The sequence below is a fragment of the Prosopis cineraria genome, unplaced genomic scaffold (assembly GCF_029017545.1).
Source record: "Prosopis cineraria cultivar Desert tree isolate PC_DT_omini unplaced genomic scaffold, ASM2901754v1 PC6, whole genome shotgun sequence".
NCBI lineage: Eukaryota > Viridiplantae > Streptophyta > Magnoliopsida > Fabales > Fabaceae > Prosopis > Prosopis cineraria.
The window spans coordinates 15,692,455-15,764,543 of record NW_026555337.1 but is presented as its reverse complement, the minus strand read 5'-3'; the positions used below and the strand labels follow the sequence as shown (position 1 = coordinate 15,764,543).

Below are 72,089 nucleotides of genomic sequence, written 5' to 3'. Positions count from 1 at the left end.
TTAAATAAATACATATATTATTTTATAATTTATTGTTACATGAACAAGCATTTTTTTAAATGATTTTTTTATCAAATCACTGATATTCAAAAAGTCATATTAGGTTTTAATTAATTGATCAGGTTGAGTTGGTAAGAATATTTAATAAAAACAAGCTAAAGACAACATGGTTTTCAAATTTTTTTTCAAATGATATATTTTATTAAAAATAAAATCCATTTTTAGCACAGAAAATCAAGGAAGGAAGAGTTGTAAATTCAGGACTGCATAATTAACCTATTTCTTAAGAAAGTAGTCTTTCTATTTTCCACTTCCAGCTTATGATGCTCTCACAGTACACAAAATAAAAGAAACTTGCCTTAAACCCTCCTTCTTCTTCCTCATCTGATCCTCCATAATCCTCATGTGTCTTTCTCTCTCTTTAGCATCATCCTCTTCCTCTTGGCCGATGAGGTTATAATTCAAAATTCCATTTGAGGTATAATAACACGTCTACCGCTAGCATTGCCCATCTCCTTTCTCTCTTTCCCTCACCATCTTCTGCAACAAAACACACAGCTTCGTACCTCTCTGCATTTCTCTCTGTTTGTTTCTCTCCTGCGTTTAACTAGTCTCCTGCTTTTACTTTCAGTAATTTGGCACATCTTCAACCTCCTTAACTTATATACGACACTTCGGCTCAACTATTCAACCCCAAGGTTTGTTCAATGAAATTCTTCTACTTCCCTTCCTCTATCCTTGATATTCAAAATTCTGATTCAAGCTCTCTTATTCAACTTATGAATTATTTCCTTCTCCTTCTATTACAGGTAATCACGCGCACACACACGTACGCACGCACGCACATCTCTCCCACAGATCACTTTCAGAGGCAGAGTTCTGACCCAAACATAAATATTGTATATATACAGGTCATTGTAAATTAATTGCAAAACTTTTCATTGAAATTTTGAAGTATTTTTTGGGAATAAGTTAAAATAAAGGTATGTTAAAATCTATACATTATAAAATTAATCAATTTTACAGTATGATAAAAAAAATAAAAATGGATATCCTCTAGTTTGTCTTTATCCTCTAGTTTACAAATTTTAATCATCTGCCTTCTTCGTCTATGCTAATTTTTTTTCTTTACATATTATTAATGCTAGCTATTCTTTTGACTTAGTTGATATGGGTCTCTGCTCTGGCTCTCTTGCTCGCGGTCAGCTTGAGACTAGCTCCATAAATTCTCCCACTTTCGGTAAATTATCATGGCCATGGATTTAATTTCATATTTAAGGGGAGCCATGTTTTTGAAGTAAAAAAAATATTATTAATTTAAGTAATTTAAAACTAAATAATAATAATAATAAATAAAATTTTAAATATTTTAACTTATATACACAATGTTTTTTTCAGCATAATTAGATAGTTTTTTACATGATTATTTGAATGATTTAGAAATGAATATTGTCGAGCTCCATTGAAATAGCTCTCCCAAAAATGTTTCTACATTCACACGAATTTTAAGCCACCACTTTTTCCTTATAATTGACCAGCTCATGTTGATATTTTTAGCTTTTTTTAAAAAAAAAATAAAATCCAATTATTTTGATTTGATTCAAGAAAATACATTAATTAAGTACCTAATTTTTTTTTATAACAAGCACCTTAGTTTTATAATTATTTGTATAGGGGTTAGATACTTAATATAAGGCACATGAAACATTATTTATTTCTAAGTTTAATTTTATGATTCATCATATGTTGTACATATCTCTCACTTCCTATTTCAAATACGGGTAAGGCACTTTTTTGCATTTTAAAACATATTTAATGAATTAACTGTCATTTCTGGATTCCTGTGAAATAGTTTAAAACATCTATAACAGAGACCGGAGGGAATATGTCTTTAGTACATGTTTCTATATATATATATATATATATATATAAGTCACTTTTTTTATCAATTCACACAAACAAAAGAAATTAGTTAAAATTAATCAATACTCTCAAATATGCTACATATTTAATTTCCTCAAATACCCTTAATTAAATGTATCTCTTCATAATTAATCGCTCCACAATATCAATACCTAGGTCTCTATTAGGGGGAAAAATGTTTTCTATAAGTAAACGAAGTAGGCTCCACCAAGAGTATAAAATATTTTTCCAAAGTACAAAGCAAAATGAATAGGCTCCACCAAGAGTATAAAATATTTTCCAAAAGTACAAAGCAAAATCAATAATCTCTCCCAACTAAATTACCACATATATATAAGGGATGGCAGGTTTAAAGTCTGAACCACTTGCTTAAATAACATGACTCACTACCGCTCCGTCGCTCACACCAACTTTAGATGTTAAATGATAGAACGGCGGATTCAATATGATGATTAGCTGTAGAATGAATTCAACCCAATTAAAAATTATTATTTTTATATGCTTTATAGCTCTTACAGAATTGCTCATAAATAGGAACGAAGGAAGTATCATATATAATCTCATTGGTTTGGTCATCAATTTGAATGTTTAGTTTAGAACCCACCATGGTTTATATATACCTGTTTAAAAAACATGCATGTTAGCCAGAATTTCATTTTCACTTTCATTTTGTAGAATCAACCGCTACAAATATCACTGGAAGTGAGAACAAGTCCATTAATGCTTCTCCTAATCGGCATGTGGAGACTAATTATCACTTGAAGGTGTTTAGTTTAAGGGATTTAAAAGCAGCCACAAAGAACTTCAAACCAGACTTATTGCTTGGAGAGGGTACATTTGGTAAAGTTTACAAAGGTTGGTTGGATGAGAAAACATTTTCACCAACTGATAATGTTGGCAACAGAATCAAGGTTGCTGTCAAGACACTCAGATCCGAGAATCTGCAAGAGTACTTTCAAGAGTGGCAGGTATATATTTGGACCTTCTTGGGGTCTGTTTTTTTTTCCCTGTTTTGAAAACAAAAAATCTAAAAACTTGTTTGGATAAATATTTTGGATTTAATTGTTTCCAAAACTGTTCCCATTAATTAATAGAAACATTTTAAAATTGTTTTTCTTTTATTTTTCTTCTTTTCAAAGTACATCACATTTGAGTATTGAAAATTACCATTAGCTAAACCAATTGCTATCATAAGTCACCAACGACATTCATTATCAGCCAATTTTTTAATTCTCAGACTATTTTTAAGTTAACAAAACCAAACAAGCCCCAAATCTTTGCTTTTCAGGTATAATGTTCCCAAAATTGTTTTTTCATTTATAATAATTTGGAATTTTAAAATGTTCAAATTGTTGATTTAATTTGATCTTCTGTGTGATGCAGTCAAAAGTGAAGTTTTTGGAGACCCTTTCTCATCCAAACATAGTCAAGCTATTAGGTTATTGTCTGGAAGATAGGGTGATTCTTCTTGTCTACGAGTTCGTGCCTAAGGGAAACTTGGAAAATCATCTTTTTAGAAGCTAAGTATGGCATGAAATCAAATTAATTAATGAACCAATCATAAATTACCTGGCCTTGGATATATGGGATTTAATTCTCTCTCTGTTCATTTTTTTGTCTGAGCAGGGATTCCTAGTAATGAACTATTATATTGGAATACACGGGTCAAGATAGCTATTGATGTTGCAGAGGGCTTGGCTTACTTGCACGCCTCAGAAAATCAAATCATTTTAAAAAACTTTGATACCTCAAATATTCTACTTGATGAGGTTAGTTAATTTTCGCTACTCATCATCTTTAAATAGGAAAATAACAATCAAGAACCACTGATCGAAATTTATATAAGTCAAAGACTAAATATAGTCAAAACCTGAATAAATACTTATTAATTTAATTCAAATTTTAACAATAATTTATTCTGAATTAACAATAGTCCATTATTCAAGCTTGTTTATCAATAAGTATTCATCCTAATTTATATAAGGTATTTTTTGGTAGAGATTCAATGTTTCAAAATATAAGATATTTTGACATAAATAAATTTTTATTAATAATGCTTTCTCAATATTAACCTTTCTATTATATTCTCTCTTTCTTTCTACAATATTCCTTCACAAATGGAATATTAAATTAAGGGGATTGTCGGGTGTTCATATTTTTATTTTGAAAAAAATATTATTGTGAAGTGTATTTAATGAACTTTATTGATATGCATAATTTTGAATAAAAATGTCTTATAAATTAGTATAGAGGTAATATTATCTAGGAATGAATGGTAAGCTTATATTCCCTTAGTTGTTTCACAATCTTATGCTATATATATATATATATATATATATATATGGAAACCTCATGATGTATGGTTAAAGTATTGGTTGAAGTACTGTAAAAACATGCCTTTAGAGAATGGCAATAAAGTCTCAAAAGTTTAAATTTATGAAAATTAGGTGTCCAAACAAAATTTCTAAAAATAAATCGAAATTAAAATGTAATTAACTCTCAAACTGTATTGGATATATTATTATACATACTTGATGGCACATGTCATATTGATTAACTGGTTCTCTTGTCTCTTATACAGAGTTACAGTGCAAAAATTTGTGACTTTGGCTTGGCCAAATTTGGGCATATAGGAGAGGAATCGCATTTGAATAATGCCGCGATCCATGTGTCAAGTCATGCTGCGCCAGAATATATTCATTCTGGTAAATATATATATATATATATATATATGTCCACGTAAGTACATTTTTTTTCACATTTATCTATTTAGCATGATCTATTTTAATTATTTAAAAAATTTTCCAGTGAAAATTTAAAATAAAAACCGACATGTGTAAACCATGTAAGCTAGACTTTTTTTTTCAGCATAATATACATTAAGTGTAGATTTAAAGTTATTAAATGAAAGGTATTTTTGATATATGAGATTTTGTCTAACATTAAAATGTCTTATAATTTAAGACGAAAGAATTATATATATAGACACACACAGCCCACCATTTCGTAGTATTATTTTCTCATTTGCTTATTTTTGGGATGATTTATTTGTCCCTTTCCCTATATGCTTGAGAAATTCCTGGCCATCATATACTATTGACTATAATATATACCATCATTGAACAGGGCGCTTGAATGTGAAGAGCAATGTGTACGGATATGGTGTAGTGCTTCTTGAAATGCTGTCAGGTTTGAGAGCACATGATCTGAAGCGGCCAGATAGGCAGAGAAATTTGGTTAAGTGGGCTAAGCCATGTCTCTCTCATAAAAGAAAATTAAAAACGATAATTGATTTCAGGATTGAAGGTCAATACTCACTCGATGCGGCATTCCAAATAGCTCAGCTCATTCTCCAATGCTTGGAAGATTATCCCACACTTCGTCCTTCTATGAACCATGTGGTGGAGGCGTTGCATGGTGTTGAAGCTATCTCATAAATGTTGCCCCTAGTAATTAATCAGATATTAAATGCCTAACGCAAATCATGTTTGAGCCATGCATATTCAATCTTTGAATTGATGATCCTAATTGTTAGCTTTCTTTTAGTTTGATTTCAACTTCTTCGTAAGAGAGCTCTCCATTTTTTCAGACGTTCAATATTTTTCACAAGCTCATAGATTAATTCAAATATTAAATATGGTTCGGAAGTTTCCACAATTAATAATTATGAGAATAACACAATTCCATGATTTAAATGCAGCGAAAATTATTTCTTATCACTTGTTAGAATCTCATAGCAGAAGAAATTAAACAAATATATGTTGCAAAATAAATAGCTCAATTCACGATTTAACAAGAGACACCATAAGAAACTATCAATGTTGAAAACCCCTTAGTGCATGTGTAAAAATCATGAGTCATCTAGACTAATGAAAAACAGCTCTACTAGAATCAAAATAGGGTATAAGAGAGTCTCAAGTAGATGTATAAACAGATGCAAAGAACCAGCCAAAATATAAAAACAACAAGCTTACAACAAAGAGCATAAAGAAAATGAAAAACACCCAAATCAGATGCTATAGTGCGAACAGAAAAATACTCACAATAGATAACAAATCAAAGATCCAATAATTGAAAATGACAAACCAGTTGTTCCAAACCAGCTGACCATATTTCAACTTAATCCAACAATTAATGAATCCACAAACTCATATTGGCCAGGACTATCATGTGAACATATGAGAAATATATTCCACTCTTACTCTCTCAAATGGTTGTACATGAAACTTGAATATGACCTCTCTCAATTAACCTTATACAAACCTTCTCTCCATTTTAGTTAATGAAACTCGTAATAGGCTTTAACATTTGTCCTTTCTCTACATAAGAAAGGAGCTCAAACCCCACAAATAAATGGCCCATCGAACTCATATATCCAGCTTTCGGCGCTTAAACCACGAGTTCAAGTTTGGCGATCTCACACAGACAAACAGAACAGAAATATGCATGCGTTAGCCATTCAGAATTCACTTTGGTTTAATGAATCTTAAAAGAAGCTTCATAGTACTTGCTAGGATAAGATTGGACAGCTCTATTCTTAACTTTTGTTAGTGCAAATGGCAATATATCGTCTTGGTTAGAGGCATTGATTTCCTCCCCCCCCCCCCCCGGTCTCTCTCTCGCGTGTGTGTATGTACTTTTGTGGGAAATAATCAAATCTATTACAATAGAGCCTCAAATGAACCTCAAATGCATTATTGTGCAAATTGATTGTTGCTCTTCAAAACTTACAAGAGTGGCTGGACACGGGCGACGTCTAGGGGACCGTATCCTCTCATTGTCGCTTTTATCAGCTGCTTCTCAGAATCATCAAATCCTGTCCACTTGAATAATCAGTTGGTCCATGATGCGCCACATCATGAGGGTTTTAAAAAAGGAAAATGACATGCAAGTCTCAGAAAAAAAATTAAAAATAAAACATAATTTTAGGTCCCTATGCTTTGCTCACATTTTGTTATAAGTCTCTACATTTTTTTTTGTGTCTTAAGTCCCTACACTTTTATTTTTTGACATTTTAAATTCCTCTAAAGTCCCTACATTTTGTTTATTTAAGGATCTAGAATACCAAAAAAATAAAAGTATAGAGACCTAGAATATCAAAAAAAAGTTCATGAACCTATAGCAAAATGTGAGCAAAGTGTAGATATTTAAAGGTATGTCTTTTCAAAAAAATTAATAATATTTATATCCCTGCTAAAAACTTTTGAAAAACTGGTTGTAAATTGATTTAGTTAGTTGCAAATTTGAAAAAATTATCAGGAACCTAACTAGCTATCATTAATTCCTTCTTCTAGGACTAAGTAGAATGACGGTTATATCCTAAAAACAAATTAATGACGGTTAAATTCTCAGTAAATTTTTTTAAAAAAAATTAGTTGCAAATATTTATTTAAATAATTGCAAATTCAAATATTCTAATTACAAATATAATATTTACATTCTAATTGTAACTCTCATTTATTGAGGTTCTTGTTTGTAATTATCTGAACCAATTTTTACAACCCATTTTTCAGAAATTTTTACCAGGATATAAATATCATTAATTTTTTTGGGAATTTAATGTCATTTTTCTTTCTTAAAATCTTTGTGACATGGCATATCATGAACCAATTGATTATTTAAGCAGACAAGTTTCTGAGAAGCCACTGAAAAAAGCGACAGTGAGAGGATACGGACCACTGTCTTAGAGGCTGTTTCGTCGTGCTCAAATGTCTGTGAGCAGCGATTGTCATATTCGGGTGAAGCATGTCTCTAGAGAGTGTAAGGTGTGCGGTGTGCTTACTAGCTTGCCAAACATGGTATTAAGCGTAATGATTCTTGTCGAATTTTGACTAATCACTGTAACAACTATCAAATGATTATCATATCATCATGCTTGGTGACAACACTGATAAGTAATTATATAAAAAGATTATTTTATTTTTAATAATATCTCATTTTAATATTAATATTTTAATATTTAATAACTTAAATATCATCCTTATTTATAAATATTCACACACAGATTGCAAGTCAAACTTTTGATATATATTGTCACATTCTGAAATATGAGTGTCTGATATGAGATATGTATCTAAATATACATTCCTTAAGCCTAATTCAAAAAAAGTTTCAGTTTAAAAAATACTTTTTATTTAAATAAAGTCTTAATATTTTTGTGAAAATTTCGACAGAATCTCCCTTGAAAATAGAATTTCCCTGAAATTTTTCAACACAATTTTTTAAAGAAATATTATAACATCTAGGAGCTTAGCTCCTTCCAGCTAGCAGACAAAATATATACAAAATAAAGACCTTACCATAGCCTATGTGGAGCATCTATAACATTATTTATGAAAATACAATATATATTAAACTTTTACATAAAAAAATAGAGATTAACCAAAATGGCATCACAATTTCAATCCAATAGCAAAACCCCTTGAATGATCTAACAAAGGTACAAGCTATCTAAGACCAAAAATATTTTTCAGTAAATAACGTCCTAACCATAATGTTATGCAAAATCAAAATGAATAAACTACAACATATACATAAATTAAAGAGAAAACAGTTTAATGAAAATAAATTTGTAAGCTCGGAATAAAAGTTCTATATAACTTCAATATCAAGAAACTTTAAATTTATAATGATAAAGCAACTTTAACATTTGATCTTGGCAAGTCAAAATGATTAAATAAATACATAAATAAAAATAATAACGTTTGCTAATTAAATGCCATTAGAGTATGAAATCATTAATTAATTAAAAATTCATATATTTGGAGATTTATCAAAACAGTTCACAAACATATATACACAATCTATGAGGGTAAATAAAGAAACGTGACTTGTGCCATGAAGACAAATGTGGACACATAGTCCACGAAAGTAAGTAACCAAATGCAGCTTGAGCTACGAAACAAATATGGACACACAGTCCATGAGGATAATATTAACTAAACACGGCTTGAATGCCTGAAAACAAATGCGAGTACGAGATCTATGAATAACAAACATGAAAACAAAACTTATAAAAATCAAATTAGCTAGTCATTGACCATGGTGCGCTAAGGGCTAACGGGATTGCCATTAGCAACCAGTGTCCTGTATAAAATTCTCTTTAAATCCATTTTCAAATATGTGAGAAAATCATTACTATAAAAATACAATTCCCATTCTCAAAGTCAAACTTACATGAATAGCTTTGAGCATTAAAAACTTACTAAAATAAAATTTCATAACTAATGTCCATGTTTGGCATTTATTGAGTAACCCAAAAATAACTAGGGTTGATAAAAATAGTCTTATCAATCTTGAAAATATCCTTCATAAGGAAAACACATAGACATGTCATAATTCAAATATCCTTCAACATCTCTTTATAATTTTCCAAGATAAAAATGATTTAATTAACAAAATATAATATACAAAATATAATTGATGTTGAATGATCTATGTAAAAAAAATCTTGAAAAAATTTATTGATAAATTAGTTGGGATGCTATTTATTTACCTAATAAGCTCCTAAGATAATGATTTTTCCTTCTAAGCACCTCTCAAAAGCCTTTAGCTACTCTACTGTCTAGAAAAGGAGAAAAGAAAACAATAACTCTCTTTAACAATGACTCTACTTTATATATTGCCATCAGATATTTAATAACCCAAACTCCTTAAATTATTTAAGGTTACTCTTTAAACAACTCACTAGACACTTTTCCATTCTAAATATGTGACAAAGTATAAAAGAGATAATGATAGCAACAACAACAACAGTAATAATAATAATAGCTTAACCCACTCTCTTTATGGAGAAATCAACATTGAGATTAATCACTAATATATATATATATATATATAACCATAGCTCATCATTGGTCTTAAACATTATCAAACCTTAAAAAAATCTACCATTCTTCCTTTTTAGATGTGTGTCAAGGTTCATTACTTCATTTTATTAACCCAAACTTTACACTACAATGAAGACACACACACACACATTCAAGTACTATTTATACATTTCTAAATTTTCAACATAGAAATTAAACAAACTAAATCCAATTCCAGCCATTAATATATAAACATGCTTAATTGCTCTATCTCAATCAAATTCCTCTTTTACACATTTTAGAAAACACCTTATGTGCATCAATGTTTAACTATAATACAAAGCTCCTTCTTTTCAAATATCTTTCCAATAATTTCCATCACATAATATATATACGTACATATATATACATACATATATAACACACATTTGAACAAATAGCTCATGAGCATCAATATTCAAACTATAATATCAAACTTCTTATTCTACCAATCTTTTACTCTGCAATTCTTCAACTTCTATATAAATTTGTTATGCTCCCAAACTCATGTCTTTATTTAAAAAGAAAAACCCATTCAAACAAAACTGAAATTTTTCCTAGTCTTAAATTTAAATTTGTTAGAACCTCAACCTTTACCTTACATGCACAGCAACTGATACATGGGAAGAATAAAATTTCAGCAACTCCCAAAGCATAAAACACACACAAATCTAACATACGGCAGAGGGAGGATGAAGCTTGAACTCACCACGGAGCAAAGGAGGAATGGATGGAAAGATTTGAAGTTCCCTCCCTCACCCAAAACAGTACTGATGCAGAACAGTGGAAGGAAGAAGAAGGATGGCCTTATATGCAGAAACAAAGGAGGAAGAGCAGAGGTTTTGCAAACTTCACAGAACCCACACTGTAGTGACTGACGGCACACCCATATTTGCAGGCAACGGATGCTTAGAACCGAGCATGAAAGCTTCTCAATCCACAGCTGCTCAACCACATTCTCTCTCCCTCTCTCTAGGTTACATTTGACGGTAAGTCGGTAATGGAAAAAAAAATTTGATGATTTTTTTTTTCTTTTCTTTATTTTTTTTAAAGTAATGGCATTTCTTTAATTTTAGAGTACTAATGAAAATATAAAATATCACTTTTGGCACCACCCAAGTTCGAACCCTGAACCATCCATTTGAAACCCAAAACAAATCCCATTATACTACTAATTCACTTTATTATAACTACCCACTAATTTCATGAAAAGAAAGTTAAAATATTTAGAAGAACAATTTATTTTATTATTCTATTATTTTTTAGGCGAATATGAAATGAGGTCTAATTATTCCCCTTTTTTTAAAATATATTTATTGTATATTTAACAAAATTCTAAATTCATGAGTGATTACATTCCTTTCCCCTTTAGAAATTCGGTCCTCCGAATTTATATGTGCATAAATTGTATGTCTTAATATCATGATTATGATCAGAATCCAAACTACAAAATATATTATAATAATATGAGAGAGTTCCTAAACACATCATATAGAACTCACCACTTCCATATAATATACACCGACTTAAATTTTATATATTTTCTAAATCAAACAAATCATTTTAAAAGTTGTTCAACAATTCATGAGTAGCCTTTAGAGAGTTGAATAGGTAGGTCTACTACATTAAAATATATATATATATATATATATATTAGATGACAACATTAGATGTTGATTAAGAAAGTAAGCTTTAAACAAAGGGTGAAAAAGGCAAGTGAATATGAGTTACTGAAACCAGATGTACTGGGCGTACGGAATGGTATATTAAATAGAAATGAAGTACACAAATTGCATAGGAACAATCTTATTTTCTTACTGTCATTATTTTTAGTGTGAATTCCATATCAATCAATAATATGGCTACTACTTAAAGGTCGTTAGCGTCTCGGTTCCAATAACACACATTTTAATATATACTTTAATTTAATAACTTGCAACATGTCTATCAAATAATATAGTAATAAGTTGAGTGGACGTTATGCATTTCTTTCAAACCTGAGATGAGCCACACCATTTACGTTTTGTTAACATTCTTGAACATTTGATGTATTAATGATTTTTTGGCTCTTCATATCCGAAGGAAAAGAGGCAATTAATATCTACTTTGACAGTGAATAAAATTGATCATGTCATTGAATAGCATGATGAATTCACCAATAACATGTACATTCTTAAGTTGAAAAACCATGCAACATGCATGCAAGATCAAAATATGTAATCATTATTTTAGTTAAGGCATCTTGATGTTGATTGTGTGTTAAAAATTTGTAATCATCTCTCAGCAACCAAAGCAAGCATGAGATTATTCAACTATATACGACTTTTCTGCCTTTGCATTAAAAATATATATTCATTCACCATCACTTGAGCTATATCAGTCCAGCATTTCTTAAAAGGGGATGCTCGAAAGAAATCAAGAACTGACGCCAACTTGAATTGTATTAAAAAAAGCTAACGCTTATTCACAAATGACATTGTTGTGGCCTTTCCACAAACATGGCCTTGATCTTCTTTAATGACACTACAACATCTGTCATATTGCTACATGTATTTGGAAAATCACTACAATGATTCAGAGCCAATTCAAAAATTGAGGACGTAGATGTCAATATATTACCTATATGTTGTTCATCTCCTCATAATAAGTTGGAATCTATGACTTAAATTATTATATGGGGCATTGACTCACTTACCCAACTTTTTAAGCTCAATCCTGAGACAAACATATCTTCAGTTAGCTTTTTTCTAGTGAATATTTCCAAGAGTATAATTCCATAACTATACAAATCTACTTTTATTGAAACAACTCCAGAAGATCCATATTCTGCATATAAACAAATTCAAGTAGTTAAAAGCCAAGTTCTCACGCATAATAAAATTTACAGATTAATAACTAAGACTGCACGTGGAATACTGTCAATCATATAATAAATTAAACAGGTTATAAGTTAGGTTGGTTTTTTTTTTCCTTATGAAAGTCATTGTTCTTTCTTATTTATATTATAAGTTAACAACTTACAATCAGACAATGTTTGAAATGTATTTTTATATCTTCCAAATATATGGACCCAAATTTCTCAAAACAATAGGATATCTGGATTGAAGAAATTCAAAAACCTTTTCTAGACAAAATTAATTGAAGTATATGCCATACATATAAAAAAACTAAATTAAGGTTACTCAGCCCAAAGGCAAAATAAATCGATCAAATACGACATCGCTTTAGTTTTATATCTTAAAAGAGAATTAACAAGGAAATACCCACTAGGAGTATTTTTCTATATGGGTATATATATATATATATATATATCAAGGAACTAGATTCAAGTATGACTATGTGCCACAGATAGCATTAATAACTTGTATTTATTAAATGAACTTATTTATAAAAAATTAAATCAACATCGTCTAATGTTTTTTAAAACAAACCCCTTCATTTGAGAAATACTAACTAATTTACTAGACATTGATTTTATATGATATTGCTAAGTTGAGTTATAAGCGAATTATATATATTGAAGGACTTTATGAGGATCATTTATGTTAACTAAAGTGACTTCAATGTGAATGATGGCTTCCAAATGATGATTTTAAGAAAATATAAAAATAATCTTTTTTAGCATGATATTATGGCCAAGTTGTGAATATAAAAATTCTTATAATCCCAAAAGAAAAACTAAAAAAGCAAAGTAAGGTTTAGAGTAATTACCTGGTGCAATATAACTAACTGTAGGTATATTCTCTGTATGTGTCTTAGATTGTCCTTCATCTAATAGTTTAGAAATTCCAAAATCACTCACATGAGCAACCATCTCATCATCCAACAAAATATTGTTTGGTTTCAAGTCACAATGAACCACCGATGTTGGCAACTCATGATGGAGATACTCCAAAGCCGATGCCACATCTATCATTAGATTCAACCTTTGTAGAAAATCTAAGCAATAGTTATAAGAGTATAACCATTTCTCAAGGCTCCCGTTGGGCATGAACTCCATTATCAAAGACTTGAAATCAACATTCGAGCAACAACTTATGATTTTCATCAAATTACAGTGACGCACATTACACATAATGTCACATTCTACTTCAAAGCTCCTTGATGATATTTCTGAATCAAAATTGAATATCTTAACTGCAACCACCATCCCACTTAAGAGTTTTTCTTTAAACACAGAACCATAACTACCCCTTCCAAGCAAGTTGCTTTCATCAAATCCATTGGTTGCTTCCCAAATTTCAAAATAAGAAATCCTTCTTGGCATTCCCAAAGTTGATAAATCCTTTCCATATGACCCCCTTAAATTTGGTCTTTTATGCTGTGAAATGATTATTCTTAGAAAGACCAAAAATGTTAACACAACTACAGGCAATATGCATTTTAAAAAATGCAATTTTACCATTGATCCTTTTCTTCTTCCTTTTTGGCATTTTGGAACTAGTAGTTCTGGCTTGCCACAAAGAGCTTCATTCATCATGAATGATTTAGCAGTCAAATTCTTAAAGACTCCACCACTTGGAATTTCTCCATGTAGTTTGTTAGAAAAGAGATTAACAAACTTAATTTATAGAAGTGACTCTAGAGATTTAGGGATCTCCCCAGACAAATTATTTTGAGAAATGTCCAAACTTTCTAAGCTAATTAACTTTCCAATTGATTCGGGAATATTTCCTTGCAATTTGTTAAGTGCCAAGGAGAGAATTTGCAAATTTTGCAAGCCACCAATGGTTGTTGGGATGATGCCTGAAATTTGATTTCTTGACAAATCCAATAAATTAAGTGCTTTCAAGTTCTCAATCAGGAACGGAATATTTCCAACTAAATTATTGGAAGATAAGTTAACTTCTAAAATGTCTTTTAAATTCCACAAATGAGAGGGTATCTCTGAAATCAGCTTATTGTTGCGCAAGTTAAGCCTTTGTAATGCTGTAAGATTTCCTGAGCAAAGTGGCACTGCCCCAGAAAACTTGTTTCCACTTAGATACAAATAGGCAAGGCTTTTAATTTGACAGAGCTCTTTAATGATGAAGCCACTTAGCTCATTGCCAATTAAGCTCAAATACTGAAGAGCTTGTAAGCTCTTAATTGTTCTTGGTATTGGTCCAGTCAAAACATTTTCATCCCAAGATAGTTGAATCAATTTAGTGAGATTCCTCATTTCTGATGATGGTATTTTGCCGCTACTACCACAAGGGTTTATGAACAACTTCCGTAAAGACTTAGATAAGTTTCCAATAGACTTGGGAAGTTTTATATTCAATGGATTTATTTCAAGATCCAAAACACTCAAATTTCTACAATTTGTCAGTGAGCCAAAAAAGTTGGTTTCTGAATTGGAAGCATCTATTATGGTCAAATAGTTACCTGCTATGCTAAAGAATTCTAAGTGTCTCAAATTCCCAAGCGTTGTTGGGGAAGCCTCTTGGAATTTGTTAATTGCCAAATCTATATGGCTTAACTTAGAAGCATTGGATGCAGTATTTGGGATTCTTCCAGAAAGTTTGTTGCCCCATAAGTACAGCTCTTCTAGGTTAGAAAGGCTGCATCCAAAGTCTAATGGAAAACTACCTGATAGAGAATTGTTTTGGAAAGATAGGATCTTCAAAGTTGACATGTTGAAAATTTTCAATGAAATAGATCCGCTCAATCAGTTTGTTGACAACCGTAACTCCTCAAGCTTATAAAGACTCCCTATTTTCATAGGTATTAAACCTGTAAATTTAATAAAATATTAATATAAAATTAAATGACGTTATTTGAGTTTAACCATACAAATATGAAATAGATGAATATCTAATTAGATGTTCATATGATACTCAATTTAATGTTGGGTCAATCTTATCTAGTTGGATTATAGTTTGTTCATTTATATGTTGAGAGAAATTCTTGTATGGATTTAGTGCACCTTGTCATCCACTACCCAAAATATCCACGTAAATTAATTATATGTTTTTTATTGGACAGAACATGGATAACATGATGCACTAGGTTCATGCATGCAAGAATTTCACTAAAAATAAATGGCTGAACGGATCATGTGGGTGGATTTCTTAATTTTTTTTCTCTCATGGAACTATTGTAAGCTTATAGAGAGAACGATAGGCAATAAATCGAGAAATAATAGTTTGTATATATATCATGAGTTTAAATAAAAAAGATAAATAAGAAACTAAATTATATAAAGAATAAAAAATTTATTTTATTTTTACTTTTTGGAAAAAGAAGTTTGATATGGGCTATTGACTATAGTTTAAATTTCTATAAATATAATTTATTTATTTTTAATAAGGACTTCATTAAAATAATGAAAATAAAAGATAAATAATTCCTGCTAATTTTGTCTACGATTTTGACCAATTCCAAAGCATAAGATGCAATTGAAATAACTTTTTAAGAAATATGATTTGGAGATTCGATATACTGGGTAATACATTCCAGTGAAAAATATAAATATCAAAATTAAAGCATCGTCAAGTTTCCAATGCCTTAGAGATGATTCACTACCTATACTGGGCCAGGAAGCTCTTTTCCTTATTCATAAAAAGCTGTGGGTGTTACTGTGAAAGATAAAAGCTCCAAACAAAATCAAAATCTTTGTTTGGGAAGGCCTTAAAGGGGGCTATTCCAACCAGGGATGCTTTTTGGAGGAGACATTGCAATAACTCTCCTTTTTTTTTCGTTTTGTAATAAATTGAAGGAATCTGTTGAACACTTGCTCTTACTGTCTGAGATCGAGAATGGATAATAGAACTATAGAGGGAGACAATGCTAAAGGCATAGACATGGGTAAGGTGTCCTCGTTGTTTACTGATGGCTCTTTCGATAAGAAATATGCTGATGCTCTTTTATTGTGAGTCTTGGAGGATCGATGAGCCGATGTTGCTTCAAATGGATCGCAGGACAGTCTAATACCACTGCAGACTAGATATATTGCTCGTGGAGCTTCTAAAGGGAAGAGATCTAATGATTGGGTTGTTCAACCCCCTTCCCATTTGGCTCCTTTCCTAGCTACAGCTTGCTCCTTAGCTAGGATTATTTTTGGTTCTGGTTCATAGTTTTTTCAGTACTTTCGTTTCTTTTTTCTATTTATTTTTTTGGTTTTCGTTCTGTCTTTCGTTGCTTCTTTGTTGTTGCCTTTTGCTGTTGGACTTTGTATTGGTGTTTTGGTTAATGTTAGTTCCGTTCTTTTGGCCCGAAAAAAAAAAAAAAAAAGACATGATCCACCACTTCCATATAACCTTTGAAGCATAATGAAATGTTTAATGCATCTTTTTATGCGGCCAAAAAACTAAAAAAAACTTGAGTTAATGGAGTTTCATATGAGTGACGTCCATCGATCACCAATGTTTTCAAGAAGATCTCTTGCAGGATGGCAACAGGTAAGGAAAAAAGGGTAAATTAAAGTACTACTATAAATTGCTTATGTTAGATTGTCCAAGTTTGTCAAGTTCGTATGAGCGGACTTAAAACACTGCGGAAAGTCTCACATTGAATAAAGTTAAACTTAATAAATAATATATATAATTAAGAGAAATGAGTCCACAAGCTTCCTAAATCAAAGACATCTCAAACACACCTGCCTTTGATATCAGTTGTTAAGAAGGGGGAGTAACTAGGAGAGGAGAAACATGCAAGAATAGTGGAATGACATTACATCTTAACTCAAAATTTTAAGGTTCAAATTTATAAATCCTTCCTCTTTATTTAATATCAATTATTAAGCCCAACTTTTTCTAATGTAAGACTTTCGACATCAAGTCCACTCATATATACTTGGACAACCTAAAAGCTTATATCAAAAATATAAAAGTAAAATGAAGAGCACTTGTAATTTCTTGAAATTATACCTTCTAAATTATTGTGAGAAAGATCTAACGATTGAAGCATAGTTAAGTTTCCAATACTTCTAGGAATATATTCTGAAATATAATGAAAATAAAAAACAACACTGACACTGTCATGACCATTATTGATGCATAAGCATATCGTTTAAAAGAAAAAATGATATTCACGCATTGTAATTTGTTGAAAGTATACCTTGTAAGTTATTCTTATCAAGATTCAGCTCTTGAAGCATACTCAAATTTTCAATACTTCTTGGTTTGTGGCCAGACAACCTATTAACACCTAAGTATATCTTTTTCAAATTTGTGAGGTTGTCAATCTCCTTGGGAATATCCCTGCAATGACAACAAAACAAAATCACATTGTTATTACTGGTAATGTATATAAATAGTATTGAAAAAAAAATTAGAAAAACATAACTTTTGATCCCTACGCTTTACTCATATTTTGTTATTGGTTCCTGCATTTTACTCATATTTTGCCATTGGTCACTACATTTTTTTCGGTATTCTAGATTCCTATATTTTTTTTCATTATTTTAAGTCTCTCCATGAACAAAGTGTAGGGACCTAAAATAATGAAAAATAAATAATGAAAAATAAAAATGTAGGACCTAGAACACCAAAAAAAAGAGTGTAGGGACCCAAAGCTATGTTTTTCCAAAAAAATTTGTAACACGATGTTTGTGGGAGTTGCCTTTGAAAGGGGCGAAAAGGAACAATAAAGCTCTTAAAGCCAAGAAGTGTTTAATGCTGTGTGTGTGTTTTGCTTTTGTATCCATAAATCTGTGAGGTTACTAGCTAGTAGCCACCACGACAAATCCAAATCGAGGTTCTCTCCAGGATTTGAACACCTGAGATTGTAGGTAAAGTCCATATATTTTTTTTATAGTTCACATGTGTTTTTTTATTGGAGGCAATTATGTTCAAACTATGATCGGACACTAAATGTGAGCACTTATTTCACTAAGAATTTAAACTTTGATTTGTCATGCTATAAAGAACTAGTTCCTTCCATTAGATCTAACCCTCATTGGTAGGTGAAATTCCATCTTGATACTCAGTCCAATGAAACTAAACCAACCACTTGTGTGTTAATGTTCAATGTTACCGACAAGTTGGACAAAAAAACGAAAAAAGTATTGGCACACAAAGACGGATTTCAATTTGTAATATAATTTTGCAAGAGACACTTCACCTTACAAAACCGAAAAGTTTGTAAAAACTAAAATAAGTCACTTTTAGTTTTGGGAATATGATCTGTTTATTGTAGCTTTTAAAATACACCCTGCAATGTCAACTAAAACAGGTTTATTTAGAATATAGAGGGTACAAACTACAAACAATCCCATGACAGGAGTGCTAAGCTTATACATATATATATATAGCATGATAATTTTAACAAAACAAATAATATTATATATGAAAATAAATCAATTGCTATATTATGTAAAAGTAAAATGAGTGATCACAATTACTTATTTTAAATATTTATCGAAATAATTATTAATTATTCTTTGAACTATGAATGATTTACTTTTTAAATGGAGAAACTTTGGATCCTTTCCCAGTTCTTTCTTCATCCACTCCTTTAATTTATTTTGCACTTTTTCTGCTATTGGCCTGCATTATAATGTATTTCTATTTCGTTTCGCAGATTATGTGAGCCACAGTTTAATTTGTTCTAGAATTATATATTGATGTGCGTGAGTTTTATTAGTTGAATGCTTTGAATGTGTTTATTCCTAGTGAGCATTATAATTTCTTATTAGTGACCTCTAGTAAGGGATTAATAGCAATAAGAATTTTTTTAATATGGTTATCTGACTTGGTTAAATTTGAACATTATTAGATTCAACTGAGAGCAACAAAAATATATATGAACAAGTAGTTGATGAAGTTTTAGATTCGATATTTAGTTGGAAGTTCATACTTCCGATAAGGTAGTAATTTTTAATTTAAATATAGAAAAGCATAGTGTCAAATTTATATATATATCTATTAAAAGGGAGAATTTTTGTGAGCACTACTCTACAATTTAAATATAGAAAAGCATACTTTCAATTTTTTTAAAATTTAAATATATATAGACTTTGTCAATAAGAGAAATTATCTTTTTTTTTTTAACAATTGAGGCATACTCTTGATAAGCATAGTCAAAACACAAAAAGCTTATTGATGCTTATGTTTATAGTTGATGATGCATATATATACAATTGGATTGACCCATACCTTGTAAATTGTTGCCAATAAGTTCTAACTCTTGAAGCATAGTCATGTTTCCAATGCTTCTTGGTATGTGGCCAAACAACTTATTATTACCTAAGTATAAAATTTTTAGCCTTGCAAGATCACTTATTTCTTTAGGGACATCTCCTGGGAAAAAAGAAAACAATACGATGAAGCGAGTGTCAATACATAAAAAATGATACTAAAATGAAAAACGATCATCGCTTAAAGTTAGTGGAAATCATTCCTGTTAGGAAGAATGACACTTAAGACCTTTCAAAGGAATTTATTGAAATAAGGGTTCATCAATTTTACATTGGATATTGTTTTATAAAAACACTTGTTGTTAAAACCTAAACCTTAACTAATTAAATTTCTAAAGAAACCCTAAAAAAAATACAAGTAATTATGCAGGTAATTACTATATGCAAGTAATTAGCACCCATTTGTGAATGATCAATTTAAAAAAATTAACAGGACTAGTTTAATTGCACAAGTGTTGGTGATCCTAAATAAACAAGCAAACAATTGAGTTTTTACAAGCAACCATATGTAAGTAACAAACACTCATTTTTTCATGAACAACTTTGAAAAGCTGATAAGACATGTAATAATTGTACTAGTATTGGTTTCAAATAAACAAGGAAACATTTTAGTATTAATAAGTAACCATATGTTAGTAATAAGCAAACATTCGGTCAGTTTTGTTCTCTGTTCAAATAACAAGGATAACAAGGTCCTTTTTTTTTTTTAAGAATGACAATTAGCTCTCAAAAGAATGAATTAATGACTTTTAGATCTTCAACAAAAAATTTTATAAAATAAATTATAAATAAACATTCAAACAATTATGAACAGAAATTTTTGTTGCAATTTAAAAATTATATTTGATATTTAAATACTTATTTGCAATTGAGACTCTTGAATTTGTAATAATTTGGATCAATATTTTCAATTTATTTTTTTTTTTAAATTATCAAGGACTTAACTGATATTAATTCAATATTTTGGGACCTAACTGTTATTCTTCCCTTTTTTTCCCTAAATCTTATTTTCAGTCTGGTTCCAAGGGGTGCAGTGATATTTCAAAATTATAGGGTCCTTATTTGATATTAAAAAGAAACATTGAAATAGTTAAGATAATAAAATGGGAAGTTTGATATATGTAGTATATACTTATGAAAAAGTTCTCATCAATATAACATTAGGAGCATGGTCAAATTTCACTATCATTTGGTAAGTAATATGTCTTGAAATATATCAAACATAAACAATTGAAAATGACAGCAATATAGCAAGCGAAAAACAAAGAGCAATGTATTTGTTTCTGTATGCAAAGTAAACCATTTAAAAATTAAAAAAAAAAAAGACAACTACACATCCTGTATGATTTGTTGAAAGTATACCTTCTAAGTAATTGTCAGGAAAATCTAACACTTCAAGCATTGCTAAATTCCCGGTGCTTTTTGGTATGTGGCCTGACAACTCATTAAGGCCTAAGTATATAATTTTCAGATTCGTGAGATGGCTAATTGCTTTTGGAATATCTCCTACAATACAAAAAAGAAAAGTTATCATGAGTTTTGACTTTTGAGGTGCAAAGAAATAATAAAAGAAAAATTAGTAAGACGCACAAACTTCTTAATGCATTCTTTGTAAATTATTGTGATCAAGATTTGAAAGTGAGCATATGAACTCTGTGAAAGATGAATGACAAAAAAAAAAAAGCTGTCAACTAAAATTTGTTACTTTCAGTTTCGAAGTATGACTGTTGATCAGTTTTAATTTGAACTATATCCTGCAACTAAAATTTGAAGTATCACTTCTACTAATATGATGATTCAATTTGAAAAACTCAGCTATTTAAATTTATTAGGAAAGTTTTCTGGATGATGCTTATCTACGGCAAAGAAGAAATGGTAGAAGTCAACAGAAAATTTTCAGTTCAACTTAACTTTTTGATTAATTTTATAAATTCATTATTAGACAAATATTGTTTGAATTTTTTTAACATAAACCATTGTAATATTTTTTCTCAACATTTAACAACTGTTATATACGAAATATTGGCCATATGGAAGAAAAAAAACTACATCAAAATGATATTGTCGTCGTAATTTAGTTCAAGTTAATTTCTCTTTCATCCTTTTTTTTTTTCAATTTAAACAAAAGGAAAATAATATGACGAGCTCGACAACAAACAATGGGTTAATGAATGATGGAGAAGAAGCAGTAAATAGCTAACTTTAAGACTCAATTCTACAAATTTGATGAAAGGAATGAATTATGGAGAAGAAGCAGTAAATAGCTAACTTTAAGACTCAATTCTACAAAATTGATGAAAGGAATTCGAAGAATATTTCATGAATTTAAGATTATTATGCAAAAGATATACTTCCATGACATATTATGCAAGGCGTACCTTGTAAGTTGTTAAACAAATTCACCAGCTCCAATGAGGATAAGTTAGAAATAGTTGGAGGTATACTTCCTGATAGCTTGTTTGTTGAAATATTTAAAACCTTAAGATGTTGAAGTGAAGTCTTCCAATCTCAAGTGGAATGGATCCTTCAAGAGAATTAAAACTCCAATCCAAAGTCTCTAATTTTGAGAGATTGATTACACTTGGAGAAATAATACCCCCAAAACGATTATCATTGAGAAACAAGTGTTGGAGTGTGAATAAGCTTCCTATCCATGCTGGAATTTCTCCATTGAATTCATTATTACTCAAATCAAGAATTTTCAAATGGTGTAACCAGAGCAAACTTTTTGGTAGTTCACCATAAAAGTTGTTCCTATGAAGGTCGAGTTTGACTAAAAAGGATAGATTTTCGATTTGTGAGGGTAAGGTGCCCTTCAAACCCATTTCACCAAGATTTAGGATTCTTACTTTCTGATAGTGAGTATGACATGTAACCCCAACCCAATTGTAAATGGAAGAAGAGTTGGACCAATTAGCCAAGTGATTGTAAGGGTCCTTCACTGAATACCTGAAAGCAAGAAGCACCAATTCATCATTCATACTAAAATTGTTGCAACATAAAGTGGTACAAACCATTAGAGAAAGCAGTGAGAACATGGAGAAGAGAAGGAGAAATGAAAACAAAGATTTGGCATGTTGGATAAGTTTAAGGCTTATTTGATTGAAGAGGATGGTGGAGAAGGCTATTATATATACACACAATTCTTCAATGAGAGTAAAGCTCTTTGGAGATTAACTTAATAAAAAAATCAATTTTGAATCAAATAAAAGTTTTTATAAAGGAAAACAGTTAAGCGGATGTCAAGTAATTAAGTTCCTACAACATATAGAATTGAAGAAATAAAAGAGAAGCCTCATCCATTATTATTGGAGCCAGACATGTGGCCGGCAACCACGCATGCCCTACTTACTGAAATTTGTATATATGATGATTGAGCAACTTTTTCAAAGTCGTGTGTGATAAATTCATATGTTCTTAATTTAGTTAGCTGCCTCTTCTCATACTCCTACGGGTGAAGAATATTGAATCCACTGTGAAAGGCATACATAAACGTGAGAGAACAATTATTAATATGAAATTTATGCGGTGGTCCTATAAGAAAGAACTTAGCGGTAGTATTAGGAACAATATTTATTGACTGTCAATTTCAAGAGTTGTTTGTGTTATTCAATTGGAAAAACACAACTATTAGTCCTCGTAGTTTTATCATATTTTGTTATTGATTCCTATATTTTTTTTTAATGTTTCAAATCTCTCTAGTATTTTCCATATGCAACGTTAGTCCCCATACTTTCAAATATTATCAGAGAGATGATGGTGCAGCACTAATATTTGACGTGCAATTAACTGTGTTAATAGAGATGCTGGTATGTTTAAATTAGAACGAGTCGATGATCACTTTCCGATAAAGACTATTCTGGCAATGACATTTGTCTGGGTTGAAAAGTGATTCCTGGTATGTGGATCAAGTTCGCTTAATCAAATTTTTAACTTAGTTAAATAGCTTTGATTTTTGCGCATGGTGCTTTCGTTGTTTAAGCCTTTGCCCTTCCCTTCTCTTTTTTTTTTTTTTCCATTCGCATATTAGAATATCACCTCATCCTTATTTTGATATTTACCACAAGAGATTTAACACCTTTAATTATAGAACTAATGATTTAACACCGTTGGCGCTATATCATCGTCTCTGTCAGAAATGTTTAGAAGCAGTGGGACTAACTGTAGGTGAAAAAAACTAGAGGAACCAGGAATATAAAACAATACATAGATCAATAATAAAATCGTAGGGATCAATAATTATGTTTCTCATAATCAATTTTATAATGACAAGGGATTTCCAATCACTTTTGAATGTATTAGTCACTCACTCGTGATATTGGGTGATCGAGGCGTACGATTTTTCTTTATATTGACTTATTGTAGTATAAGAAAGGACAATTCAATCGTAACGACTAAACAAAAACATTCAATATATTGAAAAGACACTTTTACAATCTCAATGTGTACGCCAAAATATCAACAAAACGCCTTCCCCCCACCCGCCGGATAATTTCTTACATATTTATCTTAAATGAAGTAGCCAGTTTTAATTAAACAAAATGTATGGATTTAACCAAATTAAGCATTGGGGTTTAATTTATTGTTTAATTGACGTGGTTAAAGAGTAAGTTATAGGAAAAATGTGCATTAGTGGGCTTCAATGAGAAAATTTAATTTATGATTTTGCTTATAACTTGTGCGCATACAGGAAAAAGTGAGAGTCGCACATATTGAAAGAAAAATAATAAAAAATTATTTTAGATGATTTGAACATATACAAAGAAGATCATAAAAGACATCTGAGAGGAGAGTAGAACAAATAACTTTAAATTTTGTCAAGAGAGGTAGAGGAGGTAAATGATTTCTTAATTAATAACATTTCTAAAAACTTGATAAATGATAGAACACAATGACATTGTATCATCTATATAGCTGATCTCACCTAGTAGAATAGACTTGTTATTGTTGTTTTGTTGTTGCTTATAAGTTGTGCGTTCATGATCAGAAGGGGCAAGTCAACGATGACCAAACAAAATTGCAAATATAATATATTTACAATATCGTTTTACTGCCAGCATATCGACTTTTCAATTTCATTGTTAGCTAAGTTAAATAATTTAGCTATTTTTAATTAAACAAAAGTATGTGGATTATTCAATTTTTCTACAAAGAATTCATATTATATATACAATTGAAGAAATGAGGCGACCACCATCCATTAGTTCTCTTACTCTCCGGCACTATTTGGACTAAAATATATCTTTAGGCTCTAAGCCCACCTCAAGCGTCTAGAATAGAGGAAGTTAAATTATTTGGGCTAAAATTTAACTCTTGCCCAAGCTCAACTCAAGTTTACTAGAACACATGTGGTTGATAGGACGACTTAATGCATTGCCTTTTAAAAAGGTGGAAGTGGAGGAAATTTAGGAACAAATTGCAGAAAATGACCTAAAAAAATAGAGTTGGCCTCCTTTGCCCCTCCCTCACATTTTTAAATTTATATTTATTAAAATAAAACATATAAAAATTATAAAAAATTTTAATAGATATACTCATCAATATGACAATTCAAATTTAATATGAATGATTTAAATTTAATATTAAAAATTTAAATTAATTTTTTAGATATACTTGGAGAGTACAGATATGCTTTAGATAGAGCAATTAACTTATCAAAAAATTTTAATATTAAATTTGGACTATCTATATTAAATTTAAACTGTCTAAATTGATAAGCAAATTTATTAAATTTTTATAATTTGTATATATTTTTTATTTTAATAAATATAAATTTAAAAATAAAATTAAAAAATCTTGATGGTCCATATTTGCCCCTCCCTTGCCTCAACTCCTAAAAAAATGGGATGTGGAGCTTAGAGAAAACTGCCTCCTTTTGTCTACAAAGGAAAGCAAGATGTACAAGGAAATTAGCTAACATTTTTGATAAAATTGGTTGGATATAATTATGAAATTAGCTAACATTCATGAGATATAATATTGATATATATTTATTTCTGGTTTAAATGTGTGCACATGTGATTACTACTGAGACCATCTAACATGAGTTGGGAATATTATTAATGTAATTGAATAAACCAAGAATCAAACTTTAGAAATGAGTTTTTTTCCGTTGTGTAATCCATGGACAACTTCATGTTCTTTTAATCCCAACTTTAGATCGGACTGCTTAATTTGAATAGCATTAATTGTGAAAATGTGCATGTATCACTAGTCTCCTGGAAATTTAAGGATAGTTAAAATGCTAACTACTAAAATTAGCTGACATTTTGGATGAAATTGGTTGGATATAATTCTGAAACTAGCTAACATTGGTGAGATATAATTATGATGTAAAACTGATATATCTTTATTTTTAGTTTAAATATGTGTACACGTAATTTGTTGGCTAAAATATTAACTACTGAAATTAGCTAACATGCATTGGAAATTGTTATATTGGCATGGAGTGTAACTCTTTGTTGTTGACCTGTTATAAATTTTTTGTTGTAAAAATTTTGGAAAATTTTGTTAATTTTTTATGATTCTTTTTGTTTATGTGAAAAGAATGATAAGAATTTTTAATCCCATTACTAAAGAATTTAAAATATCAAATTAAAATTTTTTTTAAATTAAAATTTAAAGAGTTCAGGTTTTGCATGCCGGTCACACCTTATTTTAGGGCATGAGCATAATAGAGACTTCTTTCTTTTCCAATCTCATCAATAAGAAAGTATTATTCTATAAGATATTCAACATATGCTCTGTTCCTTTAAGCTTAGTATTGGTGAAACATATCAGTTAACATTGTATTCTTTGTTTTCTTTTCTTTTCTTTACCTTTACGAACTAATGAGTTGTAATTTTTATTGGCTTTAATTGATCATTTGACCATTTAACCCAAAAAAAAAGATAAATAAAACTAAATAATAAATTTGAGACGCTGAAATAAATATCAACATTAATAAAATAAAATATAAAAATATGAAATTGCACTATTCACATTGCACAAGATAGAAAACAACTTATTCAATCCAAACGCATCATGCAAATCCCATGTTAGTATAATAAATTATATATTTTAAGAAACCAAATAAAAATTTTATTTATTTTTTAAGAATAAAAATTGGTCACTGAAATACATGGTCTCAGTTAAATTCCATGTAAATTTAAAAAAGCCCTGGGAGAGATATCCTTGTCTAGAAGATGTCAGATTATACATAAAAATATAAATATATAAATCATGCTTAAAACTAATGTTTAAAACCTGAGATAACTTCATAATGGAAATTAAATTAGAATAGTTTTTGGCGACAAAATGTAACTTAGGACAAAGTTGAAAATTGTCATAATACTATAAAAAAAAAATTTGTTAAAAATCTTCAGCAGTCCTAACATGGTTTCCAAGTTTTGAAGTTCAATTCTAGACACGTTCCTGATCTCATGACACTTACCTAAAGACACTGCTTCTTTGTAATAATAATAATAATAATAATAATAATAATAAAATTATTTAATATTATTCAGCAATAAATTAATATACAAATTTTATGCAAAAGTTAAAACAAGAATCACATATCATGTAGGAACTTGCAACAGGCAAAAAGGAAGCAAGACACGGCATATGTAACATGCTTCAGCCAAGAAATATGTAGTTCGGATAGAGCCATTGAAATCAACTGGAGGCGCAGATTCATTCCTCTGTCTCTCTGAAACCATCTGAGACAACGTTCCAATACAACAACAACAACAACAACAAGCCTTTATCCCACTAGGTGGGGTCGGCTACATGGATTGCAAGACGCCATTGTGCTCTATCATTTATTAAGCTTTTAGAAATATTATTAATTAAGAGATCACGTTCAACAACTTCCAAGAGTGTTCTCTTAGGCCTTCCTCTACCTCTCTTAATCGGACTCAAAGTTATATGTTCCACTCTTCTCACTGGTGCCTCCCTTGGTCTTCTTTGTACATGCCCAAACCATCTCAACCGATTTTCTACCATTTTTTCCTCAATAGGTGCCACCCTCACTTTTTCACGTATGTGCTCATTTCGAATTTTATCTTTACGTGTATGTCCGCACATCCATCGTAACATTCTCATCTCTGCTACTCCAACTTTATGCTCTTGCTGTCCCGTTAGAGCCCAGCATTCACTACTATATAACATTGCCGGTCTGATAGCAGTACGATAAAACTTTCCTTTAAGTTTATTAGGCACCCTACGGTCACAAATAACTCCTTTAGCTTTTCTCCAATTAAACCACCCAGCTTGAATTCTATGTGAAATATCTCCACTGATTTCGCCATCATTTTGAATAATGGCTCCCAAATATCTAAACTTTTCCACTTGAGGTATAATTTGATCTCCCAATTTCACTTCGAAATTATTTTCGAATAGTCCTTTACCAAATTTACAATATAAATATTCCGTCTTACTTCTACTCAGACGAAAACCTTTCGACTCCAATGTCCTCCTCCATAACTCAAGTTTGCAATTAACCTCTTCTCTTGTCTCTGCTATAAGAACTATATCATCCGCAAAGAGCATACATTTCGGGATTTCCTCTTGAATATGTTCCGTCAAAACATTTAAAATCAAGTTGAACAAATAAGGACTCAGAGATGATCCCTGATGTAGTCCAATCTTTATAGGAAAATCCTTTGTTTGACCACTAGGCGTTCTTATACTAGTTTTTACCCCCTCATACATATCTTGTATGGCTTTATATAAGCAATCCGTACTCCCTTTTTTCCAACGCTTTCCAAAGCACTTCTCTTGGTATACGGTCATAAGCTTTTTCCAAATCAATAAAAACCATGTGTAGATCTTTATCTTTACAACGATACTTTTCCATTAATCCCCTTAGTAGATAAATCGCCTCTGTAGTTGATCTACCTGGCATAAAACCAAATTGATTCTCAGAAATACTTGTCTCCAATCTCAACCTGTGCTCAATTACTTTCTCCCACAATTTCATTGTGTGGCTCATGAGTTTAGTCCCTCTATAGTTAGTACAATTCTGAATATCTCCTTTATTTTTATAAATAGGAATTAATGTACTTCTCCTCCACTCATCAGGCATTTTCTTGGACCGTAAAATCACATTAAATAACTTAGTTAACCATCTCACCCCTTCTTCACCTAAACATTTCCACGCTTCGATAGATATACAATCAGGTCCGTTAGCTCTACCATTTGCCATTTTCTTAAGAGCTTCCTTTACCTCCTTATCACGTATTTTTCGATAGAATGACAAATTTTGTTCTCCTTCACCAGTTACTAAATCCTCCAAGTTACTAGATGAATCCTCTCCATCATTGAAAAGTTTAGAGAAGAAATTTTATTGCTAGATAATGAACACAGCCCAAAGAACAGGAAGCAAAACGGAAGTAATAAAATCATATAAACATCCCTGGAAAAAAAAAAAATCAGTAGATCTGGTTCACGCCTCAGCTTCAATTTCACCAAGAATGGCTGCAACTCTTGTATGAAAAGTTTTTTCCCCTTCAACCTACAAAAGCATAAACACAATCTCTATAATCAAAATCCGAAATAATTACGTAAAGGGTAAATTATTCTTGCTTCCATGACAATCAACTTAATTATACAAACCTATACTCTATTTGAAGATATTACTCCCCCTCTAGTAAAAGCAAAAGACCAAGTGAAAAAGATTCAATTCCCCTTAAGGAAGGTCGAGGATCTAAGCCTTGTGGATAACAAAAATAGCATCAGGAAAAGATGAAAACTACCCACAATTTGATCCAACAATGTTCAAGTCTAACCCAATTGTACCATATACCAGATAGTAGTATTGAGAGCAAAACATGGGGCAAGATAAGCTACAAGTTTTACCCATTTTGACCAATATACCCTCAAATGATTAAAACTCAAAATAACTATCTAAGCACTTCTCTATGCATAACCTAACCGCTTCTTTAAATCAAGAAAAAGGAAAAATTATTTCAAGAAGGTAATATTTAATTCATAACAATAACATGTTTATTGTACAAAATATAAATAGTTAATCAACATAAGCACTATTATAAATATAACAACAACAAATAGATATATTTTAGTTTATTGTATTTAACAAAAGTAAATATTGGCATAAAAATTAAGAAATACACGTTTTCATAAGTTGCATTTTCAATTATCAAAAATCAATTCTGTGGTTGAGGGTATTTGGCCAATACTACTCTTTTTGTAGGTTGCTTTTTTTTCAGTTTGAGGAAAGGGAGAGTAGATATAACAAGGGAGGATCACAGAAGGGAAAAGTGATTTACCCAAGCTTATATTATCAAGCATGTCCATGTGTAAGCGCATACCATAGCAACAAGTCTCTAGAATGTCAATCTTTGCTGTTGTGCCTCGACAGCAGCCAATGCAGCTGCAGCTTCTTTACCCAGAACAGCCATGTTCACTTTTAGTTCTTGCATCTTGGCTTCTAAAGCAAGCAGTTCTACAACATTTTTTGCAGTTGGGGCCGCTCTTACACGTGCTTGTCTTCTTGATGTCTCCTCCCTACGATTGAAATTTTAAAACCAAATCAAGTTATAATACTGAACTAAAAGTAGGAATATCAATGTCTAAATGAATGTTGAACCAAGATAATGACTTAACATAGCCTTGGATACAAATTTTTCTTTCTGGCCACTAGAATGCACCAAACAGAGATAAGAACCCACAAATTTACTGCATACTGCATGCCACAGATAATACTGGAAGTTCCCATTGGGCCAAAGTAACTGGTTAAGTGTACAGATTAAGGAACTGTTCCAACTCTTGACTTACCACTGCCTCTGCTTGTCTCATCCGACTATATCACTGACCAAGATGGCAAGCATCCTCCAAATGTGCACCATAGATCATTGATCTTAAGGGGTCCAAAACCTGGAAAGTAAAAACATAGGATTCATCTTGCTGCCCCGATAGATTTAAAAAAAATACAAGACAAAAATCCTCTCAGTCATTTCAGTCAAAAAATGAAATCATTATCAACATCGATACTCATTACTCTATAGTTGTTTTGTACTGCTCTAGTACCTGAGCATAATTTTGTTGCGACTGCACATAATTTTTTATCCTTTAAAGATTGTGTCACCGTCACGTTAGCACCCAAGGGTGGAGTTGGAATGAATCCAATTTTTTTGGAAAAGAAGAAATTCATAGTTTTATGTACCAAATGGTACAAACATTCTGAAGAATCAAATTGCTGATGAGGTCATCTCTCAAGTGCCAGAAAAATGGGTTTTTTTTTTTTCAAAATATAAATTGCAAATAACACAGAAATCCCCTCTAGTTTCAAGACCTACACATACCTCATTTATTTTTGCATGTTGATTTCCACCCTTGTTGGACGGAAAGAGTGTGATGAAATTTTAAAAAAAGGCTTTGGGGAAGCGGTAAGTGGGTATATGTGGATTTTGAAAGTAGAGTGGAGGTCTATCAATATTGTCATAGAAGCCAAATAGCAATTTACCGTATATTCTGATCTATCTAATAACAGAATATTGTAAACAATTGTATCATTCAACTCAAATATAACTAAATTTAAAAATGAAATGGGGAAGGTTTCACACATGCAAAGACTAAATAGTGCCAAAATTATGTGAAATTTGGAAATTTAAATATATCAACGTCGCCATATGGCATGGTAAGAGGAATCCTACAAACAGTGGAAGGTAGCAAAAGTAGCAACATGGAAAGTTTTCATCCCCCATTAGCACCTTGAAGATCTACCTTTCAAGCATCCAAATTAAGTATAATGCCTTGTCAATTTTGGTGACCAATCACTAAGTTAATCGTTCAAGCTCAACACTTGGCACATGCTGCTTGGAACACAAAATTTGGTGACCCAAGCTTGCTTTGCTTTCAAGTGGAAACTTCAACTTAATATATTTAGTGTAGAACCCAAAATGACAAAGATGATAGTACTATAGAATTAAGTCCTGGACAATTAATATATCATATGATAATTCTGAAAGCATGACACTCCCTTGTCTTGGTACAAGACTAGTATAAAACAACTGAAATTAAAGGGAGGGACTGTAGAAACCAAAATTTGATTCTAGTAAACAGTTCAGAGCATTCAAAAGTCAAATGAAGCAGCACCAACGACTGATAATTACTCATTTTTTAAATAGCATTAATAGTTAATAATTATTCAAATGGAAAACATGAAAAGTCAACCAGTGAAGACACAAGCTGATTGAATTCTTCTTGCTCCTTTTCAACATGTCTGCGAGCATCACCATATACTGATGCAGCCTTAGGCAATATGTTTTCACTGCTATTCTCTGCTCCATATCTACAGCAAACCTCAGAAAGCTCCATTCCTGTCTACCATGGAGACTGTTTATAATGTTTGCTCGAAAACAATTTCATTGTACACAGTTGAAAGGTGCTTCTTATTATCATGAGTGTTAAGCATGAACTGCATTCACATGAGAAAAACAAATCACCTGCTTCAATATGCTTATAACCCATTGTTGTAAACGTCTCTGCTGCTTTGACAATTTCCTTTTGAAAGCCGACATGAAAATAAAAATCAACCATCAATAAATATAATATTTACTTGACAAACACTTTACAAGTCCTACTTCAAGTGATGTTCACAAAGGCTACGCAGTCATATTCAACAAATCTGACATCAAGTTTTATGTCATACCACCTCCCGTGACTCTTCATTTCCCTTCCTTGCTAATTCCCCTAAAGGTTAGGCTCAGATTCATGGATAGACAGCCCATCTAGATTTGTTGACTGAACCAAGGAGGAGCACACATGAATATGTCAGGTTTCTTATCAGTGCATCCTACTTCTGACACAACCAAACGACTAGTTCACATGGACTTAGTCTACCAAAGAATCTCTCTAGCCCAAAAGGCAAGAAAAAGGCACAACCTTGCAATCATTGTTCAGGAAAAGCTACAGCAACTAGTACAGTTGTGATTCAATCTATAATGTTGAATAATGCTCAAGATGAGATTGATCATACCAGCTTGGATTTACACCTATTGATCATGACCATATGTAGAATGGAGAGGAGGGAGGGCCAACAATTTGTTAATAGTATGATCTTTAAAAAAGATCGATTGTTATGTAAATAAGAAGTCAAAGCTGATTAAACAATGAAATGGCAACATCTACAGATGCCAACAAGATTCCAACTTCAATGTTTGTAGATTGTATAATTTTCACAATGAGTTTGGCAAACTTGCAATCCTGTCTCATGAGGACAGATCCAAATGGTGAAGATTGACAAGATATTGCATGTCATTTGGTAACATCTTAAGAGGCCGGCAAAATCACAAGACCAATGTCTATAAATTATACAACTTACACATCCAATTAGGACTGGGCAAACTTCCAATACTTGTGTCTATCCAAATAGCGCAAATGGATGAATTCCCCAATCAACTTAGGAGCTACCCTTAATGCATGCAGGCCTTGAAGTGACAACATTCACAAGCACTTCATATTTGATAATAGAATGAATGAAGAGCATTTCCAACAAACCAAGGGATGCAGGAAAATTCCAATCCAATAAATGTTCATCAGGATTTACAGTTCTGAAAAACTCATGGTAGCCATGCTTCTATCCTTCAAACAGATGAAATGATATTAAGATCATTAATTGTCAAATGGTATAAAAGAAGACCAAAAGATTTGTTTAAAATAATAATTTGTGAGCAATGTATTTATTCAATAAAGAAATTTAAATGTCAAGGAAAGTTTATGTATAGAAAATCTTGATTTCATTTCTGTAAAATAAAAGAAATTCTAGAGTGTGTGAGACAATATACAACACTAATATCATCAAAAATGACCAAAAAAGTATCTGCTTAAGCAATGAGTTACAATAGAAAACGTGCAACAACCTCATATCTAAATGTGTGAAATGATCAACCACCCTTAAATCAGCTGTATTTGTCACTGACAAGTAACAATAATATAGAATCAATAACTTCATCTAATTCTTCAAGTAGGCAAGAACAACCTTTCTTGGAGAAGCAAATCATCGCGAGGCATCACTCACCATTCCATTTTAAAATTTAGGCAAAGATCAATTCCTGCTTACACCACAATTCATAAGGTGCTGGCCCTAGAGAATGGTGCAGGAAGTATAAAACTGAAATCCGATCCCCTGCTCTCAAAGTGAAACAAAACGAAAATGTCACAGAAGTGGTCATTACCACCCTCATTATCTTCACCTCCTTAAAAGAAGGAATAGTACTATCGCCACAATTTTCTACATCAATTTCACTTTAACTAAATACAGGAGGCTAGACATAAATGTCTTTAATCCTTGTTATAAGTTTTTTCACGTAAACTTCTTTAAGATAAGATACCATTGGTTGACTTCTCAATGTCCCAATCCTCTATGGCATGCTTCGTGATCTCACATCACTAGTGTAGATTAGTGTGGCATCCAATTAGTTTGTTTGACAGCATCACCCTCTTGAAAGATTAGGAACACTTAATGATGCAGCTGTGGCATGCTGCAACTTTTGCAAGATCAGAATGAGGATGTCAATTCACTCTCAGGTCATAATACTAGGCAAGCCTGTTTAAGTGAATCATTACCAATAGTCTTTGCATGAGCAGCTTCCATCATCAAAACAATGAAACCGATTTGAATCCCTCACAATTATCTTTCTTTGAACAATCTTGGAGATATATTTGATAGCAGTGTGACAGTCTACACAAGTTCTTAAGTTCTTAAAAACTTTGATTGGTGTTCCTGGTGGAGTTGAAATGACTCCAAAAGCAACTGCAAGCTTCTCACTGTGGTAGGAAAGGTTTTGCTCTTTCTGCTCCTCCTCCACATCATGTAGCACAAAGTTTGTGTCTGGCACATATCCCTCCTCTTTCATTTTCTGAAAGAGTTCCCCCAAGAACTCAAGTATGTCATTTGATCTTGGGTGAGACGTGTCACCAACTAGGAACACATGCACTTGTCTTTTTATCTCAATCCAGCTCTTACCAGGCAGCTTCACTAACCCACTAACATCCATAGCCTTTCTAACTTTTGCCACCTCACCCCACATACCAGCATCAGCATAAATGTTGGCCAGAGTGATATAGGTAGCTGGATTCTCTGGTTCTATCTCAAACAATGCTCTTGCTGCTCGTTCAGCCAATTCAAGGTTCCCATGTATTCTACATCCTCCAAGTAAGGATGCCCAAAGAAATTTACTTGGCTTTACAGGCATTTTGCAAATGATATTCTCTGCTTCTTTGAAGCGTCCAGATCTTGCCAACAAATCAACAACACACGCATAATGATCTGCAGTGTGTGTTAATCCATGCTTCTCCTTTATTGAATGGAAATATTCTAGCCCTTTATCCACTAATCCTGCATGAGTACAAGCTGAAAGAACCCCAATAAAAGTAACTTGATCAGGTTTTAGACCAGATTTAAGCAGTAAATCAAAGAAATGAAGAGCCTTCTCAGGTTGACCATTCTGAGCATACCCAACAATAAGAGAAGTCCATGATGCTAAATCTAGACAAGGCATCTGATTGAAAACTTTTCTCGCATTTTCTATGTTCCCACACTTTGAGTACAAATGAATAAGTGCACTCACAGCAAATGAGTAGGGATCATAACCCACTCTTGTCATGTAACAATGAAGCTCCTTACCCAGGTCCTCCGCAGCAAGATCAGCACAAGCATTTAAAACTCCGGCAAATGTATATTCATTTGGTTGCACGCCTGACCGCAACAAGTCTCTAAACAGTGCAAATCCCTCTTCTTTCTGTCCATCTTCAAAGTATCTATCAATCATGGATGTCCATGAAACAACATCTCTGCTATTCATCTGATCAAAAATGCCCCTAGCTTCCCTTAGACTCCCGCACTTGCCATACATATCTAGAAGAGCACTTAAAACCACCTTGTCCAAGTTTGAACCCATTCGTACCAAGTGTCCATGAATTTCCTTCCCAAAACGTAAACTTTGAATTGCAGCAGATGCAGTCAACACACTAGATAGAGTAAATTGATTTAATTTTGAATCACCATGCCTTTGCATCATTCTAAACAATTCCATAGCTTCTTTCGGTTGGCCATGGCGAACATAACCAGATATCAAAGCAGTCCAAGAAAAATTATCTCTTTGAAGCATTTCATCAAACAGCTTCCTAGCTTGTTGAAGTTGTCCAACCTTAGCATAGCCAGCAATCATAATATTCCAAGAACACAAATCTCGATCAGTCATCTCATCAAACACCTTCTGGGCATCCACAAGGCTTCCACATTTTGAATACATATCAATCAAACGGTTAGAAATGACTTTCCCAGGCACAAAGTTTGAAGCTTTGGTGTGTGCATGGACTCTCCTTCCCTCTTCAAGAGCTTGATGTTGAAGACAAACTTGAATAAGCGTTGAGTATATTAGAGAAGAGGGTCGATCAATGTGATCAAGCAACTGAACCGCTTCCTTCACTCGCTTTTGTTCACTTAAGATGTCAATGGCTTCCTTAAATTTCCTCTCTCGACAAAGGTGGCTTATAATAAAATCATTGGGATTACTAGATTTTATGAAGACTTTGTGTAAACCGGACTTTTCAGACAAATATTGGCAGGAAAGTGATAGAGTTCTTCGAAAACTTAGCAAACACATGGTCGGAGACTCTGAAACTTGCTAGTCACTAGTACAAGGCTAATACAAAATTGGACTTCACACCTTAAGTTCAAAATTTATAAAATTCAGAAGCAAAGTAGAGCTCCTTATGAGGTTTGAGTTTAGCATAGGATATGAGATTCAAGAAATTTATGGATGAGAGTGTTGTCTTGGCTTTGGTCAACATGGTTAATCAAGCTCAAACTGCTTCCAATGGAGCTAACACTACAATGTTGGCCGTCTTCAAACTTTAGCCGAGGAAGTGGGAAGTCATGGTTGAACACATTAGTCGACATTGAAATCGTCCACCAAATGAGTTGCCTCATCTTTAGCCCTCTGATTGCAATGGACAGTCTTGATTCATTGGGAGTCACCTCATGGGTGCTTTGGTTTAATGATGATCTAACTTCTAATGTCACCGTACCCAACGGGTGTTTGACTTCACTTGGTGTTTCTCTGACTTTGACCCTTTGTTTCTCTGATTTCACTTAGTGAGTAGTAGAGGACAAGAAAACTAGTGGCGGCAAGAAATCCGCACTAATTTGAGTAAAACTTAGAGCCCGCCTGGTGTATTAAATGAGAAATTCTTACACTAATCTGGTGCACCTTGTCATTTGTGAACTGTTCAATAAAAACATATCATGTAAGATAGTTGTAAATATAAATTTATTATTTCATTGATGATGATGGAGAGAGAGAGAGAAGGCAAGAAAGAAAATTCCAAAAATAAAATCATAAAAAATAATATCATATAAGATTTTATTTGACTCAATTGGTGTTGACATGACAAGTTTGTATTGGACTGTCCACAGATGGCATGGTGTACCGAGTCTATGTAAAAATTTCTAACATTAAATTATAATATAATAAGCTTGCTGAAACTTATTATATCATAATTTATTTATATTATAATACATAGTAAGCTTAAATATAATTATTACAAATATATATTGATAATATTGTAACAATTTCTCTGAATCTAAATATTCAAAATTATAAATTAAAAAATAACTATAGTTATACTATAGTTATTTTTTAATTTATCAATGTATTTTATATTTGTAATCTACTTTTTTAAAAATTTGTAACTTTAAGTTCAATACTTTTTTCTAAAAATATCAAATTGGTTTTAAAAAGAAAAAGAAAAATCTCACATTTATTTTGTCATCATACATCTCAATTGGCTTTTAAATCAAATCATCCAAACAAATTTCAGTTTGTCTAATTAACTTCAGGGAAAAAAAAAAAGATATCCAAACATAAATCATGTTACAATCACAATTTTCTTCTAACTTCAGTTACAGCTTTTTTAATCCGTAAACATCCCAATTCCCTAACTTTGCAAACTACATTTTGCAATTTTTAAAACAAACACATCTCAAACCTTCATCTACATTGGAAAAATTAAGGGTAAACATAGCATGGCAGTTCATGTCAACCCACCCAGTTGACCCAGTAAACTGTTAAACTAATGTCTTGACCTGTTTAATAAAATGTTTTGTTTATAATCAACTTTTGATTACATTTTTTACCACTAACCCTTGAATAGGTGTCTTAATCGATTCAATTCCCTGTTAGATTTTCAGTACCTTTGGAGAAAGCCTAGCCACCTTGCTTGTCAACTAGTTGATTTAACTAGTCAATTTTACAGTGTGAGCTATTCCAACTAACCTAGACCGCCAATTATGGCAAGCTAGCCCGCTGACCAGTTTTCCTAACTCTAATAGTATCCACGCCCTTTAATGTTACTATTCTTTATCCTTTTTTCACTTAAATAAAGTAAATACTAATGTTAGAGTTAGTAATTCAGGCAAGGAAGCTCATTCAGGTTCAGCCCAATACTCCAATTAGAGCCACCTCATTCTTTTTATTATTATTTTCAGTGCTAACAAATCCTTCTACGTTCCAACAGAGTCTAGAGATCCATTTTCTCATATTGAAAGAAAAGGTGTGTATCTCAGTAAATAAAGATCTCTCCACAACAAATTCAAATTGAATCAGCTCAAATAAAACAAGTAGCAAAACTACATTAATGAAAAATAATAACCAAACTTCAAAGTTTATCCAAGCAGAGATTAATCCAACACAAACGCCATAACAATGCCCATTGTCCAATAGAACAACCAGGACCGAATCAGAGAATAATCCAACAACAGTACAACACTCAAAGAAAACCTCTGGGGGGAGACGAGAGAAAAAGAAAGAAGAAGAAGAAGAAAACCTTGTGGTAGTGGGTGGAGACGAGAGAAAAAGAAAGAAGAAGAAAACCTTGTGGCCGTGGGTGGAGACGAGAGAAAAAGAAAGAAGAAGAAAACCTTGTGGCCGTGGGTGGAGACGATCGAAGTTCTGAAGTTTTGAACAGAGTTTAGCGAAGCCGGAGAACGCCGCCGTTTGCCGAGCATAGAAGAAACAGCAACGAGAGAGAGAGAGAGACTCGAGCAATTCGACCGACACTCGAGTTGCCGGATCTGAAGATCTCCGTTTGCGGTTCGCCGAGCAAAGAAGACGGTCGATGTCGCCGAGCAGAGAAGAAGGTGGCTGATAGTAGTGACAGAGAGTCGAAGTCTCGGAATGCCACAGAGAGAGAGAGAGAGAGAGAGAGAGAGAGAGGCTGCTCAAGCTCAACCGCGAGAGACTAAGGCATTGTTTCGTTGGAGGGGAGGGGAGGGTTCGCTCGACTGACAGAATATTAGTCTGAGTGGGTGGGTGTGATGCGCAGCGTATAATACCAAAAAAAAAAAAAAAGCACAACGAAAGAAAAAAAGAAAGAAACGGATATTCAGCCAAGCCCAACGGGCTTATATTCTCTTCTTTGTCATCCCCCGAAATGGCGAGAGGTTCCACGACGGCACATGCCGCCGACGTCTTGACGGAGGAGCTGAGAGATACAGCTCCACCATGTCGCTGCTTCTTTCCGTTTGCTTATTTGAGCAGTACCCCGTTGTTCGCATTGTTTTTAGTGCCCCAATTTCTATATCTTTAAGTTATAGAACTCCTTCAAAATCAATTCCACACCAAGGAGATAAAGGAATATCCGCATCTTGGAAACATGGTGACTGGATAGAGGAGTTCTGAAAGGTTGGAAGCATTGGAGAGGAAGAGCAGCTTCGACGGGAAACTATGGAGGTCCATGATTTTCGCCGATATTAAAAAAAAATTAATCTCATCATGTTGGACCTAATTTATTTGAGTTGGATTGAGTGTGTAGAATTCAAAACATTAAGAAAAATAATTTAATAAACCTAGCCGACAATCGCCACCAGACTCTCTAATTTGGCGGATTGCTTTATGGATTCTCCTGAATGTCAACTCTATCGGGTCGTCCTCAGTGGATATGGCCAGAAAGCTTATGCGCGCTATTCAGTACGATCGCTATGGCGGTGGTCCAGCTAGTTTGAAGGTTATTTTTTTCTTTTACTTCTTTTTTGGCTCTGTCTTCAATTTATTCTGTTCTGATTTACCTCTGTGGTGATTTTTTTTTTTTCTTGCGTCTTTCTTCCATAGGTTATGCTCTGATCTACTTCTGTGTCTGAGACTTGTACTTCTATATGATGATTTTTTTTTTTTGGGAGTTTTTATGGAATCACATAGTTTAAATAAAAGGTTTTCTTTGAATAAATCCAGAAGGAGGAGGATGAGACCTGATTATTTTTGTGCAAGTATTTTTGTCATATCTCTTCATTTTCTAAGAATCTTAATGTTGCATCAAAGGCTTTAATGACCACGTAGTTAGGAACTTGATCTATCGGCTCCCTCACTTCGACTGAAAATATTCCTATAAAAATAAATGGAAGCACAGGGTATGATAGGTGTGTGCTTTGTTCATGATTCAAGCCCAAATAATTTTCATTTGAGGGTGCTAGTTGGATAAATAAATTAAATCACTCTTGACTCTTCATTTGACATCTTACTTGTAAGCAGCATGTTGAGGTTCCAGTTCCCATTCCAAAGAAAAATGAGGTTTTGCTGAAAGTGGAAGCAGCTGGGGTGAACCCTATTGACTGGAAGATTCAAAAGGGCTTGCTACGGCCTATATTCCCTGGAAAGCTTCCCTTCATACCTGGTAAAATAAAAAATTTTATGTGCTTTGAGAAGTTCTTGAGCATTCTTTGCACTTAGCTCTCAGAATTTGTGATAGGGTTATGTCGTTTGGTCCTTACAGTTCATGATTTCATCAAAATTTTCTTTCTGATTTGGGTTATGTCTCTCCATCAATATATATATAATATTTATTGAACTTCGAAGGACTTTGGAGTCCCGTATTTGACAGACTTTCTATTTATGTTGAATAGGTAACCAATCAGCTGCCAATTGCTGAAAATTTAGGCAATAGGTGCCAATCTCTCCAAAATCCCCAAACATGGCATCTGTTGCTTAATCTGGAAATCTGAATTGGTTTTGATGCAGGATCTTCATACTTCATAATTTAAAATAATTCATCTATGGTCGTGTTCCTGAGCTTCCTTTGAGCTTGGGATTAAGGATAAGGAGGCCCTAGGTGATGCTGAAGATTGTTTGTGTTAGTTTTTGTTCTCGATTCCTTCCAATAAGAGCAGATTTAGTCTGATCAGAAGATGGGAGGAAAAGAGAGAAGTTCAGATACAGAAGATTAACATAGGCATAACACGTGTCTTTGCAGCTGGGCTTATTTGAAACTAAACTCTTGATTCACTGAACTGCTTAAGGCCCCTGTTATATAAACTGTCACTAGTAAACTAAATAAAAGCCCTAATGAGTAATAACTAGGATCGTCCAATGGATCATATGAAGCATAGTTAGACATAGGCACATCCAGATGAAATTTTTATTTAATGACCTGCTTTTGTGAAAAGACCTCAGATCATCCTATTTTCTATGTGTTTCATTGTTTATTCTCAAAAAATTCTACTAAATATAAAAATGCTAATGTATATCGTTCAAATTATTCATATAAAACAAAAAGCATATATAAAGAACTTCAATGATCTTATCAAAAGGGGATTTCTAGTCACATTTTATTTTTCTTTTGAGTTTTGCTCTGTCCAAGTTGTGTCCCTACAGTTTCGATGGAAATATATATATATATATATATATGTCAATTTCTTGTCACACTTCACACCTGAAAATTGCGTCTTCATGCTTTATTGTGACAAAACTGCTCATGCATGCTATATAAATACCAAGCAGCTCAGAATGACTGCATACCATACTTCATTGTTCTAATTACGCTTTGCTCCCGACGTTGCACTGATTCTAGTTTGGATGTCTACTTCATTTGTTAATATTATTTTTCAGTCATTTCATACTGATGTTTCCTCTAAAATTATGGCATAAGTGATAGTGTGATAATTAATTTTATTTGTTGAAAACAGGTACTGACATAGCAGGAGAGATAGTAGAGGTTGGATCGCAAGTCAAAGATTTCAAAGTTGGTGACAAAGTTGTCACTAAACTTTCGCACGATGTAATGTTCTTTCTAAATTCTAGTAGTTGTGGGTTAAAATTGTGAGCTTGTGTAGCTATTTGACTGGTGACAGAAAAGAAAATATATATCAGATGTAAATAACTGCAAATCGTAACAAATGTTTTGTTTTTCAAAATAAACTACCTGAGTTAAATTTATTCTGCACGCTTTATGCATCAATGCATTTGTCTCACACCCTTGAAGGTAGGTGTATTTCTTTTCCATAATCTAGAAGAATATATGTTGATGCTACATGATTCATGATTGTTTGCCTGAGTTTACAATCCCTGTAACAGATTTGTATTCAACAAGCTTATGTCGAGTACAATTTGTGTGCTGATGCATTCTAGTTATACACTCCCTCCATCCCTATGTATAAGGTGTTTTCTAAAAAATTATTTTGTCCTTAAATATAAAGGATGTCATGGTATATTTAACCCTTGTTTTGAAAAATGTAAGAGATATTAATTGTGTACTTTACTCACCGCCTGCCACCGTGATATTGATTGTGACATTATTAATGGTAAAACTCGATAATTATTGTAGTTTTATGTGATTTCAATTAATAACAAATTCTTTTTAACATGCAAGATTTGGTTAAAAACATCTTCTACAAGGATGGAGAGAGTGTAATTTTAATTTTTGGTCTGTTCACGTTGAATGACAGCATGGAGGTGGATTAGCCAGCTTTGCTGTGTCTACTGAAAGCTTAACGGCTAAAAGACCATCTGAGGTCTCAGCTGCTGAAGGTTCAGCTTTACCTTTGCCTGGCCTCACGGCTCATCAGGTCCTCACTGAGATTGCTGGAGTCAAGCTTGATGGAACTGGTGAACAGAAGAACATTTTAGTAACTGCAGCCTCAGGTGGTGTTGGTCACCTTGCAGTTCAACTAGCGAAGCTAGGAAACACACATGTAACAGCCACCTGTGGCGCCCGTAACATAGACTTCGTCAAGAGCTTAGGTGCTGATGAGATTCTTGACTATAGGACTCCAGAAGGGGCTTCTTTAAAGAGTCCATCCGGTCGAAAATATGATGCCGTGATCCATTGTACAACTGGAATTCCATGGTCAACTTTTGAGCCTCAATTGGCTGAACACGGGAAGGTAATAGATTTAACGCCTGGCATAAGCGCATTGATGACTTGTGCTCTCAGGAAACTTACATTCTCTAAGAAGCAGCTGGTGCCATTCTTCTTTGTAAAGGACAAGAAAGAAAACCTGAATTATCTGGTTCAGTTGGTTAAAGATGAAAGGCTTAAGATTGTTATTGACTCTCGCTTTCCTTTGAGCAAAGCTGAAGATGCTTGGGCTAAGAGTGTTGATGGCCATGCCACTGGAAAAATCATTGTGGAGCCATAGAATAAGATTGCTCGAACTGTTGGATGCTGTGTTTCTGTAGAAGGTTAGTATATGACCTTCCATCTTTTATATTTGTATATTAAGAAAAAGTAAATAAATAAAAATTTGTGTTTTAGGGCCTTGAAATAAAGAATTGGCATAAGATGCAGAATTTGATTGTTTGATACTGTATTTCCTTTTGAACTTTTGCTGGCCTGTAAATTATTGAGATGGCTTTATTTGTGAACACTTGTCTGCTTCACCATTGAGAGAAAGGGTCAAATCCAGATTGAACAGAGCGGATGGATTCATGAAGCTTGGAAATGTATGAATTGAGGAGAATAGACGGGGAATAAAAGAGAAATATAAACGAAATCTGCATTAAATAATATGAGAATAATAAAACATGATGGAATCTCTCTTTAAAAGTAAAATATATTGCCATAAAGAATTTAGGTATCAAGCTTTGTGAAACTGGTGGGCTTGAATATTCATTGATATCAATCCTCCTGTCATCCTTTTTCTCGTTTTCTTCTCCTCATTTTTATCTTTATCCTTAAATTAAAAATTGGATGGATGAGATTTAGTATTAAATTTATTTATTTATTTTTACAATAGTCTATGGTTAGTCTACAATTATGAAATGCTTAGATCAAATTTTAATAGTTTAAATTTATTTATTTATTTTTATATTATATTAGAATAGTTTTATTAAATATTAAATCTTGGCCAATCAAGTTTTGATCCAATGGTGGAATGGGATGAGTAAAAGAGGAGGGAAATGAATGAGAGATGATCCAAATCGAGTGTTCACCTCATTTTGGTCCAACATCACTTCACTTCAGGCCAATGGGCCCTGTAAGGTACAAAAATTCTAAACTATTTAAATTTTGGTCCACTAAAGGCCCATGTTCAATTAAATGGGAGCCCAAAAGTGGGTATATTCATGTAATCATATGAATTGAGCTTATCACAGGCCACCCCAAAAGCAAAAAACGTAGATTCAATAATCAGCATCATTCTCCATGTTGTTACATCCTTGTATATTGATCATCAAAAGCAAGAGCATGAGAACTGGGATGACATAACTTTTATACTCCTCATTGTCTATTTTATATGATGAAGAGAGAAGATTAATTTTGATCCTATTTATAGGATATTTTGCTACTTTTTATACTCATTTACTTTTTTACTTTTTATTAAATGTTAGAAAAAATTATTAAAAATAATTTTGTTTGTCTTTATTATAGGTAGAGGTGAAAATTTATTAAATTTTAAGATAGAGTTAATAAGATTTAAAATTTTTTTTGATTTCAGTAATACGTGCTAAAAGTGATTATAAGTAAAATCCAAAAAAATATAATCAACACGGTTGCTCTCTCCAAAAGTCTCCATTACCAGCAGGAGTTACCCATGTCAAGTTTATAGAGGGTGGCCAATGACATCATGAGTAAACTAGTTGCAAAAAAATATTTAAAAGACATAACCATTGAAAATAAAAACAGAGATAATAAAATTGAAATTGTTTTCTTTTTCCTTTTCAAACTCAAAAAAGTTAAACAATCATTGGATTACTTCCCAATTACAATCAACATATATATATATATATATATTTAACATCTATAATTACGTGGTTAGAATATTTGGAGATATATTATCCGCATATAGCTTGAGACTGTTGCTATTCACAACAAATGCATTTTTCTTCCGACCTTTTTAATTATTTGAATTTCCTTCAAGTAAAAACTTTTCTTATTTGGCTATCTAATTAGGTTAAATTCGGGCACTTTCAAATAGAATCTTTATCGCTGAAACCTATTCACTTTGCTTTTAATGCACTTGTTGAAAGCTTAAAATATGAAAAAGTAAAGAACGAAAAAGATAAGAGACCTGTTTGATTTTGTTTTCAAAAATTATTTTTTGTTTAAAAAATAAAAAAAATTGGTTTGGGTTTAGATTCTATCTAATATTGGCTCTTTCTAAAATCCCAGTCAAATATTGGCTCAGCTACTATCGAACCAACATGACTAATACTAATTACATATTATCACCTCTAACTAAATGAAATGTTTATTGAGCTATAAATTTTAATTGGACTTAGCTTTTTTCTTTTTTTTTCCCATTCACTTTCTCTCCATTTCTTATTTCACGTGTTAGATCAAGTTTTGAATGGCTTAGATTTTGATGTTTTACAAAAATAATTTTTCCTTATTTTCTTTTTTATAATTATTTTTCCTATTTCTCTTTACAATAGTTTTGAATTGCACAGAACAAGTTTTGGCTACCTTGATTTATTTATTTTTCATAATTTTTTATTTTAATAATAATTTTGAAAAATATCCATTGCCCAGAATTAATCTAAAATTTGAGATGATTGTGGAGGAAAACAAATAAATGGAGAGAAGTTTAACTTTCACTTTAGATGAAAGGAAGAAAGTGAGCTACTCTTCTTCTTCTAAGATCTTTAACAATTACGTCTGCCACTTTTTTTTATTTCATTATGTCAAAGGCAAGGCCCTTCAAACTGTAGGTGTCATTCCCGACCCTAAATCGCGCCAACTAGGTATGGCCCCACTAGATATATTAATTAAAATGATGGTAACAAATTGTTTGGAATTAAATTTAGTGGGAGAAACTAGTCATTTATAATGTGATAAATTAATATTTAAATTTTTATTTAGAGGTATTCACATTTAGTGCATAACTACATCTTAAATAAAATTATCTCTAATAGAAAAATATCTATAAACAAACAAAAAATGAAGGTAATGATCACACATGACTTTAGAGATACAATTTAAGGGTAGAATGATAGAGAGGTCTTTTTTAATTTCAAGTGTTAAATTTCAAGAATTTACAAGTCTAGCTCTCAATTTTATAATTTTATTGTGATGAATTTATAATTTATATTTTAAATTTTAACAAAAACCACTGTTAAAATTTGAAATGTGAATTATAAATTTATCATAATGAAGTTGTAAAATTTAAAGTCAAACTTACAAATTTTTAAAGTTTGACACTTGAGACTTAAATTAAATTAATTCATCCTTTTAGAATCTTTCTATTATTCTCCCCCTAAATTAGGACGCGGGTATGCAAGAAAACTCATGATAGCAAATACTTTAACACAAGTTTAGGTCCACATAAAGTAGAAGTCTATTAAGACATTCAATTTAATTGATATTAATTAGCTGTGTTTAGATGGTTAGTTTATCATTATTTTGTTGGTAGGGTCCAGCTTTAAGTGGTGATGTAGATGATGAATATGGAGGATTTGGCGTTTTGGTTTCGATACTCATCATCTGCATCGTTTAGATTTTCAAATTTTATTTTTTATATTTTATTTTATATTTATTATAAAAAATTATAAAAATATTTTTATAAATATTAAGAAAATTAAGAAAAAGTTGTAATTTAAAAATTTTAAATATAGAATATTTAGAGTATATCTAGATAGTTAATTTATAAAAATAATAAAGATACTTAATATTAAATTGAATTAATCATCCGAATTAAATACACATTGTCTAAATTGATGATAGGATAGATTTATAATTATTTATAATTTTATTTTAATAAATATAAGATAAAACATAAAAATAAAATCTATAAATTTGGAGATAAAAATGTGGACGGTTTAAATTACTCGTGAGGATCATGATGATCATCACATGATAAGCACTCAAATCAGACACGAAGGACTAGCCCTTTTCCCTGCACTATAATGGGTTAAATTGCATTTAAGAACTTGAGGGGCAACTTTAGCTTTAGTAAATTTCAATCAATTTGATACAGGGCCCGTTTGTTTCTTTTTTTTTTTTGGATGAAAAAGCTACGTATTAAAAAAAATATATATCTGTAAGTTTTTATATGTTTATTTAAATTTTTGAAAATAATTAATCCAAATCTGAAAAAAAAATTTTGATTATTTTAAGAAATTACTTTAAATAGCTTCTAAAAATAATTTAATGTAATAGACAAGAGTGAATGTCATTAAGCATGTAGGGATATATAAAGATATCATAAAATTTTAAAATAATCAAATAATATATTATTTTTATAAAATATCTCTGTTGAAAAATGTAAGGCATTTTTTGAGAGATTGTATATTAAAAAATATGAGGTATTTTTAGTCTTTCAATATGTAATCATTGCTTTTTTTAAAAAAAAATATCTCTATTGAATAAATCACTTTATATTTATTTTAAGGTCAAACACCCTATTAAATAGGGGTAAATATGAAAATATATGGTTAGTTTGAAGATAAGTAACTACTTTATTAAAGATAAAATTTGATTAAAAATGCCATATATTTTTTAACAGAGAAGAGTAGTAATGAATGAAGATATAATAAAATATAAACATAACTAACTAATAGTTACTTTTTTTATTATTGTAACCAAACATAAAATAATATACAGTTTTTAAATAAAAATTTTATAAAATAAATAAATCTATTTTTGGTTTTTATAAAATCTCTTAACTATTTAAAATTTAATTTTTTTAAAATTTTAAACAAATGGGTCCATAGTTTGATTGATTAAAAATAAATGATATATATGGTTTGTTTTAACAAAAAATGATACGGTTTATTTGATTCCAATAACTTTACGTAACTTTTTGTTTGGATTTTTATAATTTTAAAACATTTATTTAAGTCTTATAATTTATAAACATTTTTAATTTTGTTTGCGCAATTAAATTGTGAATTTTGAAATAGAGTAAAAAGAGAAAAGGTAATTAAATTAAACATGAGATTTAGGTTTATAATAGGTTAACAAATTATGAATTTTGAAATATCTTTTCTTTATTTGACAATTATATACCCTACATATTTTAAAATTTTACAGGAAAAAAATGTCTTTTGGATTACGTATGTGATTGTAAATGATTTGAATCTGGTATTTTTTTAGACGACGAGCTAGACCTTGATAGATAAGATATATCTCACAAAAATACTAATAAATAAAGCTTCTATAATCCAAAAACTCTGATTAATTACAAGTTAGAGAGCTTATCAATTGATTTACACCTATATATTCTTCTGATCAACATTGTTGAACCCAAGAAGACCATGCATGATCGCTTCTTCTAGGAGAGGCTGCATGATTGTTTTCTTGGAAACAAAGTCTTGGAAATAAGGAGAAAATGGAAAACGAGGTTAATCAATCAAGTCTTTGAGATTAATTTGTTCTAAACTTTGTTTTTCACTCGATCACTTGAAGACTCATTGCTCGATTATCTTGAGCTGCAAAATTCTCAATTTGATCATTTGTACAATCTTAATTGATCAACATGATAATTGATTGATAAGAAGGACTAAACATGCACATGCTTGATGGATCTTGTTGTCGAAGTTGTGGCTAGTCCTATGATTATCAAAGATGCCAAGTTGTCGGAGCGAGGTGCCAACAAACTTTGGAAGGGTACAATTGTCTGACATTATAGCCTGATTTCCATGAAAATTGAAGTTTTAGTATTCTTTAACTATATGGATGAAAAATCTTATTCCTGCCTTTAACATGCTTGTTTGATTTTCATTTGTAAAGTTTTCAGTTTTAAATTTTAGAAAAAACTCATCTGAATAATTGTTTTGCATTTAGGTGATTTTCAAAATTTTTATGATGTTTTGTTTTTAAAAATAAAAAAAAATTGCATCTTGGAATTGTTTTCATTTTATTTTCTTGTTTTTCTCTTTAAAACACATTAAATTAGCTATTGCATTTCATTGAGATCAACCCTAACTGCCACTACCCACTAGCTATCGGCCACCTTGGTTGATTGGCAACTATCATCAATCATGGTCATCAACTAGTTTTTTACTTTTAAAATTGTTTTCAAATTACTATAATCAAAATTTTTTATTTTAAAAATTATTTTTAAAATTGTTTTCAAATTAATATAATCCAAAAAATTTATTTTAAAAATGATTTTTTAAAAAATCATTTTTAGATTAGTTTTTAATAATGAAAAACAAAAAAAAATCAAAACAAACCTAAAATTTTCATTTTCATCTCCCTTTTCCAGATTTAGATTCTAACATATCATAACATGCTCTAAAGACCTAAATTTCTTCACTTGATTCAAAAGGAACAATTATAAAAAGTGGCTTTTACATATATAGCCCATTTTATAAAATCAAACCTAATAAATAGCCTAACATTTGTTATATTTGCATTATAGCCATTTTAATTTTTAGTTGAACTTTATATGACAAAACTACTCTCTTTGCAAATAATATGACATTGTTTCAAATACTTTTTTTTGGATAAAAACCTTCTTTGAAATACTCAAAGATGGAAGAGAGCTTCATTTGACCCTCTTTAAAAGAAAACAAAGAAAGAAATGATGAGATTAAGCATCCCCATATCTATAAGATTAAATGGTATTGATAAGTTTTCATTGATATTGTTTATTTGATATTGTTTATTAGTGATATATACTATCGTAGATTGAAAACATGAAAAAAAAAGATAATTATTTTTCCAAAATAGATCAAACACAATTTGTAAAAAAATTCTAGACATCTTAGCTTATTATAGAAAATCAAATATCTAAACTAATAGATCTCAATTTTGCATCGTAAGAAATAACAAGATTAAACATCCTTATATATACAAGATTAAATGTTGCTGATAAGTTTTCACTGATATGATTTATCAATGATGTACAATTGTAGATCACTGATATACTATTGTGGATTAGAAACATGAAAAAAACATAATCATTTTGCCCAAAACAAATCAAACACAGTTCGTAAAAAATTATTGACATTTTAACTTATCACAGAGAATCAAATACCTCTATGTAGTGAAAGTTTTGGCTTTACATTCATCTTCGTGCAAAGAAGCCTAGCAATGACACTCTTTTGTAGAGGTACAAAATTGAACTACTCGTGTTGGAATGTCTCTTGTAGAAGAGTGCACTTGTTAGGACAACAAAAAAGCAATATGTAAATATCACCTTGATTCCTCTGCCCACCAAGAAAGGGAAGGAATTATTGTGAAAGGGGGAGAGATATGATAGACATATGTGCAAGGATTTGATTCAATTAGTTAAAGGGTAAAATTATTTAATTAGTTATAAGAGATATATTCGCAGGCCAATTTATGCAAAATATTTTAATAATATATTTGTTCTATAGATAAAAAGAAAAAAATCACCTCTAATTGTTTTTGTGCATGGGCCATGTTCCAAGACATTTAAAAACCTTATCCATAATTTATGAAAACTGTATTTTTCATGACCATTGAGCCAACTTACTCTTATAATAATAAAAGTAGCTTTTAATAATAATAATAATAATGCTCATATATACCAATAAAACTTTTATTCTCGTATATATATATCTATATTGTTTTTTCATTTTGTACTTAGTTCCAATCTATAATGGTGAGAAAAGGATCATATAAATTTACAAATTTAAAATTCTAGGTTAATAAATACAAAAGGTGAAATGAGAATTTTTTTATGAATACTAAATTATTTATATTTTAGATTAAAATTAATTGAAAAAACATTTCTGTTTTGAAGGGGAGAGAGTGCATGGTATATAGGTGAACCGTATATTTAGAGTTGTGTCATGTCATTGAAGCGAAGCGATCACAAAATGAAAGCGCTGAATCCATGGGCGCCTTGTGGGGGACATATACTCAATCCTCACCATTAATTTTATTTTATTAAACAAATTTATTTTAATTATAAATTTAATGAAGGTTGGGGATTGAGAAAGAGAGGGCAAAGGAGAGGGGAAAAAAAGAGAGACTCTCTCTCCCACTCTGTGGACTCATAATATGTGCGCACAAAATTCAGTGAACAAAATTCTGCTGGTAAACAATGGTACTCTTATGGCCCAACTAACGCTTTAACCAAACATAAACATGGAAAGTTTAATCAAAAGTCATATTATCACCCAATGGTGGTTTGAGCATTGCAAGCACTACCAAAGCTTTTACTCATGAACATGTCTCAAACATGTTTCTGATCTCTCAAATTAAAAGTCAAAAGATAAAGCCAATTTGACTATAGCTACTTGTGATCCTTCCAATCCTATATTTATATATAAAAAAAGTTGATCACTTTGTGGTGTTATTAAATTATTAATATTTTTTAAAAAAATTCTCAATTTATTCTTATTAAATATAATTTCTTTTATCCTATTTATATGATAAAGCGAGAATATTTTTTTGAGTTATTTATAAATTAGTAGTAACATCATTAAATTTTTATCCCAAAATTTCTTTTTTATCCTTTATTAAATGTTAAAAATAAAAAATATATTGTTAAAATATGCATATTTAATAGGGTTAAAATTAAAAATTCGTCAAAAGTTTAAACAAAATTAAGGAGTTTTATGTTTTTTTAATCCTGATGAAACAAATTAAAAGTGACTTATAAATAAAATTAAAAGAGTATTAATATCTTTTAAAACAATTTTTTCTCACATATAGCATCTTACTCTATTAATAAAAATTACGAAAATGTAAAATTAGAAGAGAATAATTAATGAAGAGAGTAATTTTATAAAGTAATTTATAAAAAAAAAACTATCAATTTCTTCTAGAATGAGTAATGAGTTTCTGGGAAATGATTATTTCATCCCGGTGTTCTCATATCAGGCCATTTTTTAATTTTTATTTTTTAAGAAAATAAAAGCTTGTAGGTTAAAGCAAGATTTTACACTGTGAGGAAATCTCCATCATTATAAAATGCAGATCTGCTTTGAAATTGCTTCATTTAGATAAAGCATAAAGCATGGCCACCACTTTATTGTCCTTTTTCACAGCCTTAAACAAATGCAATTCCTTGCACATGATTATAATAGAGAATATGTAATATAATAAGTTATCGCTTGAAAATCTACTAATTACCAAAATGATGAGTGGAGAATATTATTCTCAAATCTGAGCCATCTAATTAATCAAAATTTTATAATATGTATTTTATTCTATTTTATTATTTTATTTTGACTTTTTCATTTTAATAGAAGTTTGAATAAATAAAATAATAATAATCTCTTCATTGTCAATCTTAATATCAAACAATATTTTTATTTTAAATTCAAAAATAATAAAAAGTTTGAAGTTTCTACCATCAAAATTATTATGAATGTTCTATATCTGATTTTATGGGTCAGGCTTATCCTTGAGAATAGTAGAGGATACAGATTCTCCTTGGAATTTTGTGATGGAGGGGATGCTAGTGAAGATTACACATATATGGACCAGGATCGATCTTTCCAATTATGATTACAATTTTTTTGGCTTCATTTTAATTATATTTAAAGGATTGAAATTCTGATAAAACGTTAAAATGTTTCCAACAAAGGTTTGAAAAGTTATATTATTAATTTATTTTAAAAAAATCACTACGAAAATTGTTTAATTTTTAAAATCTAGTACTAAATTTATTAAAATGTTTATTTTCTAGGTCTCCAAAGCTTGGTAATTAGTAATTACTAATGTTAATCCTTTAAAATAATTATAGTGTTTAAAATATCTTAACCTAAATTCTTTAATCAGAGTCCTTAATTAGATAGATGTAGTTTTCCATTGAATAATAAAGAGAGAATTTTCACACATTTTAAGCGTTTTGATGTTTATTACCGAAATTTGCAACAAAAAATGACTAACGGAAATTATTTACAACGGACTACTATATAAGGATAAATATAATACATGTAAAAACCAATGATTATTATGTTGAGTAATTATATAGGAATGCAACAATCATATTAGGTGAGCTTGTGGATTGAAACATAAAAAATACAATTAAGGGTTATGGTCTTGAATTCAATCATTGTGGATTTTTCTTTAAAAAAATTACTAAAAATGTTTCTTCTCAATTAGGGTTTAACCCATTTCAAATTCAAATTAAGCACCTCTATAAATGTTCTTTGAGCCTGGAGGTATGCCTTGGCTTTAGTGAGCTCGAGAAACCCAACTCTTCTAAACTTTTCTTTGTTAAAAAGAGAGCAGCTGTAATAAAAAAAAGTAGAAAACAAAGAATTACATAAGAAAATAGTTAATGCACTTTTTCATCTTTTTCTTAGTACAAAACCCAACTATGTCAATACCATATATATCACATAATATTTCAAGCTCTGATATTTGCAACCCTAACATGCTATAAGAGAATATATCTTAGCCTAAGACTCTATTTATCTTCTCTAAAAGTCCCTTGAGGTGGATACTTTAGCTAGCGAGTTTGAAGAATACCATCTTGAGCAGAAAAGATAGTTAAAGAAATTAACAAAGCTTAGTGAAGCAAGAAGCCAATAGAAAAGATCAAGCCTATCCTTGTTAAGATCATTGTCACTAAGCCATCCACCTGATGATCCAGAACTTGATGTAATTTTGTTCACTAGAGACACAAGAAGTGAGCTCAAGTAGAATCCAAATGAGTATGAGCAATAAGTCATGGCCGTCAAAAATGCTTGCATTCCTTCTAATGATTGTTTATAGAAGAACTCGACGAGACCAACTGCGGTGAACATCTCCGAGAGGCCGAAGATTAAGAACTGAGGCGCGATCCAAAAGATCGAGAGTGTTTGATTCGAAGATAAATTTCTTCTCTTGTGCTCTACCAATGCAGCTGATACCATTGAAAATGTTGCAGTGAAGAGTCCAATGCCGATTCTTTGTAGAGGGGAGATTCCAGAATCCTTTCCGGTGAATTTTCGGGCAATCGGAACGAAAGTGGTTTCGTAGAGAGGGACAAAAAATATGAGCATGATGTAAGGGATGGATTGAAGTGAAGCAGGAGGGATTTTGAAGCTTTTTGTGATGTTTGTGTTCATGATGCTTCCTTGTTGAACTGAAAAGGTTTGAAGCTGAGCTAAGATTGTGTTGAATATGATGGTGCAGGCAAAAATTGGAATAACTGATATGATTATCTTCACTTGCTGAACTTGTGATACTGTGCATAGTTTCCATGGGCTTTCCTTTGCTTCAGTTCCTTCTTGGATTTTGATGCAAGCCTTGTCAAGGAATCTGTAAGATTAATTTGAAATTATCATATATTAAATTCATTACAAGATCAAGTAGGACCCCGGATAATTTTTGTTGAAAAAAAAAATTATAGGACCTTTTTATATATAAGATTTAAATACATTAATTTAATTACAGCAAAGTTAATTAGGGTTAAATGAGAATTTAACATTTAAACTATAGGTTTAAAAGTATTTAGGATTTTTAACTTATTTTTTATATAATGTTCTCCTTCAACTTTTAAAAATGGTATAATATCATCTCTATCGTTAACAAAAATTAATTTTAACCGTTAATTGATCAGTTGCTAAAGAGTGCCTTAAAAGTTACAAAAAGGATTCAAAAATTACAAACCAATTTTTCTTGGTCCTTTACTGTAATTTCTAATATTCTTTTCTGTAATTTTTTTATTTATTAATGATTAAAATTAATATTTATTAATAATAGGGGGCATATTATACCATTTTAAAATGTTGAAGGGGAATATTATATCAAAAATGAATTTAGCGTTTATAAACTTCTAGACTTATAGTTTTGGGACAAATTTATTATTTAAACCATTCAATGATAAAAGAGCCAATAATAAATCTTGAATTTGTGCTCCAAACAATTAAATTGTACGTTCTTGTCGACTTATAAAGTGAGTGAATATAACTTGCAAAGGAAAGAAGGAAAAATGAAAAGTGGGTGAGATTTGCAAGTGACTTAAACACGCTAGTTATGTCTTTTTCTCTCCCATAGAGTCTTTAATTAATTTAATTTCTTTTTATTAGAAAGTGAATATTCTCTTTTGATTGAATAACGATCCTTCAAATAGGAAAACATTTTTCCTTGCTTTTCTAAAAGAGAATTCTCCCTCTTGTCCTATTATAGGGCATCTCTTTCAGAAGAATTCTTTAATTCTTAATACTAAGCACTTGATAAGGATTAATTACATTTTTAATATCATCTCTATTTAAATTCATTAACCATGAGAAATAGTGTAAAAATTAAATTTTTTATTTAATTAGAGATAAAATTAAAATTTTATTTTATTTTCAGACAAAATTAATGTGTTAACCACATCTTATTGATTTTTATAAAATAATTAGAGTTCCCTTATAATATATATGAATAGGAGGAAGTATGCCTTAATAGGAATAATGTCTTTCCAATCTAACCCTGTAGAAGAAAATTATGAAAATAAAATTATGAATCTCACCTGAACTTTTCTGCATGAAGAAAATTGTTGATATTGGTTGTTGAAGTTGCTGAATCATGATTTGGCTTGCTGGTCTGGCTTCCATCAAGCTTCTTGTCTGTAGTTGAAGGGCATATTTGCTTTCTCTTTGTTATTGCAGCCACAAAAACCTGAGATCAGACAATAAATAAATAAATACATTCAACAATTATGCAAATTGTTACTATTTTAATCAGCAAAAAGCAAATCCTTGATATTCTAATGAAAAAAACAAAATTTGATTCATTGTACAGTAAAACTTTTGCCGACCAAAAAGGAAACTTCAGCTTCAATAGCATGACAAGTTGATAAAGTGTAATGGAAAAGAAAAGCAAAGAGAAAATCAGAAGCATATAAATCCGCAAAAGACAGTTTGTCTCACTCTCCTCCCCAAAATTAGATTAATTAATTAGCTCCAAATTAATTATATAATATATAGCTTTTGTGTTTATTATGGACGAAAACGAAGACTTCACAGGAGCCAATTAAGGTTCCGTAGCATTGCAATGACTTCTAAATTATTATATGCGACAGTGGTAAAAGTAAATTCCAACATGACTAAACATCGATATTTTTAAAATGAGATCTGTCATAGAATATTCAACAAGATGCTAAATTAAATTTCAATGATATATACATTTATTACTCAAGAAATTGTAATTTTTTTGGTCAGCAAATATTTTAATTACATTAACTTGTTTAATATATATTAAAACGAAAATTTCAAAAAAATTCTTCCTGATTTTTCATGTTTAATTCATTCCAAAGTTAACATGAAAAAAGTGTAAATTTATTATTTAATTTTATTACTAATAATTGTTTAATTACAGTTAATAATTATGAAAAATAATTTTTAAATTATATTCAACATCTTTTGAAATTAAAAAATATTAAAATGTAAGAAAGTAATTACAAATTAAAACTGGACCGCTCAAAATCTAAACAGTCCAAATTTACTGTTAAAAATATATAATCTTTCTAGGTGTAAGAGGGACCTAGTTCCTCTTCATTTATTTTCTCTCCTCTTACCATCTCAACTCTTGGACCAAATGTTGAATAGTTAGGATTTAGTATTTTATAAAAGTATTATTAAAAATATGAGAGTAGAGATTCAACAAAAAAAAAAATATGAGAGTATACTTATGGACTTTAGGGCTCATTTAGTTATGGGAAAGGATGGAAATATAATAAAAAAAAATTAAATTATACTTCGTCTCATCACGATTAGTATAATGAAACTCAACAACTTATACCATCTATATATAAGAAAACGTTTTGCACAATGAACTTTATACACATACACACACATACCTGAGCAATAGGCGTGAAAATACTTCCTTGAGGAGGCTTGTTCCGATAAGAAATAGTCCCAGAGATTAAGCAGATCAAGCCCACAGCCATGGCAGCAGCCGAGACTCCGAACCCGAGATCCATGCCTGAATTGGTTTGGACCCAAACCAGAAGAGTCAGGGCAATAAGCTCTCCCATACAGAAGGCAAAGTAAGCGATGTTGAAGAAAGTTGAAAGCTTCCTGTTCTGTGAAGGATCATCTTTCCTGAACTGATCTGCTCCATGAGAGATTATGTTAGGTTTCAGACAACCACTTCCCAAAGCCACTAAGTAAAGAGCCAAAAAAAATATTGAAGCCTTGTAGCCTTTTGCTTCTTCACACAAGCTCTTTCCTTGATCTATCATGTTGCACTTTGGTGGCCTTAGCTTTGGAAGATGGGCTTGAACAGCCAGAAGTACAAAACCCTGTTTGGGAAATTAAACAATTATTGTTAGCATAGTATAAAATTCTGGATCAACTCACCTAGTTAAACTGTTCAAGCGATAAATCGGTATCTTGATTGAAGTAATAAAATATTTTATTTATGACTAGTTTAACCATGGTTTTACTATAGTTTAATCATTAACTCTTAAATCAGTGTCTTAACCATTTTCAATACCTTATTGTTAGTGTAAACTCTTGAATTTTGGTCATGGAATTCATTTAGTATTTTTTTAGAACATTTATTAGCAAATCCTCCTTGAAAGAAATCTACACAAACATTCAGAGAAAATAAAGAGAACATTGAATATAGCTCCATATAATTCTTTCCAAAGAAAATTAAGTAGAACTTCCTTGTATTTCTCGGAGAGAGTTGTACATGTATATTTTAACCAGATCTTTATGTAAATTTTAATAAAATTTAGGGGACATTTATAAATTTAACCTTTATTTCACAAAAGTTACATGCACTCAATATCGTCAATATAAAATATAAAGCTTATATAGCATGACACTCTTCACAATCCATGAAAAGTATGTCTTATTGCTTAAATTAAACTCCTTGCAATACATACACAAGGACCACCATACTTTAGATAAAATTCAACAAAAGTTAGAATTAGAATTATTCATTTTGAAAATATATAGAGAAGATATATCCATATAACTTTAACAGAATTTAATGAAAAAGATATGTATGCCCTTGAATTAATAGTTTAACTCTTTATTTTGTACAAGATTGAGAAGCAAATAGATTATGAACAAGGTTGTTTTACCAGAGGAAAATATTACAAGTGAGAGTAATTAAAAACATACACAGAGCTCCACAAAGCCGAAGATAAGCATAGTGAAGAAGCTCCCCAGATAAGAATCAGAGAGAAATCCACCAAGAAGAGAAAGAAGGAAGACAGTGCCTATGAAGTTTGTGACAATATTTGCGGATTTTGACAGTGGAAAATGCATCTCATTGAACACGTATGTTATCAGATTATTCCCAACAGCAGCAATAGCCATCATCTCAAATGCCTGAAGACCTGAGAATCATATATATATATCCACATGTTTCAGACAAAAGAAAAAAGAACACAGAAAAGCTATGAAAAATTCACAGATGCATGAGGCAGAAAGTGAGAGAAAGTGAGAGAGAAAGAGACCAAGAACAAATATAGCAGCACTCGTTCCACCATGTTTGTTTGGCTTGCAGGGTCTGCCTCTCCAATCTACAGAAGATTCATCAACCACCACAGCTTGATCACCTAATTCAGACATGTTTTTCTCCATGTCTAACATTGTACTGACGCCGTCCTCTGTCTTTTACTAGCTTTTAAAACCTCGAAGCTGTCTGTTCTTTAAGAGAACTCGTTGTGAGGATTTTGTGACAGGTAAAATAAGTGGTGATGAGCTGGTATTTATAATGATATCCCATTGACACAACCCTACACTATGTGAAGTAGCTTGAAGCTTTTTCTTTGAGGTTTTTGTCGCAGGCCATTAAATAATAGATTATCCTATGGTACTTCAGTGCCCATTTTAGTTTTTTTTTTTTTAATATAGAACATATATAAATAGAACTATTTGTAAAAGAGAAGCATCTAGATAAGCCAAATCTCTCTTACACATGTATTTATATATTACAGCTATCTGGTTTTTAATATTACTTACCTGTCCATATTATACTTTTTATATCTAAGATTTTTATTTCTGATTTAGACAATCTAATATAAATTAATTTTAATTTTTTTAATTAAGAACATAATTTTAAAAATAATAGATAATTAATAGTTAATAAATATATTTATTTTACACAATGTTCACCTTAATTTTCAGAAAATAATAAGGAAGAAAAAGAAATAGACCCAATATATACCCCATGTCTATAAGATCTATACTTGCTTGTTAAACTCAGTAATACATGGGCCAATCATTGTGTTGCTCTAACAATTGACTCATGTTATTTCAAAAAGAAAAAAAAAAAGAAAAACAATTGGCTCATGTTAATTTAAATTTCATTTAAACTATCCTGATTTTCTTATGTTTCTTACTTGAATAATTTTTTATTTCAAAAGAAACATAATATAAATCATTATAAATTTTAAAATACTTTTTTTTAAATGATAATTTTAGTTAACAAAGAAAAAAATTAACCATCCAAATCAAATTTGGATAATTTATTACATCAAATATTTTCCTTTGCATATTCATCTCCAAAAATGTGCAAAGTATCTAGACTCTTGATTAGGTCAAGTTGACTAATAGCAGTAGTGGCATGGCCCATTAGCCTCAATTTTTGCAAAGCAAGTCAGCTCCCCACAAACACTTGGTATCCGTTGCTATTAGAAGAATCGTGTGTGTGTGTGTGTAAGTGTCTGTTCCCACCCACCACCATGGATGGGTGGTTCCGGATGCCATGGACATTTTTTAAAAATTTAAAAAAAGTTTTTATTATTTTTTTATTTCTCTCTAAGCACTACCGGTAAATGAATCATGATGATCATTTTAGTTGGTATGCCATATCTCAAAGTGGGTCAACCCCTTTCAAAGAGTGGAGCAAATTTATCCACTAGCATTTATGCTCCTATTAGGGACTGCATGTAAAAAAAATTCATTATCTTCCAATAATGGTATGGTTGAGTAAAAGAAAACTTGATATTTCTTAAAAAGGTTGAGGTTTTAATTTGAATCTTATAGATGAAGAAAAAGATATGTCACAAGAGATAACCCTATGTTTAAACACGGCATTGGTTAAATTTAGATTTGTTGACTATATTTGATATCAAATAAATGTAAAAAAAAAAATTTAAAAAAAAAGGTCACTAGGTGGCGTGCCATTGAATTTCCGTTCAGGTCAATGCAATCATGGCTTAGTTTATTTATTTATTTTTACCTTTGGTTTGTAGTGGAATGTGTGTACATATATATATATATATATATAGTATATTAACATCATGTAACCATGAACAGTGGCCCATTGAATGGAAATGAGAATGAGAATGAGAATGAATTTAATGGAATGCAATGATTATGTTTGGCATTTTACGAAAAAGAATTGACATTTTTTTTATATTTCTGTTGGGTTGGATGAAAATAAAACATAAGTAAAAGTAAAAATTGGTAACTAATTAATTAAAAACTAAAGAAGCGCATTTTGCTTAGACAATAAAATTATAACATTCCTAGAATATCGAAGGTTTCCGTCCGGCAGGCGTCTATGGTTTCCTTTGTTATTGGGACGGAAGGCTCATTCCGTACATCAATATTCTTGTTCTTGTTTAAAAGGAATTATCAATATATTACCATGAAACAAATTAAAGTCTTACTATAATTTTACCATAAAACTATTTTGTGTTAAAGTATAAATTTACTCAGAAAGTATCTAATGAAACATAATTGATATCCTAAAATATTTAATATTGCAATATCACCTTGATGTTTTTAGAAACGGTGTAATGTCACATGGTTAACATATTCAAGCATTGACCATTAGTTTAATGGTGAAGTGCTATGTTGGCCAGCCACATGCCAGATGGGCCCCACACATTAATGCCATACGCAAGCCTGAAATTTTTTCTTTTTCATTGCCACGTCTTTGGTTTTCTTCCCCCTACACTTCTTCAGCCAATAATTCAGGAGCGTGAGCTTATTTAAATTAAATTTAAAGTATTTTATCCCGTTTAAAAAGATCATATAATAAAGTATGGCATTAACACCTTTGGGATTCAGGTTTATTTGAGCCGATTTAAATATTCAAAACTTTTAAAAAATATTTTTTCTTTATTTTAAACCAATTTTAATTTTTAAATAATTCTATTAAGTATAAAATATTATTTTAACTTCAAAAAAATAAAATAAAAATAACAACTTATCAACTTTATAATTAAGTAACTCTATTACTGTTTTGTTGTATTATGTATAATTTATTCATGGATATTTTCTTTACTTATAAATTAATGTCTTAGCTATTTAAATATTGCTTTTATCATGGTCATATATAAATATTTTATATATTTTAATTAAATTAAATTATTTTAATTATGATCAAGTTGATCTCAATTTAATTACAATTAGACTACTAACTTAAATTATTGTCCCAAACAGTTTAAATTTTTTAATAACTTTTAGGTAAATTATAATTTTTATTTTTAAAAATATGAGAAAAATAACCATCATTATATTATATAAAAAATTATTTAATTATGAGTGAAACACTATTTTTTAATTATTTTTTTAACTTTTTATATTGTTTAACCCTTACATAAAAGTGATTTTTACTCTAATTTATTTTTAATTTTTAATCAAGTCTGGTGTGGACGATAACTAAATAATTATCCAAAAATATTGTTTTATTTATTTTGTTTAACTAATAGTAGAGTTGAGAATTTGTACATGCCTGAATTTTATTCTTAAAATTATTTTTAATTTTATTTTTACTTTGAAATTTATTATCTTATTTTATAAAAAATATAAAATATATTTTTTGATACGCAAATGATATATAGGACTCAATTTTTTTAAAAACAATTGGGTCTTAAAATATAAAAATTAATATTAAACTATATTTTAAATATTATTTTGAGATATTTTATTGATAAAAAATAATAAATATATAAATTTTTTTAATTTTTTTAAAATAACTATAATAATGTACTCAAATACTCCCTCTGTTCAAAAATATAAGGTATTTTTTAAGGAGTTAAGTTTTTAAAAATATAAGGCATTTTTTATCTTTCGAGGTGTAATCATTGTCCTTATTGATAATGACTTTATATTTATTATAGAGTGTTTAATAGGAGTAAATATGAAAAGATAGGATTAGTTAAAAAGTAAGTAACTACTTTATTGAGACGTGAGATTTAGTTAAAAATGCCTTAAATTTTTGAATAGAGGGAGTATATAGTATTTTAGTATAAAATGATATAAAATTTAAAGAATTAATTAATATTTATTATATTTTATATAATTTTTTTAAAAATTATTTTTTTATTCGAGTGTTTGGGTCAAGTTTGAACCCAATTAGGCTTGACCCAAATTTTAGGCATGAACATTAAAAATTAATTTTTTTGGCTTGGTCCTAAATTTTTCAAGCAGGTTCGGGTTGACTCGTTGGGCTTGGCCCAAGTTTTTAGCTCTACTTCTTCATCCTTCTTCAGCACCACTAAGACCCATCCCTTAAAATATGTGATGAAATATCAAAGCAATGATGAGAGTGAAACACATTTAAATATGCTCCACCTTCCTTTTTATCTATTGACGCAACACTCTTCACTATTCATGCTAGCAAATTGAGATTTAAGTTGAAATCTGTTGTTAAATTTGTTTTTTTTTTTTGGAATCTTAGATTTGTGTTATGATTTAATGCTTATTTGAATCCCTTAATCGTTGTTTGAATTTGTTGAAATCATTGTAATTTGAGTTAAAATTCTCATCTAGGTTGAATCAATTTGAATATGTTCTATTGCAAGCTGAAAAGCCATAAGGGGTAGATCAAAATCATTTATTAGTTGAGCATATAATGTTACTTTCCTTTTTGTACATATTTAATTAAAGGATTAGAATCATTTTTTCCCTTAAACTTTTCCCTTAAGGTTTATAGGTATCTTGAACTTGACATTGGGTCATTTTTGTCCTTAAATTTTCAAATGCATTGCCTCATCACCCTACTGTTAATGTGCCATTATGTATTGTTAATGACCCAATGTTGAGTTCAGGGTACCCACAAACCCTAAGGCCTTGTTTGGTATTAAGTATTAAATTTTGTGGTATTGGGAATAGGAATGGGAATGAGATTGGGATTAAGATTGATAGTAGGAATAAATTTTAAAATCATGTTTGGTATGTTATGGGATTAAAAAAAATAAGACTGGGATTAAAAAAAAACTAGTAAAAAGACTCAAATACCCACTTGCCATTTCACCCTCTCAATTCATCATCTGAACTTATTGCCTCTGTCTCACCCTCCCAATTAGTGTCGCAACTTCTCATAAAAGAAGATTCATCGCACAAATTTGAGAAGCGAGGACAACACTGGGAGAATGGCGTTGACGAAGGTTGTTGATAGAGGAGAAGGAAGGTAGAGGCTGGAGATCGTCGAAACAAGAGAAAGAAGCTGGAGGGTCGGAGGTCATCAAAGCAGGAGAAGGAAGATGAAGGGTTGAAGTTCTGATGGAGGAGAAGGAAGATGGAGGGGCAAAGTCGCAACGGAGGAGAAGGAAGATGGAGGTCGAGGGTCGTCGAAGCAAGAAAAGGAAGAGATCGTCAAAGCAAGAGAAGGAGGAGATCATTGAAGCAGGAGAAGGAAGATGGAGGGCTGGAGTTATTGACGGAGGAGAAGTCTGGCAGCCATCGACGGAAGAGAAGGAAGGTGGAGGTTGAGATTCGTGAACTGAGGAGAAAATCTGCGTCTTTTCACAGGGGCATTTTAGTCAAAAAATTTTCAATCCCAGGTTAGATTTTCCAGTACCAAGGGGTGGTGGGTTTGAGTATTCCCACCTAAGTGGTACTGAGCAATCCTAAGGATTGTGGAATGCTTCATACCAAACATGTAAAGAGTGGTATTACCCAAACCCAATCCCAATCCATGCCCCCTGATGCCACATACCAAACAGGGCCTAAGGGTAAAGTTGAGAGATAAAAAGGACCCTTAACCCTTAATCAAATATTAAAATTAAATTTGTTTTAGTTAGAATTCAATGGGTTCTTTATTTATTGGGTTTAGGTTTATTTTTACCCTTGACATTTTCTCCAAAGAGCACCCAACACCTTAAGGTATTTGGAGTAGCATTTTCACCCTTGATGTAATTAATTTGGTGTAATTGTTACCTTAACATTAAGAGAAACCAAAAGTTTGTTAATTAGGTAGTGTGGGACTCACATACATGTCTAGGTGGCATACACATTGCATTTGCGTGGCAAGTCAAAAATTGAAAAAAAAAACCCTACTCGCTCTCCTTGTGAATGGAAAATGCAAAAAATCTCATAGAAACACCCTCTTCAACACACGAGAAACACCAACAACATCCCGTATGCCCTTTTCAACACACCAAGCTAAGTATTTAATTACTCACAACATGAGATCACTAAGAATAAAGCTACATGCATAAATGATGTAGTTTTATACATACATATTGTCATTAATCCGTTTTAAGTTTTCTTCAAGCTTACTACTATTACTTAATTACTACTTGCTCTTAGAAACTCTCTCTCAACTCTAATCCATTCAATAGTGACTGTTATGGTTCAGATGACATACAACAATATTGTTCAACACCTAGAGATTGTCTATAAGATCCTACTCAATTAGCATGTTGCCATCGCTAATCGGCTGTAAAACATCAGTAGTAGTATTATTGTCGTCTTCATCGAAACTTAAGAAGGATTTAATTCTTGAGATTTATTGGCTGAGCTGAATACATCATTGTGGCTAGGGAGGCTTGGCTTAGGAATGAAAAGGCACTGCTTCTTTTGGGGCCGTTCTATAAGAGTCAATAGAGGAGGAGCCAACTAAAAGTTGAGCTTGGCTTTATCTCCACAAATATGCTTAGTAGCTTGGTGGTTGGCTCTAGCGGCTTCTTTGACAGTGTTAAAGCCAAGCTAGACTCAAACTCCCTTATGTGGGTCCCTTATCTTGATAGCCCACTTGCCCTATAGCCATTGCTGGATTCCTCTATAAATCAGTAAAGGCAGTCGTGGAGGCAACAATTAGGGTAGCATCTCAAGGAGAGGAGAGGTGGTTAAGCCAAAGGATGCAATTGATACTACTGGTGCCATTATTGAGTGCGAACTTAATAAATATATAGGGGTTTGAGTTCACAAGAGGTGACTGTGCTGACAGCTTCAGCATGAGAGAAGAAGATGCCTTGGCGAGAGAAAGAGGGACAAGATTTAACATCTGAAGGTTTAGTCCAACTAAGTAATCCAAATGGTCAACATCTAAGATTTAACATCAAGGTAATGGGCGCACCAAATTAATTACATTAGGGATGAAAAAGCTTCGCAAAATATACCTTAAAGTGCTGGGTGCTCCTCAGAGAAAATATTAAGGATAAAAATGCACCTTAACCCTTATTTCTTTCTTGCCTATCCTTTGTGAAAACCATTAACAATGCCCATTATCCTTAAGCTCAATTCTTGAGATTTGATTTTCTTCCTAAGAAGACCTATCCCTAACACCTAGAAAGGTAATGGTGGCTTAAATCTTTGACGGTCCTATTGATTCTGAGAGTTCATTGTCAGTCTTTAAAGTTTCTTCATAAACTTTAAAGTTTTTGAAGCTTATATGCATCACTCCTAAAATGTCAAAGTTTATTACTTTCTTTGAAGTTTATCTACTGAGAATATTTTAATCTTTCTAGTCTAAACTTTGAAGTTCCTTCCTTCAAACTTTTCTAGAGATTTTTTTTTAAAATTCATTGAAGTTTCCTCTCGTGCTTTCCTAGTTTCAAATTCAACATAAATACTTTGAAGTTTCCTTCATACTTTAAGGTTTTGTACTTAAAATTTGCACACATACCTCAAATCTTTGAAGTTTTCTTGTGAGTTTCAAAGTTTTTATCTATCCTCTAAAGAAAACTTTGAAGTTTCAGTCTAATCTTTGAAGTTTCTCCTCTATTCAATCATTATCCATTTTTAAATCTAGATTTTCCTTCTATTCATCCTTTTAATTTAATCTAAAATCATTCTTTATTATTTCTGAACTTATCTATATTCAGATTAATAGCTTTTAAACTGTAGATTAAGCCTTAAATGAGTTTTACCTCTTTAATCTACATTTGCTTAATTTTTATAAACTTTGAAATTATTTCCATACTTTGAAGTTTTGACTTCAATGATAATAATGTCAAGCATTTAATGCATGTTCATTTTAAGCCTGAAACATGCTACCCAGTTGAAAAAATTTCTTTCCTCTATCTTTTCTAGTAAACCTAGTATCAACATTGATGTTAAGAATTGTGTAAAGTGTATAACATTCAAATTAATGAGTAGCAAGTCACAATAGATAGATTTATGAGTCTAACGGACATTTGGTGCAAAGACATTATAAAAGGACTCATTTTTGAAGTCCAAGGCAGAGAACTTATTACGCAAACTATTTCATTAAGTTCTTCAACTACTCTTCTATACTTGTATTCAATTCCTAAGAGCTTTATTAATTGTATATCTACTCTTCTAAGAGTTTATTGAGAATATGATCATTAAGTGATCATCCCTATTTTCATACACTTAGAATAAAGAATTGTTAAACTTTAGAGTTTCATGTCATTTGTGTAATGACAGGTGTCATGCACTGCGGTATAGGGGGTGTAAGTCGTAATGTATGACACAAAGAGGAGGTATAGTTCTCTATGTCATCTACCACGATAGATGACAGTTAAGCCATGAGCACTAGTCATTTTAAGATAAAATGATTGTTTTATCCCTATTATCTTATATGGTAATATGTTGTACTATTTCCATGCTTCTCATGATTTAAAAGTTTATAGTTTGAGCTCAAACACTGTTTCAAAGAGTTTTTAGGATCCCAAATGTTTTCAAAGTTTTTATAAATTATTTTAAACTTTGATTAAGGTAAATTTAGGGGCTAGATAACTCTTAATTTCCTTTGCATGATGTATGTGGTTATGCTGGTAATGTTAAGGCAGACAATTTGTGCACATTTTCTTTGGGTTTTTAACATATTTTGGCACAATTGTTCGTATTTTGAATACTCAAACTAGAAAAAAGTGATATTATTTTGGAGATTCAAACCATAGTTCTGTTTTTGATATTTTCAAGCTAATTTATGGTATTATTGTTTAAGGTTGGGTTAAAAGCATTTTGCATCTTTTTTTATGTTTTTGGAAGGTCTTAGGATGAAGACATTAGCTGTAAAGGTGATTAGCTATGGTAAATGGGAAAAGTGCACAAAACAATGCAAAGTTGTCACCAAAGCCATGACTTTTGACGCTGACAATAAAACAAAACATTTTGATTAGCTAAAAAGGTTAGGGCTTGAAGACACTTTGGAAGCATGATTGTGCTAGGGTTTTAGCTTAAGATGAGTTAGGTATAAGAGTTGAAGCTTTAAAAACATTTGAAGCTTCATTTTTTCTGTTCCCCCGTTCCTTCTCCATTTCTCTCTTTGTAATCTGATATGGCTATTAATATTTTGTGTATTGTAGCTTCTTGAAGATTATGAATAACTAAAATCCTTGTTTTAGGATTATTTTGAACCCTTATATAGACTAACATTAAGTTTCTCCTCTCTTTTTGTGTTTAATGATATATATATATATATATATATATAAATGTTTATTTTACTTTTTTTTCTATATATATATAAATGTTTATTTTAGTTTTTTTTCTTAATGCTTCTAAGTGTTTGGCCACCACTTAGAAGTTAGGTAAAATAATGCAATAACTTAAAATTTTCATAATGAATGGATCATTTTATTAGTAAGATAGAGATATACTTATTAACTTTACATAGCCATCTTAGATTTGAAGCTTAAAATTGAATTTTATTAATTGTAACAAGAGATTGGATAATCAATTTAATTAAACACTTATTCATGACTTTAGAGAGCTTGTTCAAGTTTTTTCTATAACCTTAGATTAGCACTTATTTTTATTAAAAACATCTATCAGAAGAGATAATTTCAGTATTATAAAATGCAAAAGGATAAATAATCTTATGTCTTAATTTGTACTTGAAGTCTAAAAATCATTTTCTTTTCTTTATTTACTAGTTTTAATATAATTTTCAAAATCAAACTTCATCAAATTGTGTTTTGCTAAACTTAACTGAATTTATTTAGTCTTTTGTTTGACCATATTTTTAATAAAAATCTTTGTAGAAATGATACTTTTCTTACTTTATATTACTTATCACGACCCGTGCACTTGCACAGCGCAACAAGCATATTGAGTTTGAGGAACACAAGTGGGTGAATACATTATCTTTATAAGGAAGAGTGTTTTAGACTTGTTTATTTTGGTTTGTACTAAGGCATCAAAGAGCTTAGATCAATCTTGGAGGTTATATTGAAAAATATCAAGGGGTAAGCTTAGGGACTGGACTTAGGCAAATGAATTGGCCAAACTAGAATGAACTCCTTGTGTGAATTTCTTTTCTCTCCAACACCTACAGCAATATAATTCCTTTTCTTATCTCTTTACTTAAGTTTTATTTGCCTAAAATTTTTATTAGCTCAATTCACACCCATTCTTGGGCACTTTTACAAGTTTGAAACAAGTACCAATTTCACTAAAACTATAATAGGAATAATTGATTGGAGAAAGGAATTTCTCAATGGGCGCAACTAGTGCGTTTGAGATTTATAAGTGAATTTATTTTTCACCCTAGTTGAGTTATAAATTAAAAAAGTATGATAAATTATAAGTAGTCATTCAAAATTTATTTCACTTCAAAATTTTTTGAAAAAACACAATCATTGGTCCTTATATATAGTTTTATTGAATTTTACTTTTAGTCTCTGTAGTTTTTTTTTAGCCTTTATAGGAATTGAAAACACTAAAACTATAAACACTTGAGTGACAAACATCACCCATTCTTGCTGAAATTATAAAGATTGAAAACATTGAAAAAAAATTACAAGGACCAAAAGAAAAATTGGATAAAACTATAGAGACTGATGATTGTGTTTGTCCAAAAATTTTCAACACAACTTGTGTATTCAAGATTTATAAGTAATTTTCACATTAGCTAAGCTATAAACTAAAATAGTATGATAACTTATAAGTTTTCTTTTAAAAAAAATTATGAGTGCTCTTTTGAAAATTTATAGCTAATGTATAAAATACATTTACATATAAATCATAGACAGACAAATTATGTCATAAATTTTTGGAGAATTTGTATATTTAAAAGTTGACTTATAAATTGTTGGTAAAATGCAAATAATAATATTTAAAATTACTAAATTTTAAAATATTAATATTTTAGTAAGATGTTATTCAAACAGATATAATATTTTTTAATTACATATTGGTGTTATTGCCAACAATGGTAATTTGATAATCAGCTGATAGCTTGTCAAATTAATTGGTTAAAATAGTATGTTGGTTTTTCATATGAGTAAGATATAACATTAGTTTATTGAAATTTATTTATACTTTAGGAAATTTAATTGCATTATGTTTATTATAAGGTACTTTTTAAAATTTTGGGTCCTTTTAATTTTTCAAGTTCTTTTACGTAATTTTAGTCGTATTAATAGGCATTTAATATAGGGGTGATATTACTTCATTTTCAATACATGATAGGTGACATTACACCACCATTGACTTGAGAATGCCAAATGCAAATGAAAAAAAAAATGTTGAGGCACAAATTAAATTAGCTCTTTAAACCTAAATAAAAAGTAAAAAGAAATGTTTGAGAGTCGGGAGGGACGACTTATAGAATAAAGAAACCAAACAAAATATAGGGTTAAAGGACAAAAATATTAATGAACTTTTTCTCTAAAAGCACCCAACATCCTTAAGTGAAGGATAGTGCAAGTGTGTTCATAATATTGATGAAATGAGTGCATGGACACCCATTAATTTCATAAAATAAGCCAACATTTCTCAATTCATTATTCTATTATTAGAACTTCACAATCAACATCAATCTATTTTAATGGATCAGGAAAGGTTAACTCTTATAATTTGGGTCAAGTTCGATGTGTCAATTTGAATAAGCCCAAAAAATCTTAATACCAAACTTGGGAGTTTAGATTTTTTTTTTTTTACTTTGAGCTTATTCTGACCACTTGAATAAGCCTAAAAAATATGAGCCAAGCCTAAACTCAAACACGCTTAGCCCGAACACCTATTTTTTATTATTAATAAAATAAATTAAAAGTAGATAAAATTGAAAAATCTTCATCATTTTAAGATAAAAATTGAAATTGACTAAAATAAAAAATAAAATAAAATAATAGTTTAGAATTCAAGAATTCGAGGCAACTCAAATAAGTCTAAAAGCCCAAGTTGTTAGGGAGCTAAGCTTGGCTTTAGGGCCTTTTTTAAAAATTAATGGGTATTCATACATTATTGTTAACTTAAGGATACCAAAAGCTTTTAGATAAAAAGTTTATACATATTTTTACACTTTATATTTTCTTTTTTTTAACGGTCAACGTTAATGGACGTTAGTCAAATTAACAGTTTGGAAACTTTCGCACCCATTTCATCAACATTATGGGCATTCTTACACCATTCTTTACTTAAGAATATTGGGTGCCCATGGAAAAAAAATTATGAGTATTTTTTACTTTTTAACCATAAAATATAAAGAGAAAGAATCAAAGGAAGAAGAATGGTCAACTAATCATTTATTTATTTAATAGGATAAATTTCTCAAACACTAATGATGAGGATCTATGACATTTGAAAGACATTTTATTCTCAGACAAGACTAATAAGGCAATGTTTAAATGACAAAACACTTTAAATTTGATTACTTAAAAGACCTATTTGTAGGAGGAAAACTTTAGTTAGTTGAGCCAACAAACGTTGACTTGTTTTGAAAAACATATTTGTTTCAAATAACAAACTGAAAAATCATTAAACTCGATAAAAAGAATACGTGGCATGATAGAGAATTTGGGCATAAAAGATGGTGCTAAAAGAGTCAATCTCTGTTTCTTCCTATTCTTATTTTCCTAGAATAACTATTTCTTCTTGTTCATTTGGAGAATGATACTTCTTGCAAATACTTTTATAAAAGAGGATAGAGATGTGATACTTGATAATATATTCAACTTTATCCCTATACAAGATATCATAATAAGGGTCAGTGAAGATAAATTTAGGGAAAATCACAATTGAGGACCATGAGAAACAATTAATTTCACTACATGATCAAATGATTTTGATATTACTCTACAGGATCAAAGAACCTAAATTGAATAAAAATTTATTGTCAAAAGATAAAACTATCCCTCATATATAAATACTAACAACAACTCTCCATTTGAAAAAAAAAAGAGAGTCTCATTTTCATTTTAATAACAATCAGTTTCCTTATTAACAATTCTAAAAAATTGACTTAGTGATGGAGAGGTATAAGTATTATGATTTGGTAAACAAGTTTTCATTCAGAAAAAAACAAGTCTCATTTTCATTTTAATAACAATGAATTCTCTTATTAACAATTCCAAAAAATTAACTTAATGGTGGAGATGAACAAGTGTTGTGATTTGGGAAACAAGTCCCATTTTCATTCTAACAAAAATCAATTCCCCTATTACAACAAATATATATCAGGGTAGTATTTTCTTTTCACATTAAAGTTTAATTACATTTTTGTCCTTCAGTCCTGCAAAGTAATATCATAATCATTTGATGTTGCAGTGTAATTAATTGTCTCTAGTAGTCCTTGATTGTGATTTTTCTATAAATCTAATATGATATTTGATGATCTTATCGGTATGTATTGTAATGTATACAACATTTGTTTGCTAGTCATCAAACATATTATTATTAGTTACTTAATTGTATGTTTGGATGCATGAGAATTTGGGTTTAGATTTGAATTTGATCCAAATTCTACATTTGGATACATAAAAGCTTTTGGATTTGAATATAAAAATTCAAATCCATGTTTTATTATAATTTTTTTGTAATTTTAAATTCACTCTAGAATTTAGTTATTTGAAATTTCACTTATTGCAACCTTCTTGTTTTCTTCACGTTTTCACTATCAATGCCTCTATTAGTCTTGCCATTCCTCTCATTTCTCATGATAAAAAATAGAGGTAAGCTTTCACTTCCAATCTTCCCTTTCTACTTTGTATATCAACTTGTCTCTCTTTTATCTTTAAAATATTTTTTACTATCCAAACAAAT

The 72,089-nt window shown here is 30.8% G+C and overlaps 4 protein-coding genes and 1 pseudogene across 25 annotated transcripts; 2 read left to right on the top strand and 3 right to left on the bottom strand.

Moving 5' to 3' along the window:
• Positions 1–1,170: 1,170 nt before the first annotated feature.
• LOC129313940 (probable serine/threonine-protein kinase PIX13) lies at positions 1,171–5,360 on the top strand. Its single transcript, XM_054957327.1, has 6 exons — positions 1,171–1,240; positions 2,599–2,891; positions 3,307–3,442; positions 3,550–3,692; positions 4,505–4,628; positions 5,050–5,360. Exons 1-6 carry the CDS (start codon positions 1,171–1,173, stop codon positions 5,358–5,360), a joined length of 1,077 nt encoding a protein of 358 aa, XP_054813302.1.
• Positions 5,361–12,408: 7,048 nt separating this feature from the next.
• On the bottom strand, positions 12,409–15,387 carry LOC129313939 (LRR receptor-like serine/threonine-protein kinase EFR; annotated as a pseudogene).
• Positions 15,388–29,197: 13,810 nt separating this feature from the next.
• LOC129313326 (pentatricopeptide repeat-containing protein At4g37170) lies at positions 29,198–39,178 on the bottom strand. Of its 22 annotated transcripts, XM_054956307.1 has the most exons (9): positions 38,816–39,178; positions 33,753–37,121; positions 33,215–33,474; positions 32,543–32,634; positions 32,337–32,394; positions 32,065–32,210; positions 30,667–30,765; positions 30,159–30,396; positions 29,198–29,383 (listed from the first exon to the last, which is right to left on the bottom strand). In XM_054956307.1, exon 2 carries the CDS (start codon positions 36,498–36,500, stop codon positions 34,455–34,457), a length of 2,046 nt encoding a protein of 681 aa, XP_054812282.1. In that variant the 5' UTR covers positions 36,501–37,121; positions 38,816–39,178; the 3' UTR covers positions 29,198–29,383; positions 30,159–30,396; positions 30,667–30,765; positions 32,065–32,210; positions 32,337–32,394; positions 32,543–32,634; positions 33,215–33,474; positions 33,753–34,454. The 22 variants fall into 22 exon arrangements, 21 of the variants coding, with proteins under 21 accessions (XP_054812282.1, XP_054812271.1, XP_054812279.1 ...); XM_054956296.1 differs by adding an exon at positions 38,722–38,768 and having other exon boundaries at positions 32,337–33,474; XM_054956304.1 differs by having other exon boundaries at positions 32,065–32,214; positions 32,543–33,474.
• A 176-nt stretch (positions 39,179–39,354) lies between these two features.
• Positions 39,355–43,531, top strand: LOC129313328 (chloroplast envelope quinone oxidoreductase homolog). Its single transcript, XM_054956315.1, has 4 exons — positions 39,355–39,900; positions 40,422–40,563; positions 41,852–41,943; positions 42,611–43,531. Exons 1-4 carry the CDS (start codon positions 39,835–39,837, stop codon positions 43,301–43,303), a joined length of 993 nt encoding a protein of 330 aa, XP_054812290.1. The 5' UTR covers positions 39,355–39,834; the 3' UTR covers positions 43,304–43,531.
• A 9,758-nt stretch (positions 43,532–53,289) lies between these two features.
• Positions 53,290–58,651, bottom strand: LOC129313750 (protein NRT1/ PTR FAMILY 4.4-like). The gene is made up of 5 exons (XM_054957116.1): positions 58,415–58,651; positions 58,077–58,294; positions 56,801–57,244; positions 55,472–55,620; positions 53,290–54,273 (listed from the first exon to the last, which is right to left on the bottom strand). Exons 1-5 carry the CDS (start codon positions 58,548–58,550, stop codon positions 53,451–53,453), a joined length of 1,770 nt encoding a protein of 589 aa, XP_054813091.1. The 5' UTR covers positions 58,551–58,651; the 3' UTR covers positions 53,290–53,450.
• Between the last annotated feature and the right edge of the window lie 13,438 nt (positions 58,652–72,089).

Excerpts from the sequence above, each read along its gene's own strand:
- LOC129313940 (XM_054957327.1), top strand. The coding sequence starts at position 1,171 with ATGGGTCTCTGCTCTGGCTCTCTTGCTCGCGGTCAGCTTGAGACTAGC. Across the intron at positions 3,443-3,549 it reads GGAAAATCATCTTTTTAGAA|GGATTCCTAGTAATGAACTA; the intron begins GCTAAGTATGGC and ends TTGTCTGAGCAG. Across the intron at positions 4,629-5,049 it reads GCCAGAATATATTCATTCTG|GGCGCTTGAATGTGAAGAGC; the intron begins GTAAATATATAT and ends ATCATTGAACAG.
- LOC129313326 (XM_054956295.1), bottom strand. The coding sequence starts at position 36,500 with ATGTGTTTGCTAAGTTTTCGAAGAACTCTATCACTTTCCTGCCAATAT.
- LOC129313328 (XM_054956315.1), top strand. The coding sequence starts at position 39,835 with ATGGCCAGAAAGCTTATGCGCGCTATTCAGTACGATCGCTATGGCGGT. Across the intron at positions 40,564-41,851 it reads AAAGCTTCCCTTCATACCTG|GTACTGACATAGCAGGAGAG; the intron begins GTAAAATAAAAA and ends TGTTGAAAACAG. Across the intron at positions 41,944-42,610 it reads TCACTAAACTTTCGCACGAT|CATGGAGGTGGATTAGCCAG; the intron begins GTAATGTTCTTT and ends GTTGAATGACAG.
- LOC129313750 (XM_054957116.1), bottom strand. The coding sequence starts at position 58,550 with ATGTTAGACATGGAGAAAAACATGTCTGAATTAGGTGATCAAGCTGTG. Across the intron at positions 58,295-58,414 it reads TGCTGCTATATTTGTTCTTG|GTCTTCAGGCATTTGAGATG; the intron begins GTCTCTTTCTCT and ends TATGATTCTCAG. Across the intron at positions 54,274-55,471 it reads CTTCATGCAGAAAAGTTCAG|ATTCCTTGACAAGGCTTGCA; the intron begins GTGAGATTCATA and ends TTAATCTTACAG.